Genomic DNA, 72,089 nt, shown 5'->3' with positions numbered 1-72,089 from the left:
TTTCGAGTTCTGAGAGAGCATAATATGAAGCTCAATCCCACCAAGTGCACCTTCGGCGTCAGCTCGGGAAAATTCTTAGGATTTATGGTAAGCCAAAGAGGGATAGAGGCCAATCCAGAGAAAATCAAGGCCGTGGTGGAGCTCACTCCACCAAAAACCATCAGAGAAGTGCAGAGACTAACAAGAATGGTTGGCGCGTTGGGGCGCTTCATCTCAAAGTCTGCAGAGAGGTGCCTGCCCTTCTTCAACGCCGTCAAAGGACTCAAGACTGCGCCCTGGACGGAGGGGTGCCAGACCGCATTCGAGGAACTGAAGCAGTACTTATCCTCCCCACCACTATTGACAAAACCGGAACCGGGTGAGGAGCTACTCTTGTATCTGTCCGTGAGCCCCCTGGCCCTAGCAGCTGTCCTAGTTCGTGAAGAGCACAGCCAACAAAAATCGGTCTACTATGTTAGCAAAGTCCTGCACGATGCTGAAGTCAGATACCAGCGGGTCGAGAAGTTGGCCTACGCCCTGATCATGGCAGCCAGGAAGTTGAGGCCGTACTTTCAAGCTCACACAATAAAGGTCCTGACTGATCAGCCGCTCAGGCAAGTTCTCCATAAGCCGGACACCTCTGGACGACTCGTGAAATGGGCCGTGGAGCTGAGCGAATTCGACATCCAGTACATGCCAAGACCAGCAATCAAGGCTCAAGTGCTGGCAGATTTCGTGGCTGAATGCACCATTCCCCAGCAGATCACCGAATCCGAAATTGTCCAAACCCCAGCTGTGGAAAAGGTAATCACAAATGAGGAACGACCAGAAGATGGAACTGAAGAAGAAATCATCTCCATACCAGCAGGATAGGATCCATCGCCTGCCGGACCGCTCTGCGAAGTGTACGTGGACGGATCTTCAAACAAGGGTGGTTGTGGAGCCGGTCTGGTTTTAACCGGGCCGGACAACTTCACTATAGACTACGCCCTGAGGTTCGGATTCCGCGCATCCAACAGTGAAGTTGAATATGAAGCCTCCTCGCCGGAATGAATCTTGCAGTCCAGACTGGCGCCCAAATACTGAAAGCCTACTGTGACTCTCAGCTGGTTGCAAACCAGATTCAAGGGGTCTATGAGGCCCGCGACGAGTGCATGATCAAATACCTCTCCAAGGTCCGCCAGTTATCCAGCAAGTTCAAAAGTTTTGAGGTCATCAGAATCCCCAGAACAGAAAATGCAAAAGCAGATGTGCTGTCTAAACTGGCCGCGTCCGGATACACAACTCTCGGGAATATATGTATGGAATTTCTTCAGAAATCCAGTATAGAGAATAAGGCCGCTGAAGTGATGCAGGTGGAGCATGAGTCCTGCTGGATGGACGAGATTGTCGACTACCTACGTAGTGGGAAACTACCCGAAACCAAAAAAGAAGCCCGCAAAGTGACACAAAGAGCAGCCTGGTTCTCTCTGGATGGTGAGAACCTGTTCAAAAGGTCCTACACCCTCCCGTACCTAAAGTGCCTCCGGCCCAGCGATGCCGCGTACGCCCTGCAAGAGACACACGAAGGTATTTGCGGAGAGCATCTAGGGGGCAAGGCCCTGGCGATCAAAGTGTTGCTGAGAGGTTTGTACTGGCCCACATTAAGACAAGACGCACTGACCCTGGTCAAGAAGTGCGAGAGATGCCAGAAGTTCTCTCCCACCATTCACCAGCCTGCTGTATCTATGGCCCCGATCATCAGCCCACTCTCCTTCACAGTTTGGGGGATGGACATCCTGGGCCCCTTCCCACCGGGCTCCGGAAGACGCGCGTTCGTAGTAGTGGCCATCGATTATTTTACCAAGTGGGTGGAGGCTGAACCTCTATCCCAGATCACAGAGCAGAACGTGCAGAACTTCTTTTGGAAGTCAGTTGTTTGCAGATTCGAGATCCCACGCGTCTTGATAACAGATAACGGTAAACAGTTCGACTGCCGGAACTTTCAGAAGTTTTGCTCCGACTTGAAAAATCGAACAGAGGTTTACCTCAGTAGCACACCCGCAGACCAATGGGCAGACAGAAGTGACGAACCGAATCCTACTGCAGGGGATAAAGAAAAGGCTGGACGAAAAGGCTAGCCGATGGGCAGATGAGCTTTATCACGTTCTATGGGCGTATCGCACCACTCCACGCACACCAACGGGTGAATCACCATTCAACCTGTCCTTCGGAACAGAGGCAGTAATACTGGTCGATGTAGGCACCCCGTCTCCCAGAGTCACCAACTTCAATGAACAGCTCAATGGTGATGGGCTCCGCGCAAATCTCGACTTATTGGAGGAAGCCAGGGAAGAATCCTGAATTAGAGTCGCCGCCTACAAGCAGAAAGTGTCCAACTATCATGACTCCAAGGTGCGCCCAGAGAATTCCGAGCAGGGGAGCTGGTCTTAAGGAAAGCTGCTATCTCCCAACCAAAGAAGGTCGAAAAACTCTCCCCAACCTGGGAGAGGCCGTACCGAATAAAAGAGGTGATTCGCCCGGGAAGTTACAAGCTGGAAACACTTGAGGAGCAGCTATTACCCCATGCCTGGAACTCAAAGAACATCCGCAAATACTATCTGTAATAAGTTGTCCGGCGTAAAGGTGACTTTGTAAATATGTACTGAAATGTGAATGAAAGAAGCTCTTTTGCAAATCTCTTCGCCTCCTTGGAAACACAGTTCACTAAAACTAGGGTACTCGACGCTTGGTTCGCCACGGCTCGTCTCCGAAAAGACCGGGAGCGCACTCCTGGTCCGGAACCAGTCCGGATGTAAAAACCAAAGCTCCTTGGAAACCCAGTTCACTAAAACTAGGGTACTCGATGCTTGGTTCGCCACGGCTCGTCTCCGCAAAGATCGGGAGCACACTTCTGGTCCGGAACCAGTCCGGATGCAAAAACCAAAGCTCCTTGGAAACCCAGTTCGCTAAAACTTGGGTACTCGCAACTAGGAAACCTGGTTGCTGAAGCTAGGGTACTCGATGGTTAGAACACCACGGCTTGCCCCCGCAAGGACCAGGTTCAACCTAAGCTCGAAGCGCCTGTCCAGGGTGATATCGACACAGCATAGAACCAAACAGTATTAACCAGAAACAGACAAGTGGAGAAGGGGTGGATAGTAAAATTTACTTTCCATTCGTGAAGTAGGGCCTCGAAGGGCCATTACAAAAATAAGGCCTCAAAAGGCTGTTACAAAAATTGGGCCTCCAAGGGGCCATTACAAAAAGGAATCGTCAAAAGAGAAGGGAGAAGGGGAGCTCAAGGCACCCCCTGGCTACCATCCCGTGCTGGATCCGCCTCCGGGACCACGGGTGCAGCAGTAGTGGCCGGCTCGTCACCACCAATCGTAGGTGGGTCAGGAAGAACCAATCCCGTCAAAACCACGGCCGGATTGGATTCCTTAACCTGCGCAAGGTAGTAAAAAAACCCGATCTTGTAGGCCTCGCTGGACAGAATAAAGAGTTCGTCCTCCCGTTTCTGAACGACTGCTATCTGTCTCTCTCGGGCTCTCTCTCTCTGAGTGTTGAGGGCCTCTGCTGCCTTCTCCTTCTGTGCGGCCAGCTGAGCAGCAAAGTCTTCTCTGAGCCGCTTGTTCTCCTCGGCCGCCTTTTCAACGGACCTCTGTAGCTCTTTTGCCTCCTGTATCAGTCTCCCGTTCTCCTCCTCGGACTTTGTTATTACCTCGGAAAACTTCTGGCTCTTCTCTCAGAGGTCATTATAGTACAATAAAATCTGCAGACCAGCCAGTGTTAACACAGGAAAGCGAGGCAAGAAATGAAGATAAACAAGCACTCGAGGGTCATCTCACCTGGTAAGCAGACGAAAAGATGGCCTCATCAGCCGCAGTTGGAGGTTCGTTGAGAACCTAAAGCTTGTCATTGCTGAGGAGAACCTTGCTGAGGAGCTCCTTAGCTACCAGGCTCTCACCAAGGCCGGTGTCATTTTTCTGAACGGCCCAATTGGGCCGAAAAACATTGTCTCCGGTCCTCACCGGGGGAGGACGGGCTCCAGCAGATGTCCCCCCGACTTCGAGGACGCCGCGCCCCGGCCATAGGCGCCAACCAACCTCACTGTAGTCTTGGCTTTGGGAGGCGGCGGCGCGTCCTGGGTTTGGGCCGGACTCGCCATCTCTACAGCCTTTCTTTTCTGGCCCTGCTGGGCCTTCCCAAATGCCCCCTGCCTCATTCTCTCTACCATGGACTGCTGTTGCATCTCTGAAAGTCAACACAGACAAATAAAACTAGTCAGAAGCAAGAAAATGAGGAAACCGAATTTTAAAGCAAGACTGGCCACATACGTGCCGGGGTCGCCGTACTAAGGCCAAGCCCGACCAGAACCGCTTGTAGACACCCCATTTTGACCGTGCCCTAAATCTCCCGTTTTCATGAAAAATCTTATCAAATCATCGACCTAGGGTCCCAAATTTCACCCCAAACTAGCGTAGGGTCCCACCAGGCTCCCTGCAAAATTTCGTCTAAATCGGAGTGCGTCTGCCTAGCCAAGATAGTGTCCGTAGTGTAAATCATAAGGGGGGTGAATGTATCCTGAGAGGGGGGCGAGCTCATCCTGTGGAGGACGCACCTGAGCCAAATAAGACAACATTTGCGGGCGCGCCTTATCAAAATTTCCGCGCGCCCATCAAGTAGTTGTGCCAATATCGTTTCTCATTTTTGCCTATATATATGAGATTAAGTTCATTTTCTAAAGAAAAAAGAAAAAAAAAAGAAGAAGAGATTTTCAGAGAGAGAAACCAGATCTCGTTTTCTAAACCCTAATTTTCCGATCGATCTTCTCCGGCAATACTTCGGCCAGCCATCACCATAGCGTTCTTCTTCTTCTCCATCACTATATTTGTCTGATTTGCTACTTTCTCTCCCCAAAGTCACAGCTCATAAACTTTAACCTACCTTCATCTTCTCCGGTGGAAATCTGGCGAGATTCCGGTCATTGTACCGGCCTAATTCTTCTTCAACTAGATTTTCTAGTTTCCCATAATTTTCTCCTTCTTTTTCTCTTATTTTGATTTCTAGCTTCATAGAAGTCCTAAATCTCAGTTGAAACTTTTCTTTTTGAGTTTTAAAACCCTAACTTCAATAAAGTTCTTCGATCTGTGCTGTTGTGGACCCCGATCCGAGATAGGCGGCGAGGGAACGGGTCCCTAGGCCATCTGGATCATCCACGTGTGAAGGAGAGCTCTACCAAGGAACTCTCGAAACGGATGCCACCTTCACAGCATAGCATGAGTGGCGATATATAAAAGAAAGAGATACATCCTGATCAGGAGCCAGGGCTCGAAACCAAGATATATCTAAAAATAACTCAGAGTCGCCATCCATGGATGCGCCATGGAACCAAAACAAATGCTCTGTTTGCAATGGATAACCAGAGATACAAAAGGTCCGTGCCTGGTTACGAATGGGGAAGGTCTGAGAGCACCCCCGATTCGTCCGAGTGCAAGCACTTGGTCTCTTATGCCATTTATTATTAACTCCAAAGAAGTTTGGATAAAAATCATATGAAATGGGAACAATCCTCAGGAATCGTCTACCTAAGCATGCATTTCCTGAGGATAAAATAATAAGCACACATAAAATGAGATGAAAGAAGTGCCACCTAAGCATAGCTAGGTTATGAGTGAAGAGCCTAATAGGTGTCTAAGTCCTGATGTGCAAACACATGCAAGCTACAGCAAAAAGGTATAGGATCAGTACGAGAAAGTAAGAAAAACACATCAAAACATATAATAACGACATAATAAATCCTAAGACTCTAAATTATTAGCCCGAGCCCTCGGATGGTCTGGTATTCATCCAAAGAAGCCTACGTATCCCCGCCTCCACGAGAATCAAGGCAACGTAGTTCTTCGCACCTATTCTAAGCTAGGATGTCTAAGACACCTAGACCTCTATCTTAGACTCGATCTAAAAGACCGGACCAATTCTTAAAGCTTCTTGTACGATTATTTAAATTCCAGTAAATTGTAGATTTTAGGACACCCTATATGTCTTAACTAAATGCAGGTTAGCCCTAAGCTAATGCAGGTGGTTCCTACAACCTATGTGTAACTAGGCTGTATGCCCTAAGGAAAACAATAGGATTGCTAACGTATCCAAGACCTAGTCATCAGTCGGCGATGTGAATCGCCAACTGACCGGACGGAGGCGCTCCTAGCTAGGACAAACTCCTAACTCTAACACAAACACACAACAAGCACAAAACAAAAGACAAACTCCTAACTCTAAAACAACACAAACAAGCACACAACAAATAAAAGACAAACTCCTAACTCTAAAACTCTCTATCTAGGACAAACTCCTAACTCTAGAGGAAGATCTTGTTGAAAACAAGGTTTTAAAGTTGAAGGGTTAAAGTATATTTATTTACAAAGTTTGGCTGGACCTGAGATAAGAATCTCAAGCTGCACTACGTACCTCGTGGAAGAGGATCAAGCCAACGTAGTTCGAAACGAACTTTTTACCTATCAAACAATTACAGCAAATCAACCATTTTTATGTTTTAAGTTTCTAATGTTTTTGAGATTTTTAATGATTTCAATGTTTATGGATTTTAAAATTTCTGATGCTTTCACCCTTTTGGCCAAAGACCGGAGGGAATATACAAAATAACACCTTAGGGACAAACCCTAGGGTGAAAAAGGGAAAACTATGCTCTAATAACACCGTTATAAGAGCAAATGAGTCAAAGACTCTCTAATAAGAACACAAAGGGAGTAACCGAGTCAAAGACTCTCTAATAAAAGCAACTAGAGGATAAATGAGTCAAAAACTCTCTAAAAGAAATGGAAACACGAATCGAAGACTCTCTAAGAGAGAAGAACACACGAGTCAAAGACTCCACTGACAACAACTAAAGGGTAGATGAGTCAAAGACTCTCTAAAAGAGAAGAGGAAACACGAATTTGCACATTTGGCAGAGGTAAAACACCCCACCGGGCCGGACAGCTACCTAGCCATAGGTTGCAACAAATGTGCAACCCAGTACCCATAAGGATAGGGGTATGTTGCCAAGCCGAGTAAGGTGTTCTTCCAAAACCAGACGATGCACAGAGAGGAAGACTAACGAGAGAATGAGATCGGGCGGGTCTCCCAAACACACACAAAGATGGGCTATAAGCAACCTTATCATTGCCCTTGCAAAGGGGGAAGCGAGGCTAAGACAACTAATTGACCAAATTGGTCTCTAATTAACAAAAGAACAAACTGAGTTGCAATCTCAGAGAGGATTCTACAACTGAGGCTTACCTCCAAAGGAGGATTGCCTAACGAGACAGAGTATGTCTCCTAGCACAGGTTACAGTATCTAAAGAAATCTAACAGAAATATAAAAGACTGTGCTAGTCTAATCAAAGAGAGAGGAAAATACTACCAGATAATCGCAAATTCCAATCAATTATTATAAAAACAAATCAAATATCAGCAAAATATGATCTACAACTAAATAGTGCACAATCTGTAATAATAGTAATCATACAATGATAAACAACATTAATTAGTCCAGACCAGCCGCTGGATAGCCTAATAAAACAAGAAACAACATTAAACACTTCTATGCCCAACCACAAGTACCACTGCCCCGATATGGGGGTGAAATCAGATGATGCTAAAGTAATCATCTGATATCACAAATACACAGGATAATATTCCTACAAACCGCCTTGAAATCAGACAGTACTCATGTCGATAATATCGAATAGAGTAGTCATCTGATTTCCTCCTTCAATTAAACAATTTATTGAAATAAAATTAATTAGCCCAGACCAGCCGCTGGGTAGCCTAAGTAAAATAAGCTTTCAAGATAGTCTCACCTGAATAATCCATTCATAACCATTTTCAAACCTAACTCAAATGCTTAATATAAGAGAAGAGTATTAAAAAGATCAAAAGATTATGATAATTCTAATTTATACAAATTTTAGTGCATAACAGGGGGGCGTATCTGAAAGGTTGAGTATGCATACTAAACAAAAGAGGAGAGCGCTACTTAGATTGAGCGAGTCCCCTAAAGATGGGCTTGGGCTAGCGCCTTCATCGCCTCTATTGAAGAAAAAATCATTTTTCTAAAAGCAAACATCATAACAAGGAATGCTAATATCAAATCAATACGAAGAAATTAAACTTAAAGGAGAATCTCTACTAATCTGAAACAAGCAAAAGAACAAAAAAAAAACACATTTTTTCATCATCACAATATTAAATATGAACATACAAGTCAATAGACAAATGGTATCCTTTTTACCATCACAAAATGAAATATGAGCTTATAAGTCAATGAACAAGTAATTTTCATACAAATAATAATATCAAATCATTTCTAAATTATGATTGTAATATTACCTTAGAAAGATCAAGTTGATGTTATTTCCCAAAGAAAAATGTATACTAATTTGCACATCATTATGACTAATAGTGCACTCATATAATGTCCCCAGTATCAAATTATATAATCAACCCACATGGTCAAACAAGAAGCTATGACTTAAATTAAACAAGGAACTTGGTTCGACCTTCATAAAGTGGGATGCCTTAAATGAAACAGAGCATTTATTCATCCTTAAATAAAAACAGTCATAGCGAGTAACCTTATTAAAGTTAAAATGCATAAGCATTAGCCCTCATTTTTATCCAAGTTGAATTTACCATGACAACAACCATGCTTTCCATGAAATAGAAGACTGAGGCATGAATCGAATTTATTCTAAAAAACCGAGGCCGGTTCGTAGACAAACTTGTATTTAAAACAGGGACAAGATTATACTCAAAACAAGACAGATTCGGGGCTAAAAGTTGGGCTCAAACAGAGGCAGACTTGGGTGAAAAATGTGCTGAAGCAAAAGGCTGAAGTTGTGAGCAAAAATATACAGAAACTGGGGTTAAGTTGTGAGCAGAAATGTACAGAAATTAGGCTTTAAATTGTGAGCAGAAATGTACAGAAATCGGACCTGAAATTGTGCAGAAAACGAGCAAATCTTGTACCTAAAACTGTGTAGATTTTGTGGACTAAAAATGGGTACGAAACCTGGACAAATTTTATGTAAAAATTGAGGCCAAACCAAGACAGATTTGCATGTATAAATCTTGTGTAAAAAAATGAGCTAAAACCTGTACCAAACAGTAGAAAATTATGGGTAGAAACTTGAGGTAATAGCTAGGCCAAAATGTGAACTAAATTTTATACAAAGGATTTGATATTAATCTATAGAAAACCAAGGCTGCGCAATATCCAAACATGGGCTGAAATGATAGACAAAATTGTGCCAAACAAAGGACAGATTTATATGCATAAACTGTATTAAACAGGGACAGATTTACGCTGATTTTGGTACCAAACAATGCTGATTTGTACCAAACAGGGAACTAGTGCCGAATCATAGGCATATTCATGTAAAACATTGGGGTAATGTGATGTGAACAAATTGTGCATAACATGGCATCAGTGTGATGTGAAAAAAAATCTGTTATATCTTTATAGCTAAGTGAAGGACAGCCATATCAAAATTAAGGATATCAAATCTATGAGCTCTTATATACATCCATTAAATCTCTAAACAGTAGCATTTATGCATAAAATGTATCCAATCATAATCAATTTTAACCCATCCCTTTATTCCACAGTATTGCTATACAAATGGTCAAATTAATGTTCTCACTTTAGGTAATATTAGTCAGAAAGCCCAAACTGCTGAAAGTAGTGAATCCTGGGAAACTTTAAATTGACAAGAATCAGATAATGGAACCCAAAGCAAGACATATAGGCCTGCACATACAAATACACACACATATACGGATGTTCATCCACACACACACTCATACACCATACGTATACTCATGCACACATGTGTACACAACAAATACACATATATACATTCACTCACACATATATATACACATATAGACATTCACAGACACTACTTGGGAAACAAAACTTTTGTTTAGGACTTATGTAATACCAAACATACAGATTATACAGGCATTCCAATTGGATCAACAAGTTTCTACCAACATTCTTAAAAAGGGAACAAAGGATTAGACAAAAGTGATAAAATGCGACAAGGAACATAACACTATTGTCTATAATTTATGATATATATATATATATATATATATATATATATATATATATATATAAAATGAACACTCCTTTACAAAGTTATCCTTCAAAATCAACATAACTACTGTTACCATTTTCGAAAAGAAACATAACTATTAGTTCGGTTTTCCCAAGGATCAACATGAAATTCCCTTTCCATACGATTGTAAGCATACAAGCATAGAATCCTAACTTCAATTTGCAACCAAACTCTATATCACAAAATTTTTTAAAATTAACACTCAGTTATAAATAGTACAGCATCAATAAAGGTCAATAAACATGAATTTAATATATAAAAAAAAAAATTTAGAAAATTTAAGAGCATAAGACACTAAAATACCTGTTTTGATCCCTTTCCTTCTTTTGGCCTTGGTCTAGCTTTTCTTCTTTTGAAATTAAAATTCTTGACAGATGAAAGTTCACCGGATCAGAGAAGAAATCATCAAAATCCTTTTTCTCTCTTAACTTCTATCTCTCTGTATTGTCTTCTCCAACTGAGATTTTTAATAGCAAACAAAATGACAGCAACTAAAGCAAGGAAAAAGAGAAAACAAAGTGATTGTATTAAAAATTCGGCCGAAGCTCCAGTGATCTTGCCGGAGTGATGATCGGAGAAGAAGAAAAAAAAAAAAAAAACGAAGGTTAGGATTTGGACGCAAGGTTTAGAATGTAGATCTAAGGTTCTAGGTTATGGATCTAGGATTTTCTAAGGTTTCTAAAGCTCGAATTTAATGTTGATAAAGTAGATAGAAGAAATTGTAGTAGACCGGCAGGATTCTGAGAAGAAATCACCGGAGAAGATGAGGTTTCACCGGAGTCCGGGCCGGAGATGAAGGATTGATCGGAGGAGAAGAGGAATGACCAGATCTGCTAGAAATCAAAACCAGCGAGCTGCCGGAGTGAGCTGCCGGAGAAGAGGATCGGAAAAAAAAAGTAGATCTCGGCCAGATCCGATCGGATTTTTGCCGGATTTTAACCAGGACAAAATCGGAGAAGAAGGAGGAAGTTGCCAGAGAAAGAAACTACCGGAGAAGGTGAAGGAGATGGCCGGAGAAGATAGATGATTAGATCTGTGCCGGAATGGATGGAAATTGCGATCGGAGCCGAGAAATGTAGAAGAAAAATAAAATCCGAATGGCGGTAGGAATACGGCCTGAGCAACAAAGGTTTTGGTCGGAAATCCGAGGGCTTGGATCAAAAAATCCGATCGGAGAAGGGAAACCCAAGCCTTTCTTCTCTCTCTCTGGTTACGAAATTTCCGGCTGTGAACAGTAACCCCTCTTTTTTTCTGATTTTTTTCGTATATATAAAGAAAAAGCTGTTGATAATGGCACTACTGTTATTGATAAGGCGCGCGAATTAATAATCGCACCCTTCCCGCTTTGTCTTATTAGGAGAAAGATAAAAAGCCATTATTTGATTTTCGAAAATACACTCCCTCTGTAGATTATTCACCCCTTTACATGTTTAAAATACGACACTGTTTCGATCCGTTCGCTGATCAAACAAGTTCGGATTCTAACGAAATTTTACAGGGATCTAAGGGGAACCCTAACCTAGCCTAGGGTTGAATTTGGGGTCTTAAATCATTCATTTAAAGGGGTTTCAATCAAACATGGGAGGTTTAAGGTATGGTCAAAATGGGGTGTCTACAGATGCCCCTCTTTGGCAGAGCGTGCTTGTCGCGCGAATGCCAAAGCCGAACAGACAACTCATTTTGATCGACCTGAAAACAAAACAAAGTAATTTTAATTTTTTTTTTTTTTTTTTGGTTTAAAAACGATATTCACAAAAGTAAAACAACAACAACAAGGCTCAAAGCAAATAGGAAAGTGATCTCTCACTAACCCTTAAAAAGAAAGGTAACCATGATATCTCAAAGAGACAACCTTTTTCTAATGCTCATGACTCAACTCAACAAACAGAAAACACAAACATTCAGAGAAAATTTGTTTTACATGGTGCCACATAAACCAGCTGCTCCATAGAAATCCAAATTCATATGGCTCTGCATAAACCAGATCCATATGAACCTTCTCTTAGACATACTAAAACAAACATAAAACCAAGCACTCAAAAGAGTTTTTTTTTTTTTTTTTTTCAAAATAAATGTGGTGCTGCATAAACCAGCTCCATGTGAAACCTTCACAGATATACTAAAACAAACATAAAACCAAACACTCAAAGAGTTTAATACCAGGGTGATAACTATACAGACCATTGCTAAGAATCCATCTGTTTAGTTATCAAGGTAACTCTGACTCCTCTCTTTCAAGGTAGCGAATCACCTAAGATTTATATGGTGCCGCATAAACCAGCTCCATGTAAATCCAGATTCATATGATTCTGCAGAAACCAGATCCATATGAATCTCTTCGCAGATATGCTTGACTCCTAACCAGTTAGGTAGCGACACATTACGGATCAAACATGATTGTATGGTGCCGCATAAACCAGCTCCATACAGATACAAAACCAAACACTCAAAGAGTATGAAAAACTTCACCAAAGCGATTATAAAACCAAACACTCAAAGAGTCTCATTTTTTTTTTAAAAAAACTAAAGAAAAAAACCAAACCGCATATCACAAACTCCGGTAATTTCCAACTTCATTGGAAACTTCTCAAAAACGCTAAATGAAAATCAAGACCGTGAAACACGAAGCATTTAATTTATAATCTTATTAGAAACTTAAAACAATGGATGATTGAAAGAAAAGATATTATAAACTTTCAAATTGATGAAAGAAAAAGGATCAGACCATGAGATATAGATTCTGGTAACTTTCTAAAATATCTGAAAACAAATAAAGCAAAAGATCGACTCTTATAGATTTCATTGATGAACCAATCATCTCTCACAAAGAGTGACTAAAAAGCATGATTCCAATCAAAGACCGAACTCAAGTAACTTGAAGAAATTTTCAGGTATCAATCCTTTTTCAAAATGAAAAACATTCAACAGAAGTTTGAAAATTGCTAGAATAAATTTTAGACTCCATTGGGGTAAAGAATTTCCAAAAGACCTGACCCCAAAGGAGATCAACTAGACTGAGGAGCTCGACTCAAAAAGAGCATGCTCGAACTTCTCTAGTCGATATCTAATGAAAATATCCATCTCAAGCATCATCGCTTGCTTGACATCTTTTATGACGTAAGTTATAAAAAATGCCCCTAGTATGATTATTTCCATAACAAGATTCATTATAGAGCAAAACAAGAAAAACAGGCCAAAGACTTTTCATTATCAAACACTTGGGATTTACAAAAGATTCTTCTTACGAACACTTGAATTTACAAGGCTTTTCATAGGGTATAAGAAACTTGCTCTGCTCAAAAATTCTCTTCATTTCTGCCATCTGCTGATACCGCAAAGGATTTTAAAGAGTGTCATTTTCTGAACTCTGCTCGGTTTCACACTATCCACGAGAACCACTAATTCTCTTCTTCTCTGAAGGATTTTTTTTTTTTCATCACTGCAGCTTTGGGAGAACTTTGACTAACAAGACCTCAAAACTTGAACTCGACTCGACAAAGGCAATACTGTGACAAAAACAAACGAGGACTTTGACAACACATGACTTTTTACACTAAGAGAGACTAAATCTGCTTCTTAGGCTGATAAATGTTTTAAAATGGTAAAAGTCAACCACTCTTAGAATCTTTTGAATACCGCGTTTAAAGGTGTTTTATTCTTCTTTTCGGTATTTCAGTCATGGTTATTATCTCTTTGGATTGCTTAGTTTGAACCTCCCTAACTCAAAGAGTACAAAGAAAGCTTTGCTGGCGCTTATTCAGACATTGAAGTAATGCCAAAGAAAAGAAAGTCTAGCTGACTCTTGAAATTGTCCTTTCCACATAAAGTCACTGCCATGACCAAATCGCCTTTTCAGGTTTTCGATTTAGCAGACCGCATGCCTTAATTTTTGCCTGGACTGTCTGCCCTTGCAGATTTTCCATCCAGCAGGCTCTGCACCCTAATTTTTGCCTAAGCCGCCCTTTCGGATTTTCAGCTTAGCGGGTGAATGACCCTAACTTTTGCCTAGACCACCCTTGCGGGTTTTCGATCTAGCGGGTCTAAGACTCCATCATTTTTGTATTTTTCTGTTTCTCTACAAACTTGGGCTAAAATACACCAGAAGGACTTTCAGGTAGGCTTAGGTTCGAGCAGGGTAAACATTGGTGTGTTTGAATGTTTTTAAAACCGAATCTGGACCTTCCAGACTGCCTACGTATCCCTGAAGAAAATGGGAATCAGGTCTGCGTAGTTCGCCCATTTGGGGTTTCAAGGATTTCTTTTCTTTTTCAAAATGTTAAGAAAGATTTGACCGAACCTGAATTAATCAGGCTACCTACGTACCCTTAAAAGGGATCAGGTCATAACGTAGTTCAGGTTCAATATCTTTTATGACGCAAGTCATAAAAGATGCCCCTGGTTTTGAGTTTGTCAAAGAAAAGAAATATATTTTTTTATTGGCTCAAAAGGTTTGCAAATGGTTTTAAACATATAAGTTGCTGGCTCAAAGCTCAGATCGATCAAAGATGGCCTCTTGGTGTATCAGGCGTAATATTTTTTTAACTGATCCAGGTTCGTAGGTTCATTTAATTTTTCTCCGCTTTCATTGAGGAGTCTTACGGCTTTTCCAGGCAGGACTTCATCGATAATGTAAGGACCAGACCAATTTGGCCTGAATTTCCCTCTCGGATCAAATATTGGTGCCCTATTGGACTTCAAAACAAGATCTCCAGGCTTCAAATCTCGGACGCGAACTTTCTTGTTGAAAGCTCTTTCAATCCGCCTTTGATATCCCTGAATGTGATATAAAGCTCTCAGCCTCTTCTCATCTATCATCTGCAGCTCATCATGTCTGGCTCTTGCCCACTCAGACTCTGGTAAGCTAGCCTCTATCATCACTCTCAAAGAGGGAATTCTCAGCTCAACCGGCAAAACCGCTTCCATTCCGTACACCAAAGAATACGGAGTCATACCTGTCGAAGATCTGATCGATGTCCGATAAGCCCACAAAGCATATGGAAGTTTGTTCGACCAGTCTTTATAAGTCTCAGTCATCTTACTGATAATGACTTTGATATTCTTATTCGCTGCCTCTACAGCCCCATTTGTTTGAGGTCTGTAAGGAGACGACTTATGATGTCTGATCTTGAACTCTTCACACAGGTGTAAAACCTCCTTTTTGAAATGTGACCCATTATCTGAAATCAACTCGTGAGGTACTCCGTATCTGCAAATAATATTCGCACGAATGAACTTCGCAACTGTGTTCGAAGTTATGGAAGCATAGGATGCAGCCTCAATCCACTTTGTAAAATAATCGATAGCTACCAAAATGTACTCATGCCCGCTTGAAGACTTCGGATAAATCTTCCCAATTATGTCTATTCCCCATACTGAGAATGGCCATGGCGAAGACAAAGAATGCAACTCTGAAGGAGGAATATGAATGAGATTTGCATAGACCTGGCACTTGTGACATTTCTTCACAAAAGCAAAGCAGTCTGCTTCCATTGTGGGCCAATAAAAACCAAGTCTCAAAATCTTTCTAGATAACATCTTCCCATTCATATGAGGGCCACAGACTCCTTCATGGGTCTGTTCAATAAGCTCTGCAGCTTTGTCCTCATCCACACACAAAAGTTGAATACCATCAAAAGATCGCCGGTACAGCTCTTCACCACAAATGATGAAGTTGGCGGCTAATCTTTGAAGAGTCTTTCTCTCTTTGCTCGAAGCTTCAGGAGGATGTCCTTTACCAGAAATGAGATTCTTGATATCAATAAACCACGGCTTCCCATCTGGACACCTGGCTGATATTTCAATCGCATTCACATGCGCAGGAGCCCACTGTAATCTCACAGCTAATGGTTGGACTTCCATAGTTGCAGAGATGTCAAGCATCGAAGCCAAAGTAGCCAAAGCATCAGCAAAGTGGTTCCTGGTTCTCGACAGGTGAGTAAAAATGATATTCTTAAATTTTTTAACCAAATATTCCAAATATGTATTATAAGGAATCAATTTATCCTCTCGAGTTTTCCATTTCCCATTGATCTGACAAATAATGAGCATTGAGTCACCAAACACATCTATGTCCTGAATTCGAAGAGCTAAAGCTGCCTCAAGCCCTGCAATACAAGCTTCATACTCTGCCATGTTGTTTGTGCATTCAAACTGCAGTTTGATGGATATAGGGATATACTCTTTCTTTGGAGATATCAAAACAGCACCCACTCCTTGACCCCGGTTATTAACCGCTCCGTCAAAATACATCGACCATCTGGTACTCGGAGTTTCTTCTTCAATATCCATGATCTCTTCATCAGGGAATTCAGCCTTCAGAAAAGCATTCTCCTCAACAGGAGAATCAGCTAACTGCTCTGCTATAACCCGTCCTTTAATGGACTTCTGAGTGATATAAGTGATGTCAAACTCAGATAACAGTAACAACCACCATGCGGTTCTTCCAGTAAGAGCGGGTTTTTCAAACAAGTACTTCAACGGATCCATCCGTGACAGTAAGAATACTTTGTTTGATAACAGATAGTGCCTAAGCCTTTGGGTAGCCCAAACTAATGCTAGACAAGTCTTTTCCAAAATAGTGTACTTTAACTCATATTCTAGCATCTTCTTACTGATATAATAGATAGGCTTTTCTCGCTTAGACTCTGGATCTTTCTGAGCAAGCATACAACCCATTGCAGTGTTTGTAATTGACAAATACATCAACAAGGGTTGGCCATGAATGACAGGTGATAAGACAGGAGGCAAAGATAAACATTGTTTAACTTTTTCAAATGCTTCCTGGCATTCATCATTCCACTTCTTCGAGGAGCTCTTCTTTAAAAGCTTGAAAATTGGTTCACATGTCATAGTTAAATGAGATATGAACCTTCTCAAGTATTGAACTTTCCCGAGGAAACCTCTGATCTGCCTTTCTGTTCTTGGCGGTTCCATTTCCTGGATTGCCTTGATCTTTTGAGGATCTACCTCAATTCCTCTTTCACTGACCATAAATCTAAGGAGTTTCCCTGATGTAACTCCAAATACACATTTGTTTGGATTCAGGCGAAGTTGATATTTCTTGATCCTCTCAAAGAATTTTCTCAAAGCAACTGTATGCTCCGGTCTAGTCTTTGCTTTAACGATCATGTCATCTACATAGACTTCGACTTCTTTGTGAATCATATCATGAAGAAGAGTAGTTGCTGCCCTCTGATAAGTTGCACCAGCATTCTTTAAACCAAATGGCATTACTCTGTAGCAGTAAGTACCCCACTGAGTGATAAACGCTGTTTTCATCATGTCTTCGGGTGCCATCTTGATCTGGTTGTATCCCGAGAACCCATCCATAAAGGATAACAGAGCATGTCCGGCAGTATTATCCACCAGGAGATCAATGTTTGGCAATGGAAAATCATCCTTTGGACTTGCTTTGTTTAGGTCTCGAAAATCAACACACATTCGAACCTTCCCATCCTTCTTGGGCACTGGTACTACATTAGCGAGCCATTCAGGGTATTCAACCACTTGGATGAATTTCACCTCTAGGAGCTTCTTGACTTCTTCATAAACTTTCAACTCCCATTCAGTTTTGAGTTTTCGGAGTTTTTGCTTCTTTGGATTAATGCCAGGGATCAAGGGTAATTTGTGCTGAACAATCTCCTCACTCAATCCCGGCATGTCATCATAAGACCAAGCAAAAACCTCCTTGAACTCTTTAAGTAAAGAGATTAATTCTTTGCGCTCCTCAAGAGATAAAGTTTTGCCAATCCTTATTTCCCGAATTAAGGTTTCATCACCAATATTCACGATTTCAATTTCCTCTTCTAGTGGTTTTGCTCGGCGACTTTCCTCCTGTTGAATCATGTGTTTGATTTCAGGGGAAGTTTCGTCGGCATCCTCATCAGAGGGGGAGTCTTGATTATCATTATTATTATCAGATTTTAAAGCAGATTCAGTAGATGAAACAGAGACAGGAATATACACAGAAGAAAACTCCTTTATTTCATTGAAAGTAGAATTGAATACATCCAATAACGAATGGCCCACATCAGGCTTTACAATGGACTCATGAAATGTATTTACAGACTCAAATGATAGGTTGACATCAGCATCAACCGATTCAAACAAATGTAAAGAAGAAACGCCAGGCTCATCAGCAGAAACAGCCTCCAACTTGACTTCACTAGGTGAGATGGACTCATCACCGACCTCAGAACTAGACTTGACCTCTACGGTACCTGCATTAAAAGAATCATTAGAAATGGAAGACTCTGAATTAGACTCAGAGAATGACACATACTTATAAACAACTGACTCTTTTGAAGGAGAAAGACAGGACTGAAAAGTAACCTGAGGTAGGACCTGAGAGGTCCAATTAGTCAAAGGTCCATCAGCCGGGGTGATAAGGTGAGTGGGATTCAGTATGAGAGGGTTCTTGCTGATCACGGCTACAATCTGTGAACTCTCATGGAAAAGGGAGTTTAGTGCATCTGGCCCCACTGTATCTGCCCAGTCTGTTTCAGCAATCTGTAAGCTTATCGGCTCATCATCCAAATCACAGTCAAAGAAAATTTCTAACCCAGGAAGTCTCTGCCCAGTAGACTCGTCTATCCAGGTTTCTGCAAAGCCACAGAAAGGAAAATTTGCTCCTTCTTTACGGAAACGCCCATTCATTCTCAGATCAAATGGTCTCATCGGCAAGTCTAAACCTCTGCGGCGACACTCTGCCCACTTCATCATATATTGCTTCATCTCTTTGACCTCTGCCCTGGTTGGTTCATACCCAAGCCCAAACAAACCATTAAAGGTCTTGAACACTGGCCATTCAGTCATACCCTGATGGTATCTGCCCAGTCCTGCCCCTGGGATATAACCTTGCAGACGGATCATTCTGACCACATTGGAATTTGTACTGCTCAAAAAGAAAATCTCTTCATTCATCGCTTCTTTAACAGTTATAGTCGCCACTTCTAAAGAGAAACCAGTCAAACTAATATCTCCCTCCTTTCCCAGGGTCAATTCCTGCGAAATCTGACCCACTTCCAAATCTGGATCTCCTTTAACAGTGACCACCTTATGGTTCAAAATGAATTTCAATTTTTGATGCAAGGTGGATGGGACAGCTCCGACTTTATGTAACCAAGGACGCCCCAAGAGCAACAAAAAGGAGGCTTTAATATCTAACACTTGGAATTCGATATCAAATTCTTCTCCTCCTATCAATACCTCTGTGACTAGAGTCCCGATCACATCTCTTCTGGTCCCATCATAAGCCAGAATACCCTGGTCAGAAGGAATAAAGCTCTCAGGTCCGAAACCAAGAGTAGTCGCTGTACTAAGAGGGCATACATTCAGTGCAGACCCATTATCAATAAGGACTTCGGGCACTTTCTTTTTATTACAAACGACAGTAATTCGAAGCGGCTTCGTATGGTCTTTCCCCTCTGGGGGCAAATCACTGTCTGCGAACGAAAGAGTCTTCGCTGTTCTGGCCACGGAAACTACGCTGACAAGCTCGTCAGGAGTTATCTCAACAGACACCTGGGCAGAATTCAACTCTTTCAACACCACTTTCCGGTGTTTCGAAGATGACATCAATAGACCCCAAACAGAGATATTTGCTTGGGTTTTCTTCAACTGCTTCAGAAGATTATCATCTTCTTCATTCACCACGAACCGATTCTGCCTCTGGCCATCAGCAGCTCTTGCAATCTCTGCCGGATTGTCAGCGCTCAACTCAGGAGGTTTAAAGACTCGCCCTCCTCTGGTCATGTGACGCATCTCGTCACATTGATCATCCAGTAGCAACAGCTCATCGTCATCCATACTCAAAACGTAAGGAATTCTGACATCTTCTTGCTGGAAATCATCCATTTCCAAAACATATGGAGTTTTCCCTTCTTTCCCCATATCACCATAATGAGAGGTATACGCCTGAGACGAAGAGGACTCAGCAATCTCTATGTCACTAAATGACAATATATAGGGCTGCTTCCCTTTCACATCTTGAAGCTCTTCCTCATCAAACTCCACAACATATGTGTTATCTGTCATGATAGCACATATAAGGGTAGATGGATCAAGAATGGGCTCATCACGAAAGATGGCATTTGCTGTAGGAGGAGGAGCAGCACGATGATTCGGGAGAGGATTCTGAGTAATATTCGGCCCTTTAACTGAGAGCTCATCTTTATCAATCAGATTTTGAATTGCATGCTTCAAGGCGAGGCAATTTTCAGTTAGATGACCAGAATTCCTGTGATACTCACAATGCTGATCTAGCCTCCAGTATGGTGGTAATGGATTTGGCACAGGTTTCAGATCCGGAAGCTTTATCTTTTTGTCCCTCACCAGCTTTTTCAATATCATTGGTAAAGGATAAGGGAGGGGATCGAATTGCCTGAAAACATTTTTCCTTACTGGTCTAGCCACCTCAGCAACAGCTTTGACCTCTGGTCTGAATGCTGGCTTGAAATAGTTCACTGCATGAATCTCTTTAGGTGGGGCCATAGGCCTCTTGCCTTCCCGCACATCGGACAACGCCTTCGCTCTAAGCCCTTTGGCTATAGCGTCCTCTGTCTGGGTGCCAGTTTTTATCAAATGATCAAAACTGGGATAATGCTGGGGTGCGATGAAGTGAAAGTACTGCGGAGACAAGCTTTTGATCACTAACTTGATCTGATCTTCTTCTGGCATCCTCTGACTCAACTGTGCAGACTTGCGCCTCCAGCGCCTGATAAACAACGTGAAAGTTTCCTGAGGACCTTGCTTTAGCTGCTTCAGGTCTCTCTTTGTTATCTCGATCCCTTCTTCCATCGAAAACTGCTCAACAAACAGGTTCGATATATCGTCCAAAGATCTGGTTTCTTCAGGCTTTAACCTTAGAAACCACTTCTTAGCTATTCCTATGAGAGACATGGGAAATAGCTGAGCCATTTGTTCACGGCTCAACCCGTGTTGCTGAGAAAGGGTAATGAACCATCTGACATGGTTCCTCGGGCATCCAGTGCCATCATACCTATCATAATCCGGTGCCTTGAACTTTGGCGGCAAAGTAACACTCGGAGTTTCAAAGTACTCCGAAATATCAAACCTCTTCGGCCCTTGGAACTTCATGTTTTCAATGTCCTTGGCCATCTTCTGACACATATTGAATAACTCATTCTCCCTATTTGTCTGCGGAGCGCAATACTCTTCAGCGTATTGGCCCTCGTCGAGGTCAATCTCCTCAGCAGGAAGATGAGGTCTATTGGGAGCAGGAAATGCAGAAGGAGTAGGCTGGATGACAGGCGCTCTAGAAGTAGAGGTCTTGTCAGTATTCTGAGATTTCAGCACAGCCATTTCTTCTTTCAATCCCGAGATATCTCGAGACATGTTTCTCAACATTTCTTGAATGACCATCATGGGATCAGTTATATCAGCCATTTGGTCAGACTCAGATGAGTTAGATAACTCAAAGGTAGGGGATAAAGATTCTCTGGATGATATAGGTGAGTCAAAATGACGGACAAGTCTAGAAACAGAGGAAGATCTAGACCAGGTAGGTTTGGACTGGTTTTCTTTTGATGGAGCGATGGTTGCTCTCTTTCAGAATCCTGATTGGAAATTAACATATTAGATTAAATGAGTGATGAATGAAATAAGATATTTTGAGCAAATAAAAATAAGAGACAACAAACACACTTTCATTGATAAAATTTGAACTGTGATTACAACAGTTGAACTGGTAAAAGAAAGGATAGCATGGCCAAAACAGTGAAATTCTGAACAATAAGATGCTCAGGACAAGATAGATGAAGATTCTCAATCGTCTTTTTCTTCCAACCTAGCCCTCTTAGGTTTACGATTTTCGATGTTCTCCAATAACCACTGATAATACCCCTCGGATACTCCACAATAAGTCTTGCCTCGCAAGCCCCACGATAATCGCATTACTTTATGATCCCAATCTCTACAGATTTCTTCGGCAATATGACGATTGAATTGCACAAGAGGACGATCAGGTGCTGGAATATAAAACTCAGTTCGAAAATCCCCATGCGAACATTCAGTTTGAAATCCTCCGAGCTGACGGAAGATACGGTCTGGGATATAGAATGAGGTTTTCTCCAGACCAAGAAATTGAACAATTCTACTAGCTCGGGTCTGGGTCACGAACTGATGATAAACAGGGAACCACCAAGCAATTTGATCAGCTTGACGGGAAGCTAACCACTCAATCCATTCAGCCTTAGAATAGGAAAAAGTTTTTTGTTCCCATTGGTCAAACTTGGACAAGGTAAAGTCTTTGTTTTGCAAAGGTACATAAATTTGGAGTTTTAAACAGAGCCAAATGTACAGAAGGACTGGGGATCCAGCAAAAGTGGTACGAACTCCATTGACAATGTCATCAAATCCATTTAGGGTTTCTGCAAGCATGGTGGGGATTGGATTACTCCCTTTGGAAATTTGATATACAAAGTCCAAAAGTTTAGGGGAAGCATAATGGATATCTTGGGAAAGTAACCATTTGGCGTAAACACACAAAACCAGGGCATGACTACGGCTGGTTTGGAATTCCTTGGTTAGCTTACCAGGCTGAGCAAAAAATTTGACCAATTGCTTAATGGATACACCTTTCTCCCCTAAGATGGATTTGACTGGAACAACTTGAGAGGAGATAAGCTGCTCAAAGATATGATTATAACCTAACTTGGTATCAATTTTGACCAAGGGGCCAGAGCGATCACGGTCCATCAAATAACACCACTCGTCAAAAATGGGGCAGACCTCTTGCATGCCGAATCGAAACACATGGACATCCGGCTGCCAAAAAGTGGCAGCTGCCTTAAGGAGGTTCCAGTCAATCTTATGAGTAGCAAGACGGTAAAAATGGGAAAAGTCATGACCAGAGAAGCTAAGACGACCACCTCTACGATCAGAAATCCACTCTTTCAACACTTCATTAGACATGATAAATCACCTGATAATCAAGGAAGGTAAATAAAATGAGAATGAGGTCGACTCTAAATATTGAGATATAAAAGGAAAGGTATTGACAAAAAATCACATGCTCAAAGGATACAGGTAGGATACAAACAGGATCAAACTTTTCCATCAATGATCTCGATAGGATCCAAGGGTAAAATATGGATCAAACGGATAGTCACTGGATGATAGATCATGGTCATAAGAATGACAAAGTAAGGTCAAGGACCAGATCTAAAATATGCGTGATGGATGGATATATTTGATCAACTTAGATAAGAAGCTCTTACTAAAAAGTAGGTCCTGGTCTAAGAATCAAGAAATACCAAGATTGAATTTATCATCAACGAAACAAGATGGAGGCCATGGCCATAATAGTGTCAAAATAGAATCCACTGACCAGGTCCAAATCCGAAAGATGAACTGATACTAATGATAAACTTAGACAAGGAAACCTCACAAGAAGAGTAGGCTCGAGTCTAATAGGATCGACTTTACCATGAAAGAATCAAAAGATAGACCATAGCCATAAGGGCGACAGAGAAAGAACCACATGGCTAGGTCTAAATCTGAAAAAAAATGATTGATATGATTGATTGGATTAAATAAGGAACCTCACTAAATAAGTAGGCCCTAATCTAATAATCAATAAATATAAATATATATACACATGCATACACCCTAACCAGGGGCACCATCACTAGTCTAATTTAGCAGAGTCAAGAAAATCTTGACTCTTGACAGACTGATGAGTGTATTACGACTGCATCTGTAACCACATGAAGTGAGCTACCCTAATCTATAGATAGGACAAGGCCCCTAACTCTAGGCTCCACAAGTGTAAGTAACACATGTTCGTCCTTATATGCAAACAAGAGGACAATGCAATATATAGAAGGGGTACCGATGTGAGGTCCACCTGGCCGGGTGCATAGTTACTTGTACACTGTGACATAGAGTCCAGTGTACGAACTATGTCCGTTTTACACACGAAGTGTCCAGGTGCTGAGTATACTACTGGTGCGGTGGCACTAGAAGGCGGGTATAGCCCTCACGGCTCCTACTCATAGTATCTCGAATAGGTCATCTGATAGTATATCCAAAGCAAACCATAGCAGAAAGTAACCACAAAACAGATAATATATGCATGGATGAAAGTGGTGTGTGAACCTTTGTTTTATTTACGCATTTAATTGGCGCCCCTGGATTCTAACCGATTAAATTCCCATTTATAATGATTTTAGCCCAAAATTCTTCAAAGTTAGTAACAAATGGCATTTTTATAGAGTTAGGCAATGTTCCAAGAACTCCCCAGCAGAGTCGCCAGCCTGTGGACCCCGATCCGAGATAGGCGGCGAGGGAACGGGTCCCTAGGCCATCTGGATCATCCACGTGTGAAGGAGAGCTCTACCAAGGAACTCTCGAAACGGATGCCACCTTCACAGCATAGCATGAGTGGCGATATATAAAAGAAAGAGATACATCCTGATCAGGAGCCAGGGCTCGAAACCAAGATATATCTAAAAATAACTCAGAGTCGCCATCCATGGATGCGCCATGGAACCAAAACAAATGCTCTGTTTGCAATGGATAACCAGAGATACAAAAGGTCCGTGCCTGGTTACGAATGGGGAAGGTCTGAGAGCACCCCCGATTCGTCCGAGTGCAAGCACTTGGTCTCTTATGCCATTTATTATTAACTCCAAAGAAGTTTGGATAAAAATCATATGAAATGGGAACAATCCTCAGGAATCGTCTACCTAAGCATGCATTTCCTGAGGATAAAATAATAAGCACACATAAAATGAGATGAAAGAAGTGCCACCTAAGCATAGCTAGGTTATGAGTGAAGAGCCTAATAGGTGTCTAAGTCCTGATGTGCAAACACATGCAAGCTACAGCAAAAAGGTATAGGATCAGTACGAGAAAGTAAGAAAAACACATCAAAACATATAATAACGACATAATAAATCCTAAGACTCTAAATTATTAGCCCGAGCCCTCGGATGGTCTGGTATTCATCCAAAGAAGCCTACGTATCCCCGCCTCCACGAGAATCAAGGCAACGTAGTTCTTCGCACCTATTCTAAGCTAGGATGTCTAAGACACCTAGACCTCTATCTTAGACTCGATCTAAAAGACCGGACCAGTTCTTAAAGCTTCTTGTACGATTATTTAAATTCCAGTAAATTGTAGATTTTAGGACACCCTATATGTCTTAACTAAATGCAGGTTAGCCCTAAGCTAATGCAGGTGGTTCCTACAACCTATGTGTAACTAGGCTGTATGCCCTAAGGAAAACAATAGGATTGCTAACGTATCCAAGACCTAGTCATCAGTCGGCGATGTGAATCGCCAACTGACCGGACGGAGGCGCTCCTAGCTAGGACAAACTCCTAACTCTAACACAAACACACAACAAGCACAAAACAAAAGACAAACTCCTAACTCTAAAACAACACAAACAAGCACACAACAAATAAAAGACAAACTCCTAACTCTAAAACTCTCTATCTAGGACAAACTCCTAACTCTAGAGGAAGATCTTGTTGAAAACAAGGTTTTAAAGTTGAAGGGTTAAAGTATATTTATTTACAAAGTTTGGCTGGACCTGAGATAAGAATCTCAAGCTGCACTACGTACCTCGTGGAAGAGGATCAAGCCAACGTAGTTCGAAACGAACTTTTTACCTATCAAACAATTACAGCAAATCAACCATTTTTATGTTTTAAGTTTCTAATGTTTTTGAGATTTTTAATGATTTCAATGTTTATGGATTTTAAAATTTCTGATGCTTTCACCCTTTTGGCCAAAGACCGGAGGGAATATACAAAATAACACCTTAGGGACAAACCCTAGGGTGAAAAAGGGAAAACTATGCTCTAATAACACCGTTATAAGAGCAAATGAGTCAAAGACTCTCTAATAAGAACACAAAGGGAGTAACCGAGTCAAAGACTCTCTAATAAAAGCAACTAGAGGATAAATGAGTCAAAAACTCTCTAAAAGAAATGGAAACACGAATCGAAGACTCTCTAAGAGAGAAGAACACACGAGTCAAAGACTCCACTGACAACAACTAAAGGGTAGATGAGTCAAAGACTCTCTAAAAGAGAAGAGGAAACACGAATTTGCACATTTGGCAGAGGTAAAACACCCCACCGGGCCGGACAGCTACCTAGCCATAGGTTGCAACAAATGTGCAACCCAGTACCCATAAGGATAGGGGTATGTTGCCAAGCCGAGTAAGGTGTTCTTCCAAAACCAGACGATGCACAGAGAGGAAGACTAACGAGAGAATGAGATCGGGCGGGTCTCCCAAACACACACAAAGATGGGCTATAAGCAACCTTATCATTGCCCTTGCAAAGGGGGAAGCGAGGCTAAGACAACTAATTGACCAAATTGGTCTCTAATTAACAAAAGAACAAACTGAGTTGCAATCTCAGAGAGGATTCTACAACTGAGGCTTACCTCCAAAGGAGGATTGCCTAACGAGACAGAGTATGTCTCCTAGCACAGGTTACAGTATCTAAAGAAATCTAACAGAAATATAAAAGACTGTGCTAGTCTAATCAAAGAGAGAGGAAAATACTACCAGATAATCGCAAATTCCAATCAATTATTATAAAAACAAATCAAATATCAGCAAAATATGATCTACAACTAAATAGTGCACAATCTGTAATAATAGTAATCATACAATGATAAACAACATTAATTAGTCCAGACCAGCCGCTGGATAGCCTAATAAAACAAGAAACAACATTAAACACTTCTATGCCCAACCACAAGTACCACTGCCCCGATATGGGGGTGAAATCAGATGATGCTAAAGTAATCATCTGATATCACAAATACACAGGATAATATTCCTACAAACCGCCTTGAAATCAGACAGTACTCATGTCGATAATATCGAATAGAGTAGTCATCTGATTTCCTCCTTCAATTAAACAATTTATTGAAATAAAATTAATTAGCCCAGACCAGCCGCTGGGTAGCCTAAGTAAAATAAGCTTTCAAGATAGTCTCACCTGAATAATCCATTCATAACCATTTTCAAACCTAACTCAAATGCTTAATATAAGAGAAGAGTATTAAAAAGATCAAAAGATTATGATAATTCTAATTTATACAAATTTTAGTGCATAACAGGGGGGCGTATCTGAAAGGTTGAGTATGCATACTAAACAAAAGAGGAGAGCGCTACTTAGATTGAGCGAGTCCCCTAAAGATGGGCTTGGGCTAGCGCCTTCATCGCCTCTATTGAAGAAAAAATCATTTTTCTAAAAGCAAACATCATAACAAGGAATGCTAATATCAAATCAATACGAAGAAATTAAACTTAAAGGAGAATCTCTACTAATCTGAAACAAGCAAAAGAACAAAAAAAAAACACATTTTTTCATCATCACAATATTAAATATGAACATACAAGTCAATAGACAAATGGTATCCTTTTTACCATCACAAAATGAAATATGAGCTTATAAGTCAATGAACAAGTAATTTTCATACAAATAATAATATCAAATCATTTCTAAATTATGATTGTAATATTACCTTAGAAAGATCAAGTTGATGTTATTTCCCAAAGAAAAATGTATACTAATTTGCACATCATTATGACTAATAGTGCACTCATATAATGTCCCCAGTATCAAATTATATAATCAACCCACATGGTCAAACAAGAAGCTATGACTTAAATTAAACAAGGAACTTGGTTCGACCTTCATAAAGTGGGATGCCTTAAATGAAACAGAGCATTTATTCATCCTTAAATAAAAACAGTCATAGCGAGTAACCTTATTAAAGTTAAAATGCATAAGCATTAGCCCTCATTTTTATCCAAGTTGAATTTACCATGACAACAACCATGCTTTCCATGAAATAGAAGACTGAGGCATGAATCGAATTTATTCTAAAAAACCGAGGCCGGTTCGTAGACAAACTTGTATTTAAAACAGGGACAAGATTATACTCAAAACAAGACAGATTCGGGGCTAAAAGTTGGGCTCAAACAGAGGCAGACTTGGGTGAAAAATGTGCTGAAGCAAAAGGCTGAAGTTGTGAGCAAAAATATACAGAAACTGGGGTTAAGTTGTGAGCAGAAATGTACAGAAATTAGGCTTTAAATTGTGAGCAGAAATGTACAGAAATCGGACCTGAAATTGTGCAGAAAACGAGCAAATCTTGTACCTAAAACTGTGTAGATTTTGTGGACTAAAAATGGGTACGAAACCTGGACAAATTTTATGTAAAAATTGAGGCCAAACCAAGACAGATTTGCATGTATAAATCTTGTGTAAAAAAATGAGCTAAAACCTGTACCAAACAGTAGAAAATTATGGGTAGAAACTTGAGGTAATAGCTAGGCCAAAATGTGAACTAAATTTTATACAAAGGATTTGATATTAATCTATAGAAAACCAAGGCTGCGCAATATCCAAACATGGGCTGAAATGATAGACAAAATTGTGCCAAACAAAGGACAGATTTATATGCATAAACTGTATTAAACAGGGACAGATTTACGCTGATTTTGGTACCAAACAATGCTGATTTGTACCAAACAGGGAACTAGTGCCGAATCATAGGCATATTCATGTAAAACATTGGGGTAATGTGATGTGAACAAATTGTGCATAACATGGCATCAGTGTGATGTGAAAAAAAATCTGTTATATCTTTATAGCTAAGTGAAGGACAGCCATATCAAAATTAAGGATATCAAATCTATGAGCTCTTATATACATCCATTAAATCTCTAAACAGTAGCATTTATGCATAAAATGTATCCAATCATAATCAATTTTAACCCATCCCTTTATTCCACAGTATTGCTATACAAATGGTCAAATTAATGTTCTCACTTTAGGTAATATTAGTCAGAAAGCCCAAACTGCTGAAAGTAGTGAATCCTGGGAAACTTTAAATTGACAAGAATCAGATAATGGAACCCAAAGCAAGACATATAGGCCTGCACATACAAATACACACACATATACGGATGTTCATCCACACACACACTCATACACCATACGTATACTCATGCACACATGTGTACACAACAAATACACATATATACATTCACTCACACATATATATACACATATAGACATTCACAGACACTACTTGGGAAACAAAACTTTTGTTTAGGACTTATGTAATACCAAACATACAGATTATACAGGCATTCCAATTGGATCAACAAGTTTCTACCAACATTCTTAAAAAGGGAACAAAGGATTAGACAAAAGTGATAAAATGCGACAAGGAACATAACACTATTGTCTATAATTTATGATATATATATATATATATATATATATATATATATATATATATAAAATGAACACTCCTTTACAAAGTTATCCTTCAAAATCAACATAACTACTGTTACCATTTTCGAAAAGAAACATAACTATTAGTTCGGTTTTCCCAAGGATCAACATGAAATTCCCTTTCCATACGATTGTAAGCATACAAGCATAGAATCCTAACTTCAATTTGCAACCAAACTCTATATCACAAAATTTTTTAAAATTAACACTCAGTTATAAATAGTACAGCATCAATAAAGGTCAATAAACATGAATTTAATATATATAAAAAAAAATTTAGAAAATTTAAGAGCATAAGACACTAAAATACCTGTTTTGATCCCTTTCCTTCTTTCGGCCTTGGTCTAGCTTTTCTTCTTTTGAAATTAAAATTCTTGACAGATGAAAGTTCACCGGATCAGAGAAGAAATCATCAAAATCCTTTTTCTCTCTTAACTTCTATCTCTCTGTATTGTCTTCTCCAACTGAGATTTTTAATAGCAAACAAAATGACAGCAACTAAAGCAAGGAAAAAGAGAAAACAAAGTGATTGTATTAAAAATTCGGCCGAAGCTCCAGTGATCTTGCCGGAGTGATGATCGGAGAAGAAGAAAAAAAAAAAAAAACGAAGGTTAGGATTTGGACGCAAGGTTTAGAATGTAGATCTAAGGTTCTAGGTTATGGATCTAGGATTTTCTAAGGTTTCTAAAGCTCGAATTTAATGTTGATAAAGTAGATAGAAGAAATTGTAGTAGACCGGCAGGATTCTGAGAAGAAATCACCGGAGAAGATGAGGTTTCACCGGAGTCCGGGCCGGAGATGAAGGATTGATCGGAGGAGAAGAGGAATGACCAGATCTGCTAGAAATCAAAACCAGCGAGCTGCCGGAGTGAGCTGCCGGAGAAGAGGATCGGAAAAAAAAAGTAGATCTCGGCCAGATCCGATCGGATTTTTGCCGGATTTTAACCAGGACAAAATCGGAGAAGAAGGAGGAAGTTGCCAGAGAAAGAAACTACCGGAGAAGGTGAAGGAGATGGCCGGAGAAGATAGATGATTAGATCTGTGCCGGAATGGATGGAAATTGCGATCGGAGCCGAGAAATGTAGAAGAAAAATAAAATCCGAATGGCGGTAGGAATACGGCCTGAGCAACAAAGGTTTTGGTCGGAAATCCGAGGGCTTGGATCAAAAAATCCGATCGGAGAAGGGAAACCCAAGCCTTTCTTCTCTCTCTCTGGTTACGAAATTTCCGGCTGTGAACAGTAACCCCTCTTTTTTTCTGATTTTTTTCGTATATATAAAGAAAAAGCTGTTGATAATGGCACTACTGTTATTGATAAGGCGCGCGAATTAATAATCGCACCCTTCCCGCTTTGTCTTATTAGGAGAAAGATAAAAAGCCATTATTTGATTTTCGAAAATACACTCCCTCTGTAGATTATTCACCCCTTTACATGTTTAAAATACGACACTGTTTCGATCCGTTCGCTGATCAAACAAGTTCGGATTCTAACGAAATTTTACAGGGATCTAAGGGGAACCCTAACCTAGCCTAGGGTTGAATTTGGGGTCTTAAATCATTCATTTAAAGGGGTTTCAATCAAACATGGGAGGTTTAAGGTATGGTCAAAATGGGGTGTCTACAGCTGTGTTAGTTCAAATCTTAGATCTTTGACATTTTACCTTATTAAACCATAGATCCGATCTTCTCTGCAACTCGGATCATAGCAGAGAGAAGAATTGAAGCTGTGAGATAGAAATTGATGAAAATTAAAGAGAGAAGAAAGATCTGTAAGAGAGTGTGTTTTCCATTCTTTGATCGTCGCGTCCAAATCGAAGGAGAAAGGTATGATTCCTACATTAAATGATGTATGTGATTTCGGGTTAGAATAAAGAAGAAGACAAGGGGAGTTCATCCCTCTTTACAGGTATTTATTCATTTTCCTTCGCTGTTTCTTAGCACATTCCTGGATCTCCTATTTCTCCTAATCAGAATTAACAAGTTTCCATTTGTTTTGTATGTGTAATACGAATTTTGTTTATAAATTGCACTCATCTTTGAGGATTAGATTTATGTGAATATATTTTTTAGCTCTATCTTTAATAAATGTCTAATATGTGATTTGTCTGATTAAAATGTTCATAAGAAATGAAAATCTGTAAGATCACAGGGAGAAAATTTCTAAATTGTGTTAAAAATATCTACTTGTATTGATATATTCTTTTGTGGCATTATTTTTTCTTATTGAAGACCTTAATCTTATCCGAAATTTCTTTGATTTCATGAGTAATTTGTCCTTTCTTAATAATTAAATATAATGTTTGATTTAAGTCAGTTTGACCATATTTTATGAGTCAATAAATAATGGATTTGATTATAGAATGGGATAATTTAGAGTTCATGGATCTTATACACAGAGAATCTTATTTAGTCATAATGAGTAATTGTTGAGTAAAGAATTTGTTGATCAGATCATGTTTCTATATTTTTTATTTTTTATATTTTTATGACCAGTATCCTATGAAAAACCTGTTAATGGATTTGGACACTGTTTGTAGTGTTTGTTGATGAATATGAGATCCGTGTGTTTTCTTGGCACTCTGTAACCTGATCTATAATTTTTCTTGTTCTACTCATTAATTTTCTTCTAGAAAAATCAATCATGAGATTCGCTCATTTGTGAGATAAGATGTGGTTCACTATAGTATTCTATTATGATTCTCATCTCTGTTTTGTCGGAGTTTTTAAGAAGATTAACAATAAAGAGATTTGACTTAGTAAAAATTCTAAGATTTTACAGGTTTTATGGTCAATATTGATGAGCATTTGGGGCTTCGATTTTGTCTTAACCAATTCATTCATTTTTTTTATTTTATGGGATGTCAATGGTTCCTTATTGTGGAGGTAGTTTGTAAATGCTTGTAATCTCCTCTGTCATTTTTTATTTTTTTTATTTATATGCCCACTTTGCCCTTTTAGCTATAGTTTCATCCTGTTGTTCCCATCTCTTCTCAATTTGCATTAATATCTTGAATGTGGTTATAGACAACTGTGGGACCCGATCCCGCGAGAGGGGTCACGGCGTGCGAGGCTCCACGCTCTCTCTTGGTCTCTCGTACCCACGCGAATGGCGTGTGTTTTTTATTATTGATTTTAATTACCCAACTGAGCAGGCAGCAACCAAGCCATAGGGTGCAATCAAACGTGCAACCCAGTACCCATAAAGGCAGGGGTAAGCCGCCGAGCCTAGCAAGGTGTGATTTAATTCCTCTTTTCCGTGAACTTGGGATCACTAAGGCAATCCGAATTCTACGCAAAAGTGAGTGACAGAGTCGCCACCTAGATGAGGGATCTAGGACCCATAATTTACCAGAAATCTAGACTCGTTACCTGGTTACAAGAATGGAAGGTATGGAGAGTTACCACCACATGCACCATTCATGTCCGATAATCGGTCTTCAATTTCAAAAGTTAACTCTTTTGAATTTCTTTTAAATGGCTCATGTAACTCTACATTAATGTGCGAACTATGTGACATGCATCCTAAAATCTAATTTCAATGCATTTCCTAAATGGGGTGAATATGAACTTTATTAACCTAAATGCATTCTAATTTTTTAGCCGTTCACAGTTTAGACTCATGCGGGCCAGGAGTGCATCCTACATGCAACTACATGCCTATGTGCCTATGTGATTGTTTTAAGATTGATGAGATTTGATTTGAGTTGAATTAGGTTGATTGATTTGAAGTGGAGTGACCTATGCTATATGAACATAGATTTAATGCAATGGACCTAAGTTACATTCTTAGTATATTTGTGAACTTTGGATTCTAAGAATTCTATTTTGAAAATCTAGAGTGTGGTCTCTAAGTTTAGAGCCTAGAATTTTATGATTGGGATTTTTCATCTTAGATGATTATAAGTTCTTAGATTCTTTTAAGATTTTTGAATTCTTTTGAGTTCCAAATTTAACAAACACAACTAATCATGCAAAGAAAGCAACTAGCATACTAAAAAGCAAAACAATTAGCATGTGATTCTAAGCTTACAATAAGAATAATTTAAAGAGATCTAAACATGCAACTAATCATGCAACTAAGTAAAAGAAAATATTTAACATGCAAAAAGGGTTTAAGGAAAAGGAAATGGTGAATAGGGGAATGGAAGGGATGAAGAAGGGTGTAGGAGAACGAGAAGGATGGAGAAAGGTGCGACTGAACTTGGGAGTGCCAAATTGCCTACGTACCCCGTGGTGGGGATCAAGCCACACGTAGTTCCAATGTGCTTTGGACATGTAGATGGTAGCTTTGCTGCCATTTGGATGCTAGGAAAGAGTTCCAAATTGTTCTTTGGTTGCAGGGAAGGATTTTTGGGTGTTGTGGTTGCAGGGAATGGTTTCTAGGCATTGTTTGGTTGCTGGAAATGGTTCCCGAGTACTGTTTGGTTGCAGGGAAGGGTTCCTGAGTGATGTTTGGTTGCTGGAAATGGTTCCTGAGTGCTGTTTGGTTGCTGAAAATGGTTCCTGAGTGCTGTTTGGTTGCATGGAATGATTCCTGAGTGCTGTTTGGTTGCTGGAAATGGTTCCTGAGTGCTGTTTGGTTGCTGGAAATGGTTTGGTTGCTGAAAATGGTTCCTGAGTGCTGTTTGGTTGCAAAAAATGGGTGTTTAGGTGCTGTTTGGTTGCAGGAAATGGGTTAACTTGAGTTGGGTGAAGGTCCAGTAAACCACTGGCTTGGGTTAAGGCTAAGTGAGCCTTGGGTTTGGGTAGAGTCTAATGGATGGGGTTTTGGGACAAGGCCAAATAAGCTTGGGTTGGGTGTATGGCTGGGTTGGGCTGGGTTAGATCTTAGGTTGGGTTGGGTTAGATCTTAGGTTGGGTTTGGTTGATTTTGGTTTGGGGTTGGGTTAGATTTGATCGGGTCAGGTTAGATTGGATCGGGTTGGGTTGGCCTTGGGTCAGGTTCGGGTTAGATTGGGATTGAGTCTCAGGTTGGGTTGGGCGCGGGTTAGGGTCCATGGGTTTGGATTGGGTTAGGGTCCATGGATTTGGATTGAGCTAGGTCGTGGGGTGTATCTAGGGTGGGGGTGAGTTGGGTTGAATTGGGTCCGGGTTGTACCGAGTGAAGTTGAGTAGGGTCGAGTCTCATTGTATGTACCGAACATGCTAGTTTGCCTATTGAGATGGGTTCCCATACATGCATAGCAGTACCCTACATCCTTATGTGTACAACACATATGATGCATGTAGTACATGCCACATTGAATTATAGGGTACGAATAATCCATGGGTCTTGACTCTGCATTGCATGTGAGATGCATACAATACATAAATGTGATCTTCCTATTAAACTTGGGATGGAAATTGTCAAACAACACTAGGGGTATTGGTATGGGTATTGGTATGGGTTGATGGGTTTAATGGGATGGTCTATTGTGTATGGATCATTAGGGATGGTCGGTTGAAAACTTGGGTCAGAACATGGGAATGTTGGGTTCGGCTATAGTGTACAGGTAATGTATGATGGGGACATGGGTCTTAGGCCGTTGGGATGATGATAAGGCATGGGTTGGTTATGGTCATGGATGTGGGGTAATAGCTATGGTCGGTTGGGATTAATTTTGATGATGTGGGTGTGGCGGCATAGCAACATAGTTAAGGGATGTAGGATATTGGGTTCGGCTAGGAGGGTTGTGTTGGGTGAGTCGAATGGGGATGGGGTGAGGTGCGGCTTTGCTGTGGGGTTGGGGTCGGGTTAAGTTCAGGTTGGACGGGATTGAATCAGGGATGACTCGGATTGGGTTGGATTGAACCGGGTGGGTTGGGGCTGAACTGGATTGGGTTAGGTTGGGCCTGGGTTGGACCGGGCTCACTCGGACTGGGGTCAGGTTGCGGGTCCGAGTTGGGGTGAATCGGATTGGGGTCGGGTTGCAGGTCCGAGTTGGGGCTGAATCGGATTAGGGCTGAACCGAGTTAGATTGGGGTTGGAACTGGGCTGACTCGGGGTGGCCATGGGCTCGCTTGGGTTGACTCGGAGTGGACCTGGGCTCACTCGGGTTAACTTGGGTCGGCTTGGGCTGATCTGCTTTGATCGGGTTGGGTTATATTCGGTTGGGTACAGGTTGACTCAGTTGGGTCATGCTAGGTTCGGGTTGGGATGAGTTGGGGTTCACTTGGGTTGGGTCCAAGTGGGTTCGGGTGGGGCTTGGTTTAGGTGAAGTTCAAATGAGGTGTGGTGAGGGTGGAATAATCTGAATGGGTTTGTTTAGATCAATGCACACAGTGTATACCTAAGGCATAGGGGAAATGGGATACACCCACAGCACATGCAAGAGACACATGAACACACATATTTAAATGTACTCAAGGCACAGGTTCTGGGCATTGGGTTTTGGTTCAAGTCCGAGTTGGACTCGGGTTAGAGCTGATGCAGGGTCGGGTTTGTGAGCTGATGCGGGTTGGAATTGTGTGGCTGATACAAGGTTCGGGTAGGGGCTGTGGGTTCGGGCTTAGGTGTGGTTAATGGTTAGGTTGGATTGGGTTAATGGTTAGGGTCAAGTGAGTCGGGTCTAAGTTAGGAGCAAACCCGAGACTAGCTATGGTCTAACCAGGAGGAAGCAGGGTATGAACCAGGGTGCGGACCAGGGTGAACCAGGGTGCGAACCAGGGTCTAACCAGGAGGAACTAGGAGGTGAACCAGGGTGCGGGCCAGGGTGAACCAGGGTGCGAACCAGGGTACAACGAGGGTGTGAACCAGGGTGCGACCAGGGTGCGAATTAGTAGGGAACCAGGGTGCGAACCAGCAGGGTGCTGGGAACCAGGGTGCAACCAGCATCGAATCTGGGTGCAACCAGCAGCGAACCTGGGTGCAACCAGGGTCTAACCAGGGGCTAACCAGGGGGAACCAGGGTGAACCAGGGTACGAACCAGGGTACAACCAGGGTGAACCAGGGCGCGAATTAGTAGGGAACCATGGTGCGAACTAGCAGGGAACCAGGGTGCAACCAGCATCGAACCTGGGTGCAACCAGCAGCGAACCTGGGTGCAACCAGGGGCTAACCAAGGGGAAGCAGGATGTGAACCAGGGTGCGAACCAGCAGGGAACCAGGGTGCAACCAGCAGCGAACCTGGGTGCAACCAAGAGCTAACCAAGGGGAAGCAGGATGTGAACCAGGGTGTGAACCAGGGTGAACCAGGGTGCGAACTAAGGTACAACCAGGGGCTAGCCAGGGGGAAGCAGAGTGTGAACCAGGGTGCGGGCTTAGGGTAGTGGCCGATTGATAATGGAGTAGGTTCTACAGAAGTTTGGAGAGGGCTTCAGATTGTAAAAATAAAATAAAGGAAGATAGATTGAGAGAGATGAGAGATGCATCCTATGATTATGAAATTTTCATTAATATGATTCTAACATAAAAGAAGATGAGAGATGAACATGAATGTGGGTGCATGAATAAGATGACCATGAAATCTAGCTCCTACATGAATTCTAATTTAATATGAATCTTAAACTTAAATAATAGCAAATAAACCAACCTCTCCCGTTGTTTGATGTCGATCCTCTCTCATTTGCCTCTTAAAAAAGTGATGGAGATTTTGGGTATCCTTTGAATAGGACAAGATTTGAAGGCGGGGATATGGAGGATTTTTCTAGTAGTTTTCTTTGAGTCTTATTCCTCATCTTTTCTTTTTTTTTTGAAAGAAGAGAGCATGGGTATTTATAGGTGAGGGATGAGCTAGGTTGCCATCTTTAGGGCCTAGAGGTGTAGGGTGGAGATTGAGTGATGGAAAAAGGAAGGGGAAAGAATGGCCAAGATCGGATTTTTCTAGAATATTCTCCCTCTTCTTTGGCATCTTCTATTTAAGCCATGGCTATGTTCAAAATGGCAGGCAGTTATACAGCCAGGATCAAGTACTAAAGATTTAGGAACAATTCAAGGTCCAAGATGATGCTATTTGTCCTTGGAATCTTTGTAGATTTTGGAAGCAAATTTCAAGGCAAGGGAAATGTCCAATTTGGTTGCCTTTCTAGAGAATGGCAACGATTTGGATGGTTGCGATTAACTGCAATCTCCATGTGATCGAAAGAACGGGCGAGATCGAGTCTCCAAATATCCTAAAATCTTAGCAATGATATGGAATAAGATTGGGTGGTTGAGATCAATTTCGATCGAAAGAATTGACGAGATGATGCCTCCAAATCTCCTAGAATCTTGTAAAAGATTTTTCAAATATTTTGAATGTAAAAATCGAAAACGCGGTTTTCAGGAGATTTTGAAGTCCGATTTCGATAATTCTTTCGCCATTAAAATCGTTGATTTTTCCTCTTTCATTTAAGCCCAATATTGCCATAGAAATATTATTTTCAGAATTTTTGACCAATGCGAGCCGTCGGTTTTTAACAGCGAATCGTTTTTCCAACCGTTGATCAAATTGACGATTCGATTGGTCCAACCAACTTGATCAATTTTGGATGAATGATCCTAACCTTTGAAATATGAATTTTGACAACAATTAAAGTACTGAAAGCATTGTTGTTGATAATTTGGTTAAATTATTTCGACGGCTCTCGTTCACCCACATTGATCTGTGATTTTTCACTGGGTTTTTGCTCAATTAAGTGACACAATGTTTAATCTGAATTTGATATTAACCTTGATCGATCTCATTTTGACTAAATGATCACAAATTCTTGGTAAGGAAAGACACCCAGGTCAAGATCTGCCCTTGATCTAACGATTTACGGAAATCGGGTCTCGGAATGGAATCAGGTCCCGGGCTGTGAAGTGATCATAGCTTATTTGTCCCGATTGAAGATCCGTAAAGTCAGATCGAGACATAATGACCTAAAACATATAAATCCATGATAGAGGGGCTCTCACATGGATTTAACACACTAAATTCATCAATCAGGGTATTTTTCAATTTTTCGGATCTAATCATCTCACCAGGTACATCTCTTTATCATTTTGGTTTTACAGAAAATTTGAGGATGCATATTTTACCAATGAAATTCTACGGATCAATATATTAGGTTATTGTTGGTTAAAGTGTAGCAAAATGAGGGTGTCTACAACAAATAGGCTTTCTTCAGGCAACAACTTATCTATCTTTTGGACCCTTTCACTAAGAATGTTTCACCCTCATAATTAGGGACCCTGATTTATCAAGAGTATCTTCCAGGATCCTTAACCTTCTGAAGTTGCATAAAATCATTTTGTTTATAACATTGTTATTGGGCTTCTTGTACCGTTAAAGATTATCATCTAGAATTGATAGCCGGACATGGGTGCATTCATTAGAAGAAGCAAACGTGTCTCACCATTTTAAAGAATGATGAAATTGATGTTAGTTTATCCATCCCTAATACAGTTCATGATCTGTGTTATATGTCAGCCCAACTATATGAGTTTCATTTCATGATCTGTATGCTATAAAAATAGCTCATATATCTATGGTTCAGTCCTTTCAATTATTTACACTAATAGATAATATATTGTTCATGTTCCACCTCACATATTGCATCACAGGTCACACAAGTCCAGTTTGTTTTATCTCACATGTGACATTACAAGTTGCATGATCTCAGTTTTTCTACTTCACTTGTAGCATTACAAGTTATCCTTTAGTTCATATTTTCTACTTCATATATAGCACCACACACTGTACAAATTCAATTTTTCAAGTAACATTTGGCACTATAGGTTACATAAATTCAATTTTCTACTTCACAAAGGACACTTAAATAACATGAGTTCAGCTTTTCTGTTTACTGTTCACGCAATAAGTTGTACAAGTTCAATTACAGTTTTATGTGCAGCTTATCCCTTTATAGTCCAGTTTCATGTTTCTTGTGTTAAAAGGATCAGGGTAATTCAGCCCATGCCCTAGTTTACTTACTCACAGTTCAAGATCAAGATTCAGTTATGTTCTACATGTTCATTCACTTCATATTTGTAGCATGCCTGCTGTCCATCTTTGCATAACTGCTGTCCTATAGGTTTCTATGTTTCATAATTGTGATTTGGTTGGTTTAAAAATCATATATTTGCTGTCCACATGGTGCATAACTGTTGTCCTATAGGTTTCTATGTTTCGTAATTGTGATTTGATTGGTTTAAAAATCATATATTTGCTGTCCACATGGTGCACAACTGCTGTCCTATAAGTTTCTATGTTTCATAATTGTGATTTGGTTGGTTTAAAAATCATATATTTGCTGTCCACTGGTGCATAACTGCTATACTATAGGGTCTATGCTTTATAGTTGGGATTTTGGATGATGCTATGAAATCATGCATTCTCCTTTTGTTTGTCTCCGCCTGAGCCTGTCTTTTAAGGGACTTACCGAGTCCAAGTAGTATTCCCTCTGTTGCGTGGTAGACTTACTTAGTCTTTTGAAGGATCCTTGAATTTTAGGATAGCCTTTTCATTGCAAATCCGATGAAGGCGATAGCCCAAGCCCATCCTTAGGGGACTTACCTAGTCTTGTTTACATTCCCCTATTTCTTTTAGAAGACTTACATAGTCTTAGTAATAATCTCTTTCTCCTTCAGAAAACTTGTCGAACCTTTTAGACTTGTGCTTTGAAACCTTTAGCTCTCTCATTGCAAGGGCGATGAAGGCGTTAGCCCAAGCCCATTATTAGGGGACTGACTAAGTCCGGATAGTGCTCCCCTCTTTTGATTATAAGACTAACTCAGTCTTTTAGATAAGAGCTTTGAAACCAGAACCCCACTAGGAGACACACTATGTCTCATAAGGCATGCTCCCTTGGAGACAAGTCTTGTTTAGAGCCCCTCCTTTTAGGAGACAAGCTATGTCTCAATAGAAGAGTCAAACCTTTTTGAGACAAGCTTTGTCCCTTTAGAAAATTACTCTCATAGGAGACTACCTTTAGTCTCACAAGTTGCACCCACAAGTTGCACCCCTGCTATTTGAAGACCAACTTGGTCTGGCAGTTGCTCTAACCCTCTTTATCATTGCCCTTGGAGCCCATCTCTGTGTTTTGGAGATTTGCCCAGTCTCACTAGTACCTTTTTTATCTCCTTTTGTTTTAGGAGACATGCCATGTCTCATTAGCACCTCTCTTAGAATCATTAACATAGGAGTCTGTCCATAGCTAGAGAGTCAGTCCTTCTTTCAGGAGTCTGTCCTATCATCTTAGGGGTTAGGATTCTTTCCAACCTCTCATCAAATCATGTGTTTTCTATCCACTCATGCAAGGTATAGGATGTTGTCCGACCCTTGCAGAGTTGTTATTCTGTTCATTCCCCCGCAAAGCATAGGATGATGTCCAACCTTTGCGGGATATTCAGGAGTTCGTCCTGCCCTTATGATGATAGGATTCTGTCCTCTTGTATAAAAAACATTCGAAAATTCAAAAACATCTGAAAAACCAAAATTCTCAAAAATCTTGAGTCATTTAGGAGTAGTTAGGAAATTGTGTTCCGAACTCCATTGGCTTGATCCTCTTCCACGAGGTACGTAGTGCAGCTTGGGATTCACATCCCAAGTCCAGCCAAACCTTTAAAAATAAACATTTCAAACCCTCCAAAAATACAAAAATTATTCAAACCTTTTTTTTTTAAAAGATCTTCCCCTAAAGTTAGGAGTCTGTCCTAGCCGTTTGGGGTGTTTTAGAGTTAGGAGTCTGTCTTGTTTGTATTGATATGGTGTGTCCTGTTGCGTGAGTGTCCCTAGAGTTAGGAGGCCTCAGGTTGATCGGTTAGACATTTAGTCGAACCGATGGCTAGACTAGGAAGCATATAGTTGTTAGCACATGGTTTTCCTTAGAATGCACAGCCTAGATACACATAGGGTATAGGGCCCACCTGCATTAGCTTAAGGCTAACCAACTTGCATTAGTTAGGGCATATAGAGAGTCTTAAAAATTACAATTCACCTGAACTTAAGCAATCGTACAAAAAAGCTTTAAAAATCAGTCGAGTCTAGTGGATCGAGTCTAGGATAGCGGTTCTAGATGGTTAGGCATTGTAGTTTAGAATAGGTCATCGAACTACGTTGACTCTGATTCTTTCCGAGGCCGGGATACGTAAAGCAGCTGGGATGGACGGCCATCTTGGTCCGAGTCAAGTCGCATTAGAGTTAGGATTTGTCTTGCCCTGTCATATATAGGATTGATTTGTGTTTTTATGTTTTGATGTGTTTTCTTACTTTCATGTACAGATCCTATACCTTTAGCTGTAGCATACTTGTGTTCGCACACCATAACTCAGACACCAATTAGGTATGACACTCATAACCTAGCTATTATTAGGCGACACTTATTTCATTTTTTTTATGCGTGGTTATTATTCATCTCCGAGATATGCATGATTAGATAGACGTCTTCTCGGAGATCTTCGTTCCCATTTCATATGATTTTCGCCCAAAACTCTTCAAAATTATTAAGTAAATGGCATAAGAGACAAGGTATTTGCACTTGGGCGGACGAGGTGCTCTTCGGACCTTCCAAATTCGTAACCAGGCACGAACCCTCTTTTATATCTCTGGTTATCTGTTTTATCCGTTGCAACAGAGCATAGTATGGGATCCTTGGCCCACTTCCTTGGATGGCGACTCTTCTTTGTTTAAGGTACGCCTCGAATCTGGGCTAGCCCCCGAATCGATAGGTATCTCACCCTTTTTATCGCCACTCATGCTGTGAGGGGCACATTCTTTCGAGAGTTCCTTGGTAGAGCTCTCCATTCACGTGGATGATCCTGAGACTCGCGTGTGGGGGCTCGTCCCCCGCCCCTCTCTCGGATCGAGGTCCACACCGCTTCCCCGTAAACACTAAGTGTACTTGTGTTTACAGCAGTCGATGAGCAATGAAGCATACTATGTATAACACTAGGCGTACTTGTGTTATACATTTTAAGTATGGATCATAAGCATAGTACCCGATATATTGAGTCCGGAGCTCTACTTTCATTTTACATATATTATGTATATAAATATATTTGCTGACTTAGTGAAACCCAACTAAGATCTGCACATGCTTATATATATATTGCATTCATATATGGACGAACATCTGTTGCTTATACATGTTCGAGCCTAGATTTAGGAGCCTTGTCCTATCCAAAGATTATTGTAGCTCACCTTATGTGGCTACAACGCAGTCCTAGTACACTCACATATATGTCTTAAGTCAAGTATCTTGACTCTATGGGATCATATTTAAGGCTGGTGCCCCTGGTTAGGATATATATGTATATATCTATATATTGATTATCAGACTGGGGCCTACTCTTTAGTGAGGTTTCCTTGACTAAATCTAATCAGTTGTATCAGTCCGTTTTTCAGATCTAGACCCGACCAGTGGCTTTTACTTGCCCCTCTCATGGTCGTGGCCTTTCTGTTGTTCTATTCATTGAGATTATGTCCATATATCTCTTAATTATAAGATCAGGACCTACTTTCTAGTAGAGATTTCTGGCTTGAATCAATCAGTCGTGTTTATGCATCTCTCAGATCTAAACCTAGCTAGTGGCTTCTACTTGTCACCCTCATAGCTACGGTTTATTCCTTGACCCGATGATGATAAATTTCACTTATTTTTATCCCTCAGATTCAAACCTCATTTATCCATTTGTTGTGTCATATATTATTCAGATTGTTTGTTTGTCTTGTCTTTGGATATGGTCGACAATTTGTCTGTTGTCTTTATGGCCATAGTCTATTATTGATCTCCTTGATCATTCAGTTTTGACATCCATCTTCCAGATTTAGATCCGGTCCATGATCTACTTTTGTCATTTTGTGACCGTGGTCTCGTTACTGAATTTCTGATCTTCTTTGATCAGTAGTGGAACATTCGATGTCGTCGATTATGTCCTTCTTATGTTTGATCGTTAAGTTTATTTTTTATTCTTTGTTTATTCGAAGTTATCTTCATTACCTCATTATTCCGTCATATCTTTGTGTCAGGTCTGATTATGGCAAACCTTTTGTTGGACAACTGGATAGCCGATACCATTAAAGCTCTTCCGCGTGAACGGTCACAGAGAAATATGGCCGATCATTTCATCAATTCGTTCACCTATTTGAACAGTCGGGATATAAATTGGAAGTTTCTCCAAGCAGCTACTGGACTTTGGGATCCTGTTCTTCATGTCTTTCGATTTGGCCGTTTTGAACTCTGTCCCATATTTGAGGATTGGTGTACCCTGCTAGAGCTCCCATCTGAGGAACTCTGGATCAAACCTTCAAAGATAGAATCTCCTCATGGTCTGTTTTGCAAACTATTCAAAAATGAGACTGTGGATGTTCTGCCGTGTTTAACAGATACGTGCGTGAAAATTCAAGACCTTGTTAAACTCTTTTCCAAAAACGTCGATCCTACTAACTCTCGTTTTCAGGATTGCCGACGTAGTGCTTTAATTTTTATGGTCTTCGCACGACATGTTCTTCGCAGAAATTCCCATGTTGCATCTTTGACCCTACTAGGAGTAGTAGATCAGATCTATGAGGGGAGGAATCCTATCCCCACCATGTTAGCAGAGACCTTTTTGGGACTAGATCTTATCGCTTCCCAAGAGATCAAGGACAATTTCTATGGGTGTGTCAAGTTGTTGTATGTCTGGCTTGGTGAAAAACTTCAAATTCTTCAGCGACAAAACCAAAATCCGTATACCCTGAAGAATTCTCGTACATGGAAACCAATAGCCAATCAACCTCAATCCATCGATGAATGGCGCAATTGGTTGTAACATGTAGAGGAGAGCCAGTTTCGTTGGGTAAGTCATTCGTGCTTTCAAATTTTTACCAGCACTTACCCACATCCGTTTGTTTACCTCATGGGTACCGAGAAATCTTCTTTTTATGCACCCATGCGATTTCTCCATCAGATTACGGGAATTCCATGTCCTCCCAGAATCATAGTCCCTCCTCTTTGTGAAGATCTCACTCCTGATCTCGTCCGATCCATTGTGGCTGCTTGGGGAAACAAAAATATGGAAAGGAGGTTTGGTTTATTATCTAGAGTCCGATGTGGAGAAATATCGGAAGAACCCGCAAGCGAAAGAGCTCGGATTGAAGAGCCTTGAGGATCCATATCCTGTTTTATTTTACATTTCCCATTATTGTCAGTCTGCTTATCCAGTTGTAATCAGAGATTAATATTTCCATCTATTGTAATCGCAATTTGAATTTTATTAATGAAAGTGTGTTTCTGTTTCTCTTATCACTGTTTGATAAGAATCGTTTATCTTGATTATCAAATTTTTAATCTAGTGTTTGTATTTCCATTATAGGATTCTTGATTGAGCAGCCATTGCTCCTAAGAAAATCTTTGTTTCAAAATCAACTTGGTCCCGTCAGTCCGCTGATTCCGGGCTGAGTCGATTTTCTTCCTCACCAATTTCTTTTACCTCCCCTGCATTACCTTTCTCTAATCTCCAAGAAATTCTTTCACCCGTCCAATTTGCACCTGAACCCATGGCGGAAAATGGAAATAATGCCCTTGACACCAATGAAATGATGAAAGTTATCCTGGCACAATTGGGTACCATCAATGAAGAGATTGCTCGCATGAAAACTGATAGGAGTTCTACATCTAAAGAGCATGCACCTCAGCATCCTTCAGTCATACCTCCTCCACCTCCTATGATGAGCAGACCGGCAGTGTTTGCAGTTGAAGATGACTTTGAGGATGGTCAGTATGCAGAAGAGAATTGTCTCCCTCATCTGGAGAGAGCCGATAAGGGCAAGGTATTTACAGACAGACTGGACAAGCTGGCCCAAGAGATGGAGAATATAAAATTCCAAGGCCCGAAGAAGCTAAACATGGCTGACTTTATGATTTATCCAGGAGTCACACTGCCTCCGAGATTCAAAGTGCCAGACATGGACAAATATGATGGGACAGGGTGTCCTAGAAGTCATTTGATGTCAGTGCTTCCGCTTCTGCAGCAGCATGGTCTATCTCCAGAGCAGGTTGCTCTCTTGTTTCCTCAATCTTTGGTCGGAGTGGCTAAGAAGTGGTTTCTGAGCCTGAAATCTGAAGAGATCCGAATCCTAGAAGACATCGCCAATAGGTTCGTCGAGCAGTTCTCCATGGAGGAGGGGATCGACGTAACCAAAAGAGATCTCAAAGCATTGAAGCAGGGCCACAATGAAACTTTTACTTCCTTCATCCGCAGATGGAGAAGGAAAGCTGCTCAGATGACTCATCGTCTGCCAGATGAGGAGCAAATCAAAATCGTGGTGAAGAACCTGTCACCACAATACTATCATCACATGGCCATCCAGTACTTTCTTGATTTCAATCATCTCATCAAGACAGGAACTCAAATAGAAGATGCGTTGTCCAAGGGCCTGAGATCGAGGGTTCCTTCTTATTCAAGAGAAGGAAAAAGACCAATGGTGGCACCTAAGGAAGTTCACAATGTGAATACCGCTCCACCAGCACGGAGGGTAAATTTTAGCGAAGGTCGCCCAGAGAGGAAGGAGCCAAGACGATTCGATCCTTTGCCATATTCTCTTTCAGTGGCATTGAAAAAACTGTTGAGAGATAAGAAAATTGAGTTGCTAGAACCTAGGGAGGCTCTGAATCCTCTCCCGAGGTATTGGAGGAAGGAGTACTACTGCGAGTATCATCAGAGTGTTGGACATCTGACAGATAGATGTATGGCCTTGAAGCATAAGATCCAGGACATGATCGAGGCGAAGAAAATTGCCATTGAGGCTCCTAATGTCACTCGCAATCCTTTGCCAACACATGCAACCCCTCCACCAAATGTTTATGCAATCCTTACAGAGGAAGTTATTTTGGATTACTCCCGTATCTGCGCAGTAATCTCTGAAGAACCATATGTGCTAAGATGGGAAGAGGGAGACAGTGATACAGAAGATGAGAAGCCTTATGTACTGTCTGCTCGAGATGGGGGATCTGCAAGCTCGGCCGAATGTTCATATGTACTCAAATATGAAGAAGAGAGCAAAGAGGAAGTCCCTTATGTTCTAAGATTAGAGGACGAAGATTTGTCACTCTTGAATGACCAGTGTGACAAGCTCCGTTACATCACACGTGGTGGACGAGTCTTCAAGCCAGCTGAGCTCAGAGTCGAGAATCCCGCTGAGGTTGCAAGAGGGGTTGACCATCAGAACCAAAAGCAGAAACAGAGTTTAGATGATGAGGAGGACAATTTGCTGAAACAGCTGAAAAAGACGCAAGCCAATGTGTCCATTTGGGGTTTACTGATGGCGTCGCCAAAGCACAGACAGGTTGTGCTTCGTGAGCTGAATTCGTCCCAAGTATCAGTTGAGATTACTCCTGACGAACTGGTCAATTTAGTGGCCACGACAAGAGCTTCTCAGGATATGTCTTTTACTGACGAAGACCTTCCTCCAGAAGGAAGGGACCATGTTCGCCCTCTCCGAATCACCATAATTTGCAACAAAAAGAGAGTGCCGGAAGTCGTGATAGATAATGGGTCGGCTTTGAATGTTTGCCCATTAAATACTGCCACTACTCTAGGATTTGGACCAGGAGATTTCATACCATCTGAGCAGGGTATATTGGCATATGACGGCACTAGAAGGGATGTGATCGGGATATTGGCCACTGAGATTGAGATTGGAGGAGAGACTTTTGAAGTCGAATTCCAAGTACTTGATATCAAAACCTCTTTCTTTCTTCTCCTGGGCCGACCTTGGCTGCATAAGGTCGGAGTTATTCCTTCGACGCTGCACCAGAAATTGAAATTCGTCCCGAATAACAGGGTGATTACAGTACGAGGAGATCCAGAGCCTGAAATTGGGCAGATAACTGCCGAATCAGTTGATAAAAGTGCCAAGGATGTCAGCTTGACAGGATTCTCACTAGAGGTCTCTACTATAACTATAAAGGAGCCATGAATGAGGAAATCATGTTTCTATCAAGCACCAATGTTAGTGTCGCCAGGATGATGCGACGGTTTGGTTATATCCCGGGAGCTGGCCTGGGAAGAAACCTGCAAGGCCTGACTGAGTGGCCATTAATGAAGGCGATAAATGGATTATTCGAGTTAGGGTATCAGCCTACTCGAAAGGAAGTCCAAGAAATGAAAGCATACATGTTGAAATGGGCTAATTGCCACCGCCAGGGTTTGGAATTTCCTATGGGTCCGTTCAGCATGATAATGAATGGCAGATTTAGAAAAGAAGGGGCTGATTATCCGTTTTACGGTTTTTCTGAGCCTTGGTATGATGGGACTGGGAAGAAGCTGCTAGGTCTAGAGATTTTCTTTACCGATGAACTGCCGAAGAACTTTTTCTTTGAGCAGATTGCAGAGGCAGTTGAATCAGAGGAACTAGACTCAGACTGGATTGAGAGCTTTGAACCAGAGCTCCTAGACTCCTTGTTCCAAGTTGAAGCACCAATCGTGGCAATGATTGGTGGAGACACACCCTTCATTAACCCAAGAAACTCCATTACCCCAGCTGAGGGACCTCTGGATAACTGGACCTCACAGGTTATACCTCAAGTATTCTTTCAGTATAGTCCAGTCCCTTCAAAAGAGTTAGTCGTTTCAAAATTTGTGTCAGTTTCTGAGTCCGTCCCAGAGTCTGTCATTTCTAACTTTTCTTTTGATGCAGGTACTGTAGAGGTCAGTTCTGCTCCTGGAGTGGATGACGAGTCTATTCTTGGTGGCGTCAAGTCCGAATCTGATGACATCTTCATTGATTCTTTGTCTGTACATGTTTCTGGTTGTGTCGATACTGATGTCGACTTATTTTTTCATCCTGTTTTAGAGCCTGTAACGCCTGATGTGGGCGAGTCATCTGATGTAATCATTCATTCTAAAGAAATAAAAGACTCTTTTACTTATATTCCTGTACTTGTCTCTTCTACTGATTCTGCTTCTAAACCTGATCAAATAACTAATAATGATAATCAAGACTCCCCCTCTAATGAGGTAGCCGACGAAACTCCCCTTGAAATCAAACATATGATTCAACAAGAGGAGAGTCGCAGAGCTAAACCACTTGAAGAGGAAATTGAAACCGTAAATATAGGTGATGAAACCTTAATTCGGGAAATACGAATTGGCAAAATTTTATCTCCTGAGGAGCGCGAAGAATTAATCACCTTGCTAAAAGAGTTTAAGGAGGTTTTTGCTTGGTCTTACGATGACATGCCGGGATTGAGTGAGGACATTGTCCAACACAAATTACCTCTAATCCCTGGCATCAAGCCGAAGAAGCAAAAACTCCAGAAACTTAAAACAGAATGGGAGTTGAAAGTTCATGATAAGGTTAAGAAACTACTCGAAGTGAAATTCATCGAAGTAGTTGAGTACCCTGAATGGCTTGCAAATATTGTACCGGTGCCCAAGAAAGACAAAAAAGTCAGGATGTGTGTCGATTTCAGAGATTTGAACAAGGCGAGTCCGAAAGATGATATTCCGCTTCCGAACATTGATCTCTTGGTTGACAATACCGCTGGACATGCACTATTGTCATTTATGGATGGATTCTCAGGGTACAACCAAATCAAAATGGCGCCTGAGGATATGATGAAGACGGCATTCATTACTCAGTGGGGAACGTACTGCTACAGAGTGATGCCATTTGGTCTCAAGAATGCTGGTGCCACCTATCGGAGGGCTGCGACTACTCTTCTTCACGACATGATTCATAAGGAGGTCGAGGTCTATGTAGATGACATGATTGTCAAAGGCAAGACTCGGCCAGAGCATACAATCGCTTTGAGAAAGTTCTTCGAGCGAATCCGAAAGTTTCAGCTTCGCTTAAACCCTAATAAATGTGTATTTGGGGTCACATCAGGAAAGTTGCTCGGATTTATGGTCAGTGAGGGAGGAATCGAAGTAGACCCTCAGAAGATCAAGGCAATCCAACAAATGCAACCACCAAAGACAGAAAAGCAGATTCGTGGATTCCTTGGCAAAGTGCAATACTTGAGAAGATTCATATCTCATTTAACTATGACGTGTGAACCCATCTTCAAGTTATTGAAAAAGAATTCCTCCAAGAGATGGAATGAAGATTGTCAGGAAGCATTTGAAAAGGTCAAGCAGTGCTTGTCCTTGCCTCCTGTCCTGTCCCCAGTCATTCCTGGTCAACCATTATTGATGTATTTGTCCATCACGGATACAGCAATGGGTTGTATGCTTGCTCAGCAGGAGGCAGGGTCTAAGAAAGAAAAGCCCATCTACTACATCAGCAAGAAAATGCTAGAGTATGAAATCAAATACACTGTTTTGGAAAAGACGTGTTTAGCATTGGTTTGGGCGACTCAAAGACTTAGACATTATCTTCTGTCGAACAAGATATTTTTGCTTTCACGGATGGATCCGTTGAAGTATTTGTTCGAAAAACCAGCTCTTACTGGAAGAACAGCTAGATGGTTGCTATTGTTGTCTGAGTTTGACATCACTTATGTCACTCAGAAATCAATTAAGGGACGGGTCATTGCTGAGCAGCTGTAAGGTTGAGGAAAAAATCATATATTTGCTGTCCACATGGTGCATAATTGCTGTCCTATGGGTTTTTATGTTTCGTAATTGTGATTTGATTGGTTTAAAAATCATATATTTGCTGTCCACATGGTGCATAACTGCTATCCTATAGGTTTCTATGTTTCATAATTGTGATTTGGTTGGTTTAAAAATCATATATTTGCTGTCCACATGGTGCATAACTGCTGTCCAATATGTTTCTATGTTTCGTAATTGTGATTTGATTGGTTTAAAAATCATATATTTACTGTTCACATGGTGCACAACTGCTGTCCTATAAGTTTCTATGTTTCATAATTGTGATTTGGTTGGTTTAAAAATCATATATTTGTTGTCCACTGGTGCATAACTGCTATACTATAGGGTCTATGCTTTATAGTTGGGATTTTGGATGATGCTATGAAATCATGCATTCTCCTTTTGTTTGTCTCCGCCTGAGCCTGTCTTTTAAGGGACTTACCGAGTCCAAGTAGTATTCCCTCTGTTGCGTGATAGACTTACTAAGTCTTTTGAAGGATCCTTGAATTTTAGGATAGCCTTTTCATTGCAACGCCGATGAAGGCGATAGCCCAAGCCCATCCTTAGGGGACTTACCTAGTCTTGTTTACATTCCCCTATTTCTTTTAGAAGACTTACATAGTCTTAGTAATAATCTCTTTCTACTTCAGAAAACTTGTCGAACCTTTTAGACTTGTGCTTTGAAACCTTTAGCTCTCTCATTGCAAGGGCGATGAAGGCGTTAGCCCAAGCCCATTATTAGGGGACTGACTAAGTCCGGATAGTGCTCCCCTCTTTTGATTATAAGACTAACTCAGTCTTTTAGATAAGAGCTTTGAAACCAGAACCCCACTAGGAGACACACTATGTCTCATAAGGCATGCCTCCCTTGGAGACAAGTCTTGTTTAGATCCCCTCCTTTTAGGAGACAAGCTATGTCTCAATAGAAGAGTCAAACCTTTTTTGAGACAAGCTTTGTCCCTTTAGAAAATTACTCTCATAGGAGACTACCTTTAGTCTCATAAGTTGCACCCACAAGTTGCACCCCTGCTATTTGAAGACCAACTTGGTCTGGCAGTTGCTCTAACCCTCTTTATCATTGCCCTTGGAGCCCATCTCTGTGTTTTGGAGATTTACCGAGTCTCACTAGTACCTTTTTTATCTCCTTTTGTTTTAGGAGACAGGCCATGTCTCATTAGCACCTCTCTTAGAATCATTAACATAGGAGTCTGTCCTTAGCTAGAGAGTCAGTCCTTCTTTCAGGAGTCTGTCCTATCATCTTAGGGGTTAGGATTCTTTCCAACCTCTCATCAAATCATGTGTTTTTCTATCCACTCCTGCAAGGTATAGGATGCTGTCCGACCCTTGCAGAGTTGTTATTTTGTTCATTCCCCCGCAAAGCATAGGATGATGTCCAACCTTTGCGGGATATTCAGGAGTTCGTCCTGCCCTTGTGATGATAGGATTCTGTCCTCTTGTATAAAAAACATTCGAAAATTCAAAAACATCTGAAAAACCAAAATTCTCAAAAATCTTGAGTCATTTAGGAGTAGTTAGGAAATTGTGTTCCGAACTCCGTTGGCTTGATCCTCTTCCACGAGGTACGTAGTGCAGCTTGGGATTCACATCCCAAGTCCAGCCAAACCTTTAAAAATAAACATTTCAAACCCTCCAAAAATACAAAAATTATTCAAACCCTTTTTTTAAAAAAGATCTTCCCCTAAAGTTAGGAGTCTGTCCTAGCCGTTTGGGGTGTTTTAGAGTTAGGAGTCTGTCTTGTTCGTATTGATATGGTGTGTCCTGTCGCATGAGTGTCCCTAGAGTTAGGAGGCCTCAGGTTGATCGGTTAGACATTTAGTCGAACCGATGGCTAGACTAGGAAGCATATAGTTGTTAGCCCATGGTTTTCCTTAGAATGCACAGCCTAGATACACATAGGGTATAGGGCCCACTGCATTAGCTTAAGGCTAACCAACTTGCATTAGTTAGGGCATATAGAGAGTCTTAAAAATTACAATTCACCCGAACTTAAGCAATCGTACAAAAAAGCTTTAAAAATCAGTCGAGTCTAGTGGATCGAGTCTAGGATAGCGGTTCTAGATGGTTAGGCATTGTAGTTTAGAATAGGTCATCGAACTACGTTGACTCCGATTCTTTCCAAGGCCGGGATACGTAGAGCAGCTGGGATGGACGGCCATCTTGGTCCGAGTCAAGTCGCATTAGAGTTAGGATTTGTCTTGCCCTGTCATATATAGGATTGATTTGTGTTTTTATGTTTTGATGTGTTTTCTTACTTTCATGTACAGATCCTATACCTTTAGCTGTAGCATGCTTGTGTTCGCACACCAGAACTCAGACACCAATTAGGTATGACACTCATAACCTAGCTATTATTATGCGACACTTATTTCATTTCTTTTATGCGTGGTTATTATTCATCTCCGAGATATGCATGATTAGATAGACGTCTTCTCAGAGATCTTCGTTCCCATTTCATATGGTTTTCGCCCAAAACTCTTCAAAATTATTAAGTAAATGGCATAAGAGACAAGGTATTTGCACTTGGGCGGACGAGGTGCTCTTCGAACCTTCCAAATTCGTAACCAGGCACGAACCCTCTTTTATATCTCTGGTTATCCGTTGCAACAGAGCATAGTATGGGATCCTTGGCCCACTTCCTTGGATGACGACTCTTCTTTGTTTAAGGTACGCCTCGAATCTGGGCTAGTCCCCGAATCGAGAGGTATCTCACCCTTTTTATCGCCACTCATGCTGTGAGGGGCACATTCTTTCGAGAGTTCCTTGGTAGAGCTCTCCATTCACGTGGATGATCCTGAGACTCGCGTGTGGGGGCTCGTCCCCCGCCCCTCTCTCGGATCGAGGTCCACACCGCTTCCCCAGAAAACTCTGAGCAATGAATGGGGCCCCCTCGTTCCAACTCCTCGCGGATTAAGGCAAACGTCCTCACATCCTCGCCCTCAAGTAACGGCTTGCGGCTCAGCGCAATTGTGTCCGGGACGTCCCATCTTAAAGGAACCGGCCAGGGCTCGGTGGACTCCCTGTCCTCGACGTAGAAGAACCTGTTCTTCCATAAGTGAATGGAAGAAGGAATGCCAGTGATCATTTTCACCTCCGGACACTGTTTAATGTAAATCCAACCCCCCTCCTTATGCCTCTTCAAATGTGCACAAGTGTGGAATAGCGACACCGACACATTTCACTCAAGCCGGCCATGGACGAGGTACATGAACCCAGTCAGCAACCTCCATGTGTTCGTCGCAACTTGGGCCGGAGCCAGTCCATAATGTCAGAGAATCGCGGTGAAGAACGAGTGCAAGGGGAACCTGAGTCCAGCCCTCAACGATTCATCATAAATACAAACATCTGAGCTTTCATTACAGGCCCTATCTCCCTCTGTCGCCTCCCTCAGCCCGAACCTGGGGGGAACACAGTACATATCCCTGATGTCCACCATCATGGACTCATCAAGGTAATTCTCCTCATGAAGAGTCCGTACGTTGTATTTAGGATTGGTGTCCATCCGGGCCCTAGCTATGACCTCAACGGCCCGGCCAGGGAGGAACGTTGTGGACGCCTGGGCGGCGTCACTACCAACACTCCCCTCTGCTCGGAGATAGCTATCCGTTGGGAGCGGAGTGGTGTTCAGATCCAAAATCACTTCGTCATCACTATTTATGATATCCACACTGACATCAAGACTTGCCATTTGTGGGGCTGGTGTCCAGATCGGCCTATCCTGGGTCCTAATCGACGACCTAGACCCTGAGCTACTAGAAGACGACTCCCCTGAACCGGACTCAGAACTAGAGCTACTACTTGACATGAAAGCAGGAAAAGAAACGAATGAAAGGCGCACTCAAGAAGATTACCGGACAGAACTGAAATCTCCGGTTTCGAACTGAAAGCTCCCAAATCCGCAGTCGTTCACAACCACGAACCACACAAGCTGAACTGGCAGAGCGAAAATCAGAAGGAGAGTAAAAAGTGAAAAGTAAGAAATGATGGGTGAAAACCCTCTTTTTATAAACCTTGGCGATGGGGGCCTGCATTTAATGAGGGGCACGCGCGTCGAGGGCGCCTACATGGTGCCACATGTCTTTAATTAATGATGGGCACGAACTTCGAGGCAAGGGCGTAGGTAAAAATACACGCGTATCTCCAAAAGACTAAGGGCATCCGTGAAGGTGCTCGTGTGAAGGGTAGCTCTCAAAAGGGGATTGAGTCCGGCCCAAGCCGGACTGGATATGACACGTCACGCAAGACGACAAAAATTAGTTCGGTACAAGCCGGACTGGATATGACGCGTCTCGCTACACGACAAAAATCAGTCCGGACCAAGCCGGACTGGATATGACGCGTCACGCAAGACGACAAAAATCAATCCAGTCTGGCCAAGCCGGACTGGATATGACGCATCTTGCTACACGACAAAAATCAGTCCGGCCCAAGTATGACGCGTCACGCAAGACGACAAAAATCAGTCCGGCCCAAACCTGACTGGATATGACGCGTCTCGCTACATGACAAAAATCAGTCTGGCCCAAGCCGGACTGGATATGACGCGTCTCGCCGGACTGACAAATTCCGGACTGATTCTCAAGCCGGACTGACAAATTCCAGACTGATTCTCCAGCCGGACTGACAAATTCTGGACTGACTCCCAGGCCGGACTGACAGATTCCGAACAGAGATGTAACTCACCACACTTCCCCAAGTCATCACAATGGCTTGGAGAACTGGGGGGCAACTGATGAGGTATAAAAACAGCAGCCTATTAGCTGTCGACACGTGGCCCAAGGGTGGCCCACCGCAGATCTCACGTCAGCAGGGGTAGTTTGGTAATTGGCAGGGGTAGTTTGGTAATTACAGCAGAGTAGGTGAGCTCGAACCTATAGCTGGCTGACACCTGTCCTGGAGTAATAACTCCCCAACTACCCCAGTTTTCCCTCTATAAAAAGGCTTCCAAAGCTCATAAAAAGGGTAATAACTTCTTACCCACCACTCTAAAAACTAGCTCTGCACTTTTGCTCATACTAATTTGAGTGTCGAAGGGCCTGTCCGGAGTAACACTCCAGGTTGGTCATTCTGACCTCGCTTGCTCTTTACGCAGGGCTCAGCTACTCAACTCCCTTACCTCGGTTTCTCGGGTCCTCCAGCTCGGCTCTTACGTCACTGTCATATGTGTTACCGATTTTAGGTCTAACAAACTCCCAAACCGATTGGGCATAAACAAACAGCGGAATGTTTGTGCAAGAAGTCAGTTAATTTACATAATCAAAAGTAAAAGGCAATTTCTTACAAACGGGCAAAAGGGTAATGTATGTGTGAGATGATGAGATCAAGACCAATATCGGTTTAGGGCCCCACCATCCGCTGTCCATGCCAAAGGAATGTTCCATGTGTAAAACAAAGGTCTACAAAATCAACAGTTTATCTTTTCAGATCAACGGATCTGATCATCTAAAGGCTAACATGTATGGAACTATAAAATCCCCTTTCATCCCCATTCAGTCTCCTCTTTCATCACGACTCATAAGCGGCACCAAGACCGCGTCTCTATTCAATGGAGACCAGCCGTCTCCCCTCACCTCACGTGCCTCTGCAATATCCGGCACGTGCCTCTGCAACCTCGGTTTCCATTTCCAGACGCCATATCAGCAGGAAGCTTTCCTCCCCAATTTTCGCTGCAGATTCTGCTTCAACCCCCTCCACATTCTCCGAAAACCCCACCCTTGGACACCCCCTAAAAATCCCTTCTACACCTCCCTTAAAACGGGTCTATTCCGATTCCTTGCAGTATGAGAGCGGTTATCTCGGCGGCATATCGGAAAACACCGCCGGAGCCACCAGAGACGGTGTTCCTGCCGCCATGGCTTACCTTACCAACATACTCTCTTCAAAGGTTTATGATGTCGCCATTGAATCGCCCTTGCAGTTAGCGCCCAAGCTCTCGGAGAGTTTTGGAGTCGATGTATGGTTAAAGAGGGAAGATTTACAGCCGGTTAGTTTGATTTTTGCTTTTTAAATGTTCGGTTTGAGTTGGGTTTTGTCCCATTTTCTTGTTTGTGTTGATCATGTTTTTCGGTGATACTGTTGTTTGCGGTTTTTCTTGGAACTGAGTTGGGTTTTGCTTTCATTCGCTTGTTGAGAGTTGGGTTTTTTTTTGCATCAAGTTTTCATTAGCGGCTTATATGATCTTTGCTTTCTATAGTTTCAAAACTCCCCGGCATCATTATGGACTCACCCGAGTTGACTCGGTTTTACCTTGGCTGCATTCTTGTAAGAGTCCGCTTTTTGCACTACATAGTCAATCAAAACTTCTTTCACTCTCCCGAGTTATGACAGCGTCAACCAGTAATAAGCCGCATCAACCGGGTATTCGACTGGTGCCGAGTGAACTAGGATTTGCTTTGGTCGCGTTTTAACCAGCATTGGTGTTTTGAAACACTGTTGCTTTCTATCGGATGAAGTGGAATGGAAGGGAATGTCATCATTTTTTTGCTTAGCACTCACACAATTTACATGTGAGTTCATGTGATTGGGAATGTATCCTGTGTGTCAGTTTTTTTCCCGAAAGGGATTGGAGTGCCAATTACTGAACAAAGTAAAAATGGATGCATTGCCTTTGTAGATGAAGACTGCCACATTGTATGGTTGGCATGGTGGAAACTTTTCCTTTAATTTTTAGATAAAAATTAAAATTTTATTGGAAAGAAAATGCGGGCAAATTAAAAAATTCGATTACAATAAACAAATAACCCATTACCCATGTCATATTAAATTGGTTTTTTTTTAAAATTCTATATGGATGCATAATTAGGATGGAATGGAACCTACTCATATTATTTTGGTTGAGAAAATTAAAGATAGATTTAATTCCCACCAAGAATATTTTATTGACGTAGTGCGAAACTGGTTCATTCAACACAACTATTAGGACAGAATCTTTTAAGTATTATTTTTTCTGGTATTGCTTATCTGTTATTTAAATCCCTTAAAAGTATTTCTATATCTATGGTTTCATTATTTATATGCCCTGTGTTTATATGATGTAATCCTTATATCAACATAAGTCTGATGTTAATTGCTGACTCCCCGACCCTATGTATCCATCCCAAAGTTACATAACTTTTAGTGGTTGTTTTGATGGTTGAATGCATAGGTTTTCTCATTTAAGTTACGAGGAGCGTATAATATGATGGCCAAGCTTCCTAGGGAGCAGTTGGACAAGGGTGTTATCTGCTCATCAGCTGGAAACCATGCACAAGGGGTTGCGTTGGCTGCAAAAAAACTAAATTGTGATGCAGTGATTGTTATGCCTGTTACAACACCAGAAATCAAGGTTACATGGTCCATAAATGTTTAGTTCTTATTAGCAGTCATACATTGTTCTGTTTGAATTCACAATAACTCTAATCCTTTTTTTTTTTCTGATTTGTTTTTTTTTATGTTTTTCAGTGGAAATCTGTTGAGAGGTTAGGCGCAACGGTTGTTCTTGTGGGGGATTCGTATGATGAAGCACAATCCTATGCTAAGCAACGGTGTGAGCAGGAGGGCCGCACATTCATACCCCCCTTTGATCATCCAGATGTCATTGTGGGGCAGGGAACTGTAGGAATGGAAATTCTTCGCCAATTGCAAGGTCCTTTGCATGCAATCTTTGTACCAGTAGGTGGTGGTGGATTAATAGCAGGCATCGCCGCTTATGTGAAGCGGGTTCGACCAGAGGTCTGTAGGACCATATTAAAGTTTTGGTTTACTTTTTATTTAATGGAGCAATTATTAGCTCGAAAAAAATGACGGATAAATCAAAGAAAAATGAAAATGGATTTTTGTTTTGGACTGTCTGATTCTTTGAATGTTGATATGGCTCTACCTCTTGAAAATGGAAACTCTGTGAGTTGTATTTGTATATCTATTCCTGTATGTTAGGTCTTAACTACTAGTTGAAGGTGGCAACTGTTGAAAAAAAGAAGGAAAAATGGGTGTGCCAAACTGAGCAGAAACTTATTAGGCTTTTCACATGGGTTCCATCTTCCAAACTTTCCCATGGAATGCCTAAATCTAGTTCTAGTTCAACTGATACTCTTGAACTTTAATATCCACATTATAACCTGTGCATTGGTATCTTTGGTAAACTTCAATGTTAGTAAATTTCTGGAATTATTAGAAAGCTTTATAAGTTTGTCAACTTGCTTGCTTGGAACCACACCATTGGTGAACTGTGTTATTACTAGTGATCAACATGACTTGATTCAAGTTCATGGGGACCCTTACCAGTTGAATTTTAAGTTTGAATACAATTTAGGAGTTACTTTGTAAAAGTTTCAGGATATATACTCTTTATTGTTGAGACATAAATATGTGCAAATAACGATGTTTCCATTTTTTTTTAAAGTCTGCATGTTTAAACCTTGTGTTGTAATGATGGTTTACCCGGAATGAACATTTTAGTTCTCTCATTAAGTTTAGTCAGTAGTATCATGTAAATTATCGGCTTCATGAATTCTTGCTGTTATGAATGCACTAATAGTTCTCTTATGTACTTTGTTGCATAATATTTAAATCTGTAGCATATGCAATTGGATAACATTTCATTTGTCTTAGTTGTTTTCTTTCTTGGCTTTCACCTTGTAGTGAAATGCTAAAGTAAATGTTTGGAAAGGAAAACATGTACTATATGTGGAAACTACACTTGAATTCAAATGATTCTTGGATTTACTTAAACTTGCTACGACAGGAAATTCTCTATCTTGAGTGTAAATGGAGTGGATCTTACATTTTAAATACTGATTGCTTAGATCTCTTATTTAGGTCAAAGTAATTGGAGTGGAGCCCTTTGATGCAAATGCAATGGCATTGTCTCTACATCACGGGCAAAGAGTAATGTTGGAGCAGGTTGGAGGCTTTGCAGATGGTGTAGCTGTAAAAGTAGTAGGAGAAGAAACTTTTCGCATATGCAGGGAATTGGTTGACGGAGTGGTTCTTGTCAGTCGTGACGCTATTTGTGCATCAATAAAGGTGAAAATTCTTTCATTCTTTTAGCATGCGTAATGATACTTTCTTTAGTTTTTGTTACCATACAGAAATGAAAATTGTTGTAGTGGTTGGATGTTGGAATTATCTACAGTGAAATCACTCTAAACCCTCATTTATGTATTACATTCCATTATAGATCTCAGAATGTATCGAGACTCGAAAGGTAAACTGTTGTTCACCAAGAGAAGATGACTTGCACTTTTGCTGCCAAAGTAAAGGATGCACGAGGCTAAAGGACTTTTAATACGTTTTGTTTAACTGTTAATTTGTCACCAACCAGTACTGGATGAGCGTCATTCCATGTTCCAGAAGTCTTCCTTTTTGTATTAATTTACATCTTCTAGGTATGCCCAATTCATAAGAAAAACATTTTTATAGTTTTACCTGGATCTGTCAATCCAATGCATTCTTTGTCATTGTTCTATCTTATTTCTTATCCATTTGGAGGTTAAGAGCATCAAATTTCTTGTTTATTCTCCGAGCAATTAGAGTGGCCTTTTGTGTTTGTATTTGTAAATTTGTATGTTCTAATCAAGAGTTCTGTGGCAAAAAAGGAAGAGTTTTCTAGTGTATTTACTAGTAAAACCGGAAGAGAATTGACACTAATTGCTTTACACTGCTTCAAGCATTCAATGACTCCATGTTTCTGCTACACCGTTACCTTCTTGAAGGAATACCGGGATCCTCTGTCAATTCTTCCTCATTTTCCACCTCTTGTTCTTCCAAATCGTTGGTCAGAATTGTATTTGCCAGAGGATCACTCCGCCACCATTGCCTTCTCCACCAGAGCAGCCATCAAAATAAACCTTTGTCAATGTCTGAAAGTCCAACAAACTTTCTCACCCGAGTAGCAAATACTGAAAATATACCCATTCCAGCATCTCCACACACCATTGTTTTCCTTTTTCATCGACGATCGGTCTAGCACTAACTTTGTATTTAGAGGAGGAGGAGGTGGTGGGTTTTTTTTCCCTGCTGGTTGGGAATGGGTGCGTGTGTGTGTGTGTGTTGTGGGGGTGGGGTAGAGCCTTTCTTTCAAGGAGGCGTGCAGATTTTCAGGAGTTTCACCGTATCCCTTCTAAATGGGGCGAGGTTAAAGAGGTGCCTCTGTTCCAAATTTCAGCCCTACAAGTAGGATTTTGCTTTTCTCCAGGAGTGGGTAGATTCTCTGTTTTTAAGGTGAATTGGCTATTTGTTCCACCTACAACATAGTCTGTTGTCTGTTTTGCCAACTGCCCCTAGTATTCCTCCTGGAAGAAAGACCTCTAACAAGAAAGATCTAGAGCAGGTTTCCCTTCACGAGTTTGAGAAGATATGGGAAAAGCGGCTTTTCAGTTTTTAGAGTTTGTGATTCTAGGAGATCAGAGCCATGCTTACCTGCATAGTTTTAAGACTCCTCCGTGCCGCGTCGGCTCCCCCGAGTCAACTCCCTTTTACCTTGGCCGCGTTGCGCCGCATCCGCGTTCCACGTTTTGCCCTACGGAGTCAATAAAAACTCCTTTGACTCTCCCGAATTATGACCGCTTCAACCAAGTACTCATCCGCGTCATCCGAGTACCCGACCGTGTCCTGCCGAGTTGACTAGGATTTTCTTCGTCCGCATTCCGCATTTTTAAACTCTCCTTACATCTCTTCACATATTAAAAAACGAGCTATGAGAAAATCTAGTGGTTGAGGGTGATTCTAGCAGTGCTATTGCTTGGGCTTTAAAGCGCTCGTCGGGTCCATCGAGGCTTGTTCTCTTTAAAATTGAAGCCCTGGACCTTTGTAGAGATATTGGCGTCGTTCAAGCATAATGCCAAGACCTACAAATGAGAAGGAAGATGAATTTGTGAGGGGAGTTGTGGAGAGAATTGATCTTATCATTGGCGAGTCCTTTCCATTATAATTTGTACGATATATTCTGTTTTTCAATTTTTCTGCTGGGACAGCTCATCATTAGTAGTTCTTTTGCCACTCATTTTTGTATTTCCATGCTTTCTCTCTTTGGAATAAATTTTTGTCATCTCTCAAAATAAACTAGGGTGTGTAATGCTTGTTGCCTTGTTGTTGATGCATGGGAATTCCTTTGACTCATTGCATTTTATACCTTTTGAGGCAATCCAAGTCATCTGTTACTCATTTGCTATTGCGAAACATGCTAAAACTATGTGTTGTGGCACTTAAAAGTATGCTAGTTAGGAATCATAGTAGTTGGGTGCCATACTGCAGGAAATGTTTGGGGAGAACAGGAGCATTTTAGAACCAGCAGGTGCACTTGCCCTAGCTGGTGCTGAGGCATATTGTAAATACTATGGTCTGAAGGATAAAGCTGTCGTGGCAATATCAAGTGGGGCAAACATGAACTTTGATAGGCTGAGGTTGGTAACAGAACTTGCTGATGTTGGTAGGAAGCGAGAGGCAGTCCTTGCAACATTTTTGCTCGAGGATAAAGGGAGCTTTAAGCAATTTGCTGAATTGGTATGCTACCAGTAAGCATTGTATCAACTTTTCAAATATCTCCGATATTTTCAAAGTATCGCGTTTTTATCACGACATTTTGATAAAACGACAAAATCCTGAAATAATCACGAGATTTAAAAAAATATAGCAATATTTTCTTTTTTGTAGAAAATATTGCTCTAATATCACGATATTATCACAAATTTTTATTTTATATTTTTTCTTAAATTTTATATTTTATTATTTTTGAATAATTTTATTTTTAACGTTTCTGCCCGATATAAACCTGAAAAAATAAAAAAAACTTAATATCCCTAGAATTTTCCCTTGCTGAGGAATTCCCGAGAACGATATTTGTGACAAAGCTTTTCAATGCATATCAGCCCTGTTTCATACTGATTGTTGAACTATAGATTATCTTTGTGATGACAGGTTGGTCCAATGAATATCACTGAGTTCAAATACAGATATGATGGTAGTAAAGAAAAAGCTATTGTTTTGTACAGGTGAGTAGCACTTAGATTTCTATGATTTAACTCCTTAATTTGTTCCTTGCTTTCCATTCATACAAAAGGAAATGCAAATTCTTTGTAAAAAAATTGCTATTCCTGAACAGAATACGTTTTCCAGTACATTTTTCTCCACATTTTCCTTCATTCTTGCATTTTACTGATGATAGAAGTTATGACTTAATTATCTTGACACCCCCCCTCCCCATCTTTTGGGGAGTTTTCAGTTCTCTGATAATTCATATATTCCATAAACTTTATTGGAAATAAAAACGCTGCGTGTTTCATGTTTTCATAGTTTCTAATTGTTTGCAGTGTTGGTGTTCATACGGTTATTGACCTCAACGCAATGGTGGAGCGTATGGAATCTTCCCAACTCCGAACTATTGACCTCACAAATAATGACTTGGCGAAAGATCATCTAAGGCATCTTGTAACTATCTTGACTAAGAAATCTGCTTGTTTTCTATTTTGTTTTTCTTGTTTGTCCTCACAGGCTTTGTAACTCACTTTCCAGTCTATTACAGTGAAAATAATTGGAAACTCAATAAATTCAATTTGTTGTGATAACTATTTGAAGCATTTTTTATCCTGATAACTGCGAATAAATTGAATTATCGTGAGAATACCAGTATTTTGAAACTCACACAAGAACTTGGCCAAGGTAAAACCTAGTCAACTCGGACGAGTCAATGATTGACTCAAGGGAGTTTTAAACAGTGGAGAATACATGTATTATGTATCTCAATATTTATTATTTCTTGGGTAAATACATATAAATAATAGTTTTGATCATTATTATTTAATTTTTAAATTTTCATTTGTTTTTTTATTTTTTTTCATTTTATGCTATAATTTTCTGATATTATCCCAATTCAAAAGTCAAATTTCGAAATTATTGCAATATATTCCCAATCCATTAAATTGCTGAGATGGTAAGCATTCTTTTCCTCTTTTTGGTAAGCATTCTTGACTGTTATCCATATATTTAACTTTTAGCATTTTTTTTTTCTGTTCTTTTGCAGTACAATGACCTTTTGAGTTGAAAAAACTCATACAGAATTTTTATTTGCTTGTAGATATTACATTTCTATAACACATACCCTTGATTAATTATCCAAGCTATAGACATTGTTAGCAAGTCATTATATCCTACATTGCCACTAACATCTATTAGAAGCATAATTATCTCTCTAACTTACTAGACATTGTTAGTGTCAGATTGCAAATAGCTTATGCATAATGGGTAAATGATTAATCTAGAAGTCACTACAAGAGAAATATTGTTCATTTTTATGCATGTTTGTAACAGGCTGCACTTGATCACAACTTTTTTTTAAAGAGATAAATAGCCCATATCTTGATCAGCTTGACTACAATGTAAATTTGGATCTCATTAGCCTGTGGGTCCGGCCCATTGACACCCCTAGCTGTTTAACTGTTGTTTCTAACGATGAAATACATTATGAGTGCCACTTTTTCGAGGAAATGGTGGCTCCCACCACATTTGGATATTTCAATTTCCATGACACCATGCAGATATTCTTGCAAAACCCTTACTGGAGAGTGACCACGTCATCTTTCTAGACAGAGGCACTACTGTATTATGGTTCTGATTCCATTTGATTTTGTTTTGATTTCAGATGGGTGGCCGGTCAAATGTCCAGAACGAATGTCTTTGCCGATTTGTCTTTCCTGAGAAGCCAGGTGCTCTAATGAAGTTCTTGGATGCCTTCAGTCCTCGTTGGAACATTAGCTTGTTCCATTATCGAGCACAGGTTCTTTATCTGAAAACCACCTTATTCATCATCACTTTCCAAAATACTTCCATTCTCTTCTGTGGCTGCTTTGTTTTATGTTCTATTTACACTTTGTAGTTGTTTTCTATATAAAATGAAGAACAAGAAATAGATTAATCTACCCAAATGTGTAACAATGTTGGTTTTCCCTTAACAGGGTGACATTGGGGCAAATGTATTGGTGGGTATCCAAGTTCCAAGCTCTGACATGGATGAGTTCAAAGATCTCGCCAACAATCTTGGGTATGAGTACGCCCTTGAGATGGATAATGAGGCATACCGGCTTTTGATGCACTGATGAATTACCAGCCAGGTCTTTTACTAATCAGACGCCTAGAAGCAGTTAAAAACTTTTTCGAGGCTTAGTTCTCACTTACGAGTTGGCAGCAGATAAGAACCAAGTAGCCGGACGGTATGAATGTATTTTTTTTCTTTCCTCTTATTTATGATAATTATAATTTGGATCTTTTTTTTATAGGTCTTCTGTCTATTAGCCTACCCCAACTAGTTTGGGACAAAGGCTTAGTTGAGTTGAGTTGAGGTCTTTAGTCTATTGAATTGTTGTATCTGATGTTGAATCGTGCTGGTGATCCAACTTTTTATGCCATGAATCCAGTTATAGGATATTTACTGTCTTGTGTTTGTAAATTATGATTTACCATACAAATCTGGTGCTACCATGTTTGAGATGATCTGGAACATCCATCTAAATGTGCCCATCATTGTCGGAAATTGCAGGAATTGAATCTATAGGCCATGTTTGGCAACCAGGAATTTTTTTCCCCCATGGAACATTAGCTTACCCCATGGTGAGGACGTGAGAGGAACTACTTAAGCAGGGAATCACAAGGCTGAAAAACAATGGCAAAAAAAAAAACATTCGAAATTCGATTTATTTTGTTCCTAAACGAACAAATTCTGGTTGATTCTGGTGGCATCAAACCACTACAAATTTCCGGCTTGATATCTGTGAATTTACTAATCATTTAGGCTTTCTTGGTTATTTTTCTGAAGGGCAAAATCATACAGACTAACCAGGACTTCACGTCTTCTTGTACATGTGCCCGAATCACCGGTCGCTGTTTTTAATCTTATAATTACTATCAGCTCTCACAAGAAAAAATAACCAACTCAACCAAAATACCAAGATTTTTGAAAATAACTTGCGAACTCAAAATTTTTCTCGGTATTAAAGACGTACCATTTTAGTGTAAAAACTCTTTTTTGCTTGCTTCTCTCCTTCGTCCTTCCTTTTGTCTCCATACATACTAAGAAAAAGAAGAATAGAAAAATAACTACCAATAGAGGGCAAGAAGGAGAAAGAACGAAAAAAAAATAAAGAAAACTTTAGGCTATGTTTGGATGCTGAAACATTCTTTAGGGAAGTAAAGAATATGATGGAGGGGGCAGGATTTTGGATGTCTGGTAGACCTTGGGAAAGCCATGAGCTTTATTATGTTTGGATGCTAGTTAACCATGAGGAGGATGGATAGAGAGAAAATCTCTTCATTTTTGGAATATTTCATACGTAAATGGTAGTGATGCCATGTCACCGGACATGTAATTATTACTCATGTTTCTTGTCTTGTAATCTCTAAGGATTTGGGTTACTTTGGCAGACAAACAAAGTAATCCAAAAACATACATTTTTTTTGCTTAGGGATTGCTTGAGGATCCCTTGCACGTGGCATCCAAACACATTATAGAATTGCCGATTTGAAACAAGTGTGTTAAGTGGGTTCGGGATGAGAGATTTAGAGGTGAGTTGCGTTAGGGTTTGACCATTCTTGACCCAAGGCTCAGGTTGGGTCCGGTTAATGTTGAGGAAATACTATCTCAGTTTGAGCTAAGGTTGGCCTCAACTTGACCTAACTAGCCGGAGTTGCACCCCTCAATATCGTGAACAAGAGATAGGAGAGAAACAAAGAGATTTGAGGATAAAAGAGGAATGGCCAAGAGAAAAAGAGTGAAATGTCAGACTTAGGAGAAAAGTACCAAGACTAAGAGAAAGACACAAGATAAGAGTGTTAGAAACAATGTATGAAAATCTGTAATTATGGGAATACTAAACAAAATGTAATCTTATAATACCTTGCAGATGGAAGTATTCAACAAATCCAGTAAGAAGATGTCTGTAAATAAGAAAATAGAGAAGATCACTTATCGAGTTGAGGCACGAAGCGTGTTCGTTGTCCTTAAGACAAATCTCGCCCCCACTATGAGTAATCAACGGTGCAGATGGGTTCAATGGCGTATGTCTCCAGGATACATCAACTCTTGCTCCAGAGGTGTGCACTCACGCAGCCCGGATGCCTATCAAACTTGCTTATATGAGCCGAAATGCCTTGACCAGAAAACTTTTGGGGGAAGAAAACGAAAAACCAGAAGCAAGGAATAGATAAAGATAGAAGAGAAAGATATCTTCCTAATCTCTCAAAACCGATTTTATAGAAAACAGAAAAGACCCGTTGGAGGTGAAACGCAGCACCCTTTACTGCGGTAAAGATGTTTCCCAAAACGGCCCACTAATTACGTGGAGAAGTTTTCCAAACGGCTTCTCAAACGGTAACAAAGAATTAAGTCAATCGGTAAAGAATAATAAGATAAGAAAATAAAAAATAAAAATAAGAAAAGCTTCGGGCCCATGCGCGTGGCCTGCCAAGCCGCCGCGAGCCGCTGGGCGGCGCGTGTTTGTGGTATGTTCACCCGACGGCTCATGCGCGAGGGTCTCCCCTTTTCCTTTTCTCATTCACAAGGCTAAGGAAAGTGGAAGTATATATATGTCCACTTTCCACCTATCAATCTTCCCATCTAGGACTAAAGGTTTCCCACAAGACTTTAGCCAATTTGGAGGGAAGTTCAAATTTTGAAAAAGATTTAAAAAAAATATAAAGTGAGTCCTAAAGGACAACCACAAAAGAAGGCCACAAAGGACAAACCATAAAATGACATAAAATATTCCACATTTGTAATTTTGAATTACAACTTGTTTTTTATTTTTCAATAAAGAAAAAAAATCAACAAAGAGCGGAGAGAAACAAAGAAATTTTAGGTAGGGATTCGCTAGCGTCCATAGCAGATGGCCTGTTGCATGTGAGAGCAGCCGCACCGTAAATGAATTCATTTTCAAGAACAAACAAACAAAAAAAATAGGGTTGAAATTCTAGGAAGGGGTTGAAAGTTTGCCTTCCTATAAAAAAAAAAAACCAACCCGTTTGGATACCTCATATATTGTATTTCAATTTTGAATACAAAATGAATAGATATGGCAGCTCGTGTTGAGGGAGAGAGAGAGGGAAGGGTACTTCCTATTGGAGGGGAGAGGTTGGGGAGCAAAGAGGGTGAAGGAAACTGCCAGATATTTAGATTTTCAATTTTTTATTTGCACAGCTTATTTGGAAATCTGATTTTTTTTCATTGTTAGTTGCTGAATTGGAAATCCAAGAATTTGATCTGATCCAAATTACAATGCAAAAAGGGCTGCAAATGTGAGAAATCCAAATCAAAATCTCCTATGCATTCAAACGTATGGGAAATGGCATTTCTCTCTTATTATAGAATTTTTCAAGTTGGACATTGATAGCTAGCTGGGAATTGTAACCGCTGGGAATATAAAAAATACGAGGTGGAGTCAAAATCCTGCAATTTCCCGCCCTGAGGAATTGTTCTGCACAGCCGATTGTAGCTGAGGTTAAAAAAGTAGTAGAGATTTTTTTTTTGGTACCATAGGATATCCCCACCCCACTTTGTAGGGCAGGACTATTCCCTATGCTCTGTTTGGATGCTAGGTTTTTTTTTGTTCCCAGGATTTATGTGGGTAAAGTTTTAGTGGTTACATCAGCAAAATCTTCTCTTGAAAATGGTGTTCTCTCTTTCTCCCTCTACCCTCTCTCTCCACTCATCATAATATCTTTCTCTAATTAATGCTTGTCCCCTATTTTGTCTCCTACCTTTACCCACATAAATCCCAGGTAAAAAAAAAACCCGGCATCCAAACAGAGCACTAGGGATGCGCGAGGCACCGGAGTCCACGCACATCACATCGGGTAATTAAACAATGGGGATTCGAATGCCCGTCAGGGGAGCAAACCCATGACTTTACGCCAAAGAGCAACACCCGCGAAAGAGCCACACCCTTCCGGGTTAGTACTTGAGATTCCGTAATGCCGTTAACGATGATGGAATATTCCCTCGGATCTTGTTATGCGAGATATCGAGGCTCGTAACGTTTCGACGTACATTCGAGAAATCGAAATGGAAATGATTCCGGGAGATATTGGTCTGCCGCGTCGATTTCTTGGTACTAAAAAGCATAGAAGCGTCCCCTTCGAGTTGATTCCGCGAGAAATCGATATTAGAGAAATCTAGGTTACCGAGAGATGGCGGTATTACCACAGAGGATGTTGTGGGAGAGCTTGAGATCCGGAACGCTGCCTTGGAATCTCCCTAAAGATTCCTGTATATTCCGGGTCAGTTGATTCCGGTCAAGCCAGATAGCAATAAGGTTGGTGAGGTTGCCGAGTGTGGCCGGAATCTTACCGGAGAATTTGTTGAACGAGAGCTCAATGATAACTAGATTTTGCATGGTCCCGATAAATTCAAGAATGGATCCGGAGAGACTGTTCCAGGTGAGCTCGAGAACCCGGAGGTTTTGGAGTTTTCCGGGTGGGATCGGGCCTGTGAGATTGGGGAGTTAGTGGAGAAGGAGCTCTTTGAGGCAATGGAGGTCACCGATGCCAGACGGGATCCGGTCGACAAAGTCTGGATGATTGCAGATGCTGAGTCCGGTGACTCGGCGAGTTACCAGGTCGCAGTCGATACCGTGCCAGGTATCTCCATCTCCAGAGCAACAGTCCGCCGATTGATTTGTCAAAGAACCGAAGTTGTAGGTTTTATTGATTTCTGTGAGGGCTTTTATGTCATCTGGGTGGCAGGCAGAGCAGAGAGACGAGAGTGAGAGAAGGAGGAGAAGCACTGAGAGATGGATAGTACTCATGTTTTCAAACTCTGAGCTAATGCTTAATGACAAGTAAGAGTGTAAGACTGTTGGTATTTATAAATGGTTCAAACGTTTCGCTGCGAAGTGAATGCTGAGTCAAAAACTATCTCCTACAGTTCTACTTAAGGAGATTTACATTGAGACTCTGGTTCCATGTCCCATTCAAACTATTGAAGAACCCTTATGTTAAATTTTAAAGAAAGAAAGAAAGAAGAACCAATGAGATGTGGTTAGTTTTTTTTTTCTTAATTGGGCGCACATCAGTTTATCATTCCTCATTTTTCAAATAACTAACAAAATTGATTATCACCCTCAAAATTACTCTAATAATCTATTATTCTACTATTTTACATTATTCATAGCAAACATTAAACTCCCTAAATATAAAAATAAAGATTAAGCAATGGAAATCTCTTAGTAAGCCCTTAATTTTGAAAGCTTAAGCCACATGCTCACCTTAATTTCCTTATAAATGATAAAATAGGTATAAAATGGTTTTAAATCATTTTAGACAAATAACCTATAATTTTAGGGAAAGGTGTGCGTACTCGGTGAGTAGATAAGCTTATCTACTCGGTCGGGTTAAAAACAGTGGGGGCCCACATTTTGGGGTGATCCAAATCATTCATTTGAAAGGCCCTTACCTAGATAAGGTGTCCACCAAAAATCAGCCCCATAGGATCATCCTAACCCATGCAACAGTGGAGGGAAAAATGGGCAGATTTGTGGACAAGCTGTGTTTGTCCATTTTTTCCCATTTTTCCCTCCACTGTTGCATGGGTTAGGATGATCCTATGGGGCTGATTTTTGGTGGACACCCTATCTAGGTAAGGGCCTTTCAAATGAATGGTTTGGATCACCCCAAAAATGTGTGCCCCCACTGTTTTTAACCCGACCGAGTAGATAAGCTTATCTACTCGACCGAGTACGCACACCTTTCCCATAATTTTAAGAATTATTCAATTTTGGGAGTTTTCTCACCTAGAAATTTTAGTCAATGGGGCCTTTTTTTGATAAATATCCCTTCATAGAATGGATAAAACATTCATGACTTGTGCCCTCTGCAACAGATGCTAAAAATAAGCGGGCTGCTAGCCAACGGGATTTCGTATGGGGGATAAGAGGAAATCCCATACTGTGACAGTTGAGCAATAAGACATGGAAGCGAGCTCGAACCCCCACCGAATGCAAAAAAAACAGTGTGAATGACCCTAGGGTGGTGATAAATCGACCCTAGGGTATAAATTGACCCATTAGGGCGCTGATGTCACACAGACCCAAATGATATATTTCACGATAAAATCCCCCCCTTTAATGAGAATGGTTCACTGCTTGAGGATAAATTCACCCCCTTCAAACATTTTTCTTTGCCTTTAAAACTAAACGAATAACGTTAAAAAGGAGGGTGATTTTATCAGTCGGAAGGGGGGGATATCATTCCCCTATATTTAATTCGCCCACAAGAAGAGAGAAGGAGAGAGAGCTGAGTGGGCCCCAGTATTCATCAGACATTTAATTCGAAATCCAAATTCTTCATTTGTCAGACACCAATGTAACTAGGCTTATATTTAGGAGTGCAACTAAGGTCGGATTGGGTCGGGTTGAGGCCAACCTGACCCGACCGAAGGAACCTATTTTTCCGACCCGAACTCAACCCGACTGGACCTTTTTTGGGTTGAACCCGTTGTGTTCGGGTTGAACCCGACTCGAGTTGCACCCCTACTTATATGTTGCCCTTTGGATTTCGAGAGCAGGCATGGGCCCAAGTATATGGTGTCCTCACTGTAGTTTTTTTTTTTTGCCCCCTCTAGTGTATTTAGGACTTCTCTTTTACACTAGAGGGGGTGTCCCAAGTAAAAGAAAGGTAGGGAATCTACCTTTTCAAAGATCCAAAGGGCAACATTTAGACAAGTGGGGACGCTTGGTTTTTAGTAAGTAGTATATAGATTGTTATGAATCTTATGATATGGACCTCATTACTTTTTAACCATTAGAGCATCTATTAATATGCATGTGACATCCATTATTTTTTAACCATTGAGCCCTTCGGTTACCACATGCCTGTATATAGTTAGCCAATACTACTTATGGAGTTCTGTTAAAATCCATTCGACTTCACACTCACCACATAAAATCTCTATCGGACACTTCTTCATAGCTTACCCAAAAATTATTATGGATTTGTCATTACATTATAAGTGGCTTATTTAAGTAATAAGTACTGCTTAAATCAATTACGTTAAAGTCCCTAAATATAGAAATAAAAATAAAGATTAGATAATGGAACTGTCTTAATACCTCTTTCAAAGCGTGGCTTGTTAACCTAACTAAAGCAAAAAATTTAGGTTGAAATTGGTTTACAATTATTCGTTGCAATTTACCAATAATTTTAATAATTATTCAATTCTTGGGGGTTTCTCCCTGAGAAATTTTAGTCAATGGGGCTTTTTTTTATTTTTTTTATTTTTTTTAAATATCTCTTTCAAAGAATGGATAGAACCTTCTGACTTATGCCACAGTAATTAAAAAAAAGCAACTTGCTTGTCGTCTTGCGCATGTGTCACAATTCGTCTTATCTAGCAAAATAGGATTTCGTTTGCAAGATAAGACGAATTGTGACACATGCGCAAGACGACAAGCGAGTTGCTTTTTCCTAAAAATAACAAGGAAATTTGCATCTATCAAAATGAAAACGATACAAATATCTGTTTTTATTGGCAATAAAATAATAATAAACGCTACTGATAGATATTGGCAATACCTGGTTTTGATAATTGCATACACTAACTCAGCTTGTTTTTTCTTTTTTAATGGGAGATCTTTTTCCAAACAGTAGTGTAGACATCCCATTTTGACCGAACCCTAATAAGCGTCGGTAGGGTGAAAACCCTATCAGGCTAGTGTTTTAGTGTCCAAAATCTGTTCCCAGGCTAGTTCAGGGTCCCACCAGGATCCTTGTAAAATTTCGTCAAGATTCGTGCGCGTCTGCCTAGTAAACATGTCAAGACGGTGTCGTAGGGCAGGTTCAGAAGGGTGGCGATTTAGCCAGAAAGGGGGTTGTGCTGGAATTTGAAAAAGCAGTTTAAATTTGCCGTTGCGGGCTGTCCAGGAGGATATGTGGGCGCGCAGATTAGTGTACAGCTTAATTGAGGGGTGCATTATCCAGAGGTTGGGCAATTCTGTAATTAAGAAAGATTCTTTTCTTTCTTTTCAAGTAATGTTTAGGGCGTAATCTAGCTTAAGGGAGGGTTTAAGGACTAGAATTAGCCAGAGAAGGAATCCTAGGTAATTAGGCTTCCTTTGATCCTAGCCCTTAAACAAAAGCGGATTTGAAGGGCTAGGATCAAGAGGAGGGAGATGGGTAAGTGCACTAAAGGGGGTTGTCCCGGGGGA

At 40.8% G+C, this 72,089-nt stretch overlaps 2 protein-coding genes and 1 pseudogene across 2 annotated transcripts; 2 read left to right on the top strand and 1 right to left on the bottom strand.

Moving 5' to 3' along the window:
• Positions 1–44,866: 44,866 nt before the first annotated feature.
• Positions 44,867–47,287, top strand: LOC143859562 (uncharacterized). Its single transcript, XM_077370223.1, has 3 exons — positions 44,867–45,502; positions 45,593–47,038; positions 47,126–47,287. The coding sequence occupies exons 1-3, from the start codon at positions 44,867–44,869 to the stop codon at positions 47,285–47,287; spliced, it is 2,244 nt and encodes a 747-aa protein (XP_077226338.1).
• An 8,126-nt stretch (positions 47,288–55,413) lies between these two features.
• LOC143849735 (threonine dehydratase 1 biosynthetic, chloroplastic-like) lies at positions 55,414–64,333 on the top strand. Its single transcript, XM_077358907.1, has 9 exons — positions 55,414–55,909; positions 57,071–57,250; positions 57,367–57,636; positions 58,723–58,929; positions 61,159–61,407; positions 61,822–61,895; positions 62,214–62,331; positions 63,542–63,676; positions 63,855–64,333. Exons 1-9 carry the CDS (start codon positions 55,472–55,474, stop codon positions 63,993–63,995), a joined length of 1,812 nt encoding a protein of 603 aa, XP_077215022.1. The 5' UTR covers positions 55,414–55,471; the 3' UTR covers positions 63,996–64,333.
• A 2,891-nt stretch (positions 64,334–67,224) lies between these two features.
• LOC143859546 (polygalacturonase inhibitor-like) lies at positions 67,225–68,387 on the bottom strand (annotated as a pseudogene).
• Positions 68,388–72,089: the final 3,702 nt, after the last annotated feature.

Source organism: Tasmannia lanceolata, unplaced genomic scaffold (assembly GCF_043159265.1).
Source record: "Tasmannia lanceolata isolate RefF3 unplaced genomic scaffold, GAP_Taslan_0.1 ptg000003l, whole genome shotgun sequence".
In the NCBI taxonomy this organism is placed as follows: domain Eukaryota; kingdom Viridiplantae; phylum Streptophyta; class Magnoliopsida; order Canellales; family Winteraceae; genus Tasmannia; species Tasmannia lanceolata.
The sequence above is the reverse complement of the archived record's forward strand: the minus strand, read 5'-3'. Positions and strand labels throughout refer to the sequence as shown.

Bases quoted from the DNA above. Each gene is read 5' to 3' on its own strand.
- LOC143859562 (XM_077370223.1), top strand. From the start codon at position 44,867: ATGGCGGAAAATGGAAATAATGCCCTTGACACCAATGAAATGATGAAA. The intron at 45,503-45,592 runs GTAACCAAAAGA...AAAGCTGCTCAG, and splicing joins CCATGGAGGAGGGGATCGAC to ATGACTCATCGTCTGCCAGA. The intron at 47,039-47,125 runs GTACTTGATATC...ACGCTGCACCAG, and splicing joins CTTTTGAAGTCGAATTCCAA to AAATTGAAATTCGTCCCGAA.
- LOC143849735 (XM_077358907.1), top strand. From the start codon at position 55,472: ATGGAGACCAGCCGTCTCCCCTCACCTCACGTGCCTCTGCAATATCCG. The intron at 57,251-57,366 runs GTTACATGGTCC...TATGTTTTTCAG, and splicing joins TTACAACACCAGAAATCAAG to TGGAAATCTGTTGAGAGGTT. The intron at 62,332-63,541 runs GTAACTATCTTG...TTTTGATTTCAG, and splicing joins AAGATCATCTAAGGCATCTT to ATGGGTGGCCGGTCAAATGT.